At 47.7% G+C, this 70226-nt stretch overlaps 5 protein-coding genes across 22 annotated transcripts; 4 read left to right on the top strand and 1 right to left on the bottom strand.

Moving 5' to 3' along the window:
* The first annotated feature begins 6866 nt into the window (after positions 1-6866).
* On the top strand, positions 6867-11209 carry LOC112891077. 5 transcript variants are annotated; one of them, XR_003228407.1, is made up of 4 exons: positions 6867-10078; positions 10193-10352; positions 10497-10553; positions 11109-11209. XR_003228407.1 is itself a non-coding variant. In XM_025957980.1 (3 exons), the coding sequence occupies exons 1-2, from the start codon at positions 9544-9546 to the stop codon at positions 10312-10314; spliced, it is 657 nt and encodes a 218-aa protein (XP_025813765.1). In that variant the 5' UTR covers positions 6867-9543; the 3' UTR covers positions 10315-10352; positions 11109-11181. The 5 variants fall into 5 exon arrangements, 3 of the variants coding, with proteins under 3 accessions (XP_025813765.1, XP_025813764.1, XP_025813763.1); XR_003228406.1 differs by having other exon boundaries at positions 10193-10553; XM_025957980.1 differs by lacking the exon at positions 10497-10553 and having other exon boundaries at positions 11109-11181.
* A 36343-nt stretch (positions 11210-47552) lies between these two features.
* LOC112888599 lies at positions 47553-49390 on the top strand. Of its 14 annotated transcripts, none has more exons than XR_003227859.1 (5): positions 47553-48098; positions 48197-48275; positions 48422-48501; positions 48640-48741; positions 49086-49390. XR_003227859.1 is itself a non-coding variant. In XM_025954853.1 (4 exons), the coding sequence occupies exons 1-4, from the start codon at positions 47990-47992 to the stop codon at positions 49177-49179; spliced, it is 384 nt and encodes a 127-aa protein (XP_025810638.1). In that variant the 5' UTR covers positions 47553-47989; the 3' UTR covers positions 49180-49390. The 14 variants fall into 14 exon arrangements, 1 of the variants encoding a protein (XP_025810638.1); XR_003227857.1 differs by having other exon boundaries at positions 48422-48509; XR_003227861.1 differs by having other exon boundaries at positions 48197-48310.
* A 1787-nt stretch (positions 49391-51177) lies between these two features.
* LOC112888597 (LRR receptor-like serine/threonine-protein kinase GSO1) lies at positions 51178-52849 on the top strand. Its single transcript, XM_025954848.1, has 2 exons — positions 51178-52655; positions 52754-52849. The coding sequence occupies exons 1-2, from the start codon at positions 51244-51246 to the stop codon at positions 52758-52760; spliced, it is 1419 nt and encodes a 472-aa protein (XP_025810633.1). The 5' UTR covers positions 51178-51243; the 3' UTR covers positions 52761-52849.
* Positions 52761-54901, top strand: LOC112888595 (probable LRR receptor-like serine/threonine-protein kinase At3g47570). Its single transcript, XM_025954843.1, has 3 exons — positions 52761-52874; positions 52969-54283; positions 54440-54901. The coding sequence occupies exons 2-3, from the start codon at positions 53026-53028 to the stop codon at positions 54823-54825; spliced, it is 1644 nt and encodes a 547-aa protein (XP_025810628.1). The 5' UTR covers positions 52761-52874; positions 52969-53025; the 3' UTR covers positions 54826-54901.
* Positions 54902-62397: 7496 nt separating this feature from the next.
* On the bottom strand, positions 62398-69432 carry LOC112888594 (protein NRT1/ PTR FAMILY 4.6-like). The gene is made up of 4 exons (XM_025954842.1): positions 69276-69432; positions 69038-69152; positions 67526-67743; positions 62398-64091 (listed from the first exon to the last, which is right to left on the bottom strand). The coding sequence occupies exons 1-4, from the start codon at positions 69276-69278 to the stop codon at positions 62631-62633; spliced, it is 1797 nt and encodes a 598-aa protein (XP_025810627.1). The 5' UTR covers positions 69279-69432; the 3' UTR covers positions 62398-62630.
* Between the last annotated feature and the right edge of the window lie 794 nt (positions 69433-70226).

Genomic DNA, 70226 nt, shown 5'->3' with positions numbered 1-70226 from the left:
CCTCGAGATTCGGGTGGGTCCTGAAAAAGGTGGGGAAACTCGGCTCTCAGCGCTTCCTCTCTCTCCCATGTCGCTTCCGCTTCTGAGTGCCTGCTCCACTGGACTCGGCAAAGCTTGGCGGTGGATGTCCTGGTCTTACGAGTCACAGTGTCCAAAATCTTAACAGGCACCTCTTGATACCTCAAGTCATCTTGCAGATCAATGGTGTCCTGTACCACTTGTTCTTCTGGCACTCTTAAACATTTTCTCAGCTGGGACACATGAAAGACATTGTGCACATCTGACATCTCCTTCGGCAATTGGATCTTATAAGCTACGGCTCCCACTTTCTTTAAGATCGGGAAAGAACCGATAAATCTTGGGGCCAGCTTCCCACGCACTTGGAATCTGCGCGTGCCACGGATTGGAGAGACTTTAAGGTACACATGATCTCCAACCTCAAAGCTGAGCTCACGCCTTCTCTTATCCGCATAGCTTTTCTGGCACGACTGAGCTACCTTCAAATTTGCTCTTATCTCGGCCACTTTGTCTTCTGCTGCTTCAATAAAATCCGGTCGCTCCACGATGCGATCCCCAACTTCAGACCACATCAGCGGAGTCCGACACTTCCTTCCATAGAGGGCTTCGAACGGCGACATTTTGAGGCTGGTCTGATAGCTATTATTATAGGAAAACTCGGCATATGGCAGACTATCTTCCCAGTCCTTACCATAAGTGAGGACACAAGCTCTCAGCATATCTTCTAGGATCTGGTTGATCCTCTCAGTTTGGCCATCTGTTTGAGGATGATAAGCCGAACTAAAATCCAACTTAGTGCCGAGTGCTTCATGCAGACTCCTCCAAAACCTTGAGGTGAACTGGGTCCCTCGATCTGAGACTATACGCTTGGGCACTCCATGTAACTTCACTATACGGTCGATGTACAGCTTAGCTAGTTTGTCACCTCCGTAAGTGGTGCGCACAGGTATGAAGTGGGCAACTTTTGTGAGGCGGTCAACCACTACCCAGACGGAATTACCACTCTTGGTTCTGGGCAGGCCAATAATGAAGTCCATACCAACTTCATCCCATTTCCAAACTGGAATTGGCAACGGTTGGAGTAATCCACTAGGCTTCTGATGCTCAGCCTTTATCCGTCGACACACATCACAGCATGCCGCAAACTTAGCTATATCGCCTTTCATTCCATTCCACCAGTACTTTTCCTTAAGGTCCAAGTACATTTTGGTGGCACCAGGGTGAATAGAGTAAGCTGAGTTGTGTGCCTCATCCAAAATGGTTTGACGGTAATGACCTTGCTTTGGCACACACAGCCGCTTCTTAAACCATAGAACTCCATCCTTATCCACCCTGAAATCCGGGGCCTTGTTTTCTCCGGTTTGGGCCTTGATCTCCATTAGCTTCTCATCATCCTTTTGAGCCTCTTTGATTTGGTCATCCAGGACTGGTCGAACACTAAGGTTGTAATTATAGGAATGGGGCACAACACTTAGGTTCAACTTCTCCATTTCCTCACATAACCGTGGCTCCTGGGTAACCAAGTGGTGGCAATAAGCTTTTCTGCTTAAGGCATCTGCCACTACATTTGCTTTACCCGGATGATAATGGATCTCCAGATCATAATCCTTAATTAACTCCAACCATCTCCTTTGCCTGAGATTAAGGTCCGGTTGGGTGAAGATATACTTAAGGCTCTTATGATCCGTATAGATCTTACACTTATTCCCAATCAGATAGTGCCTCCAAATCTTCAGAGCATGCACTACTGCTGCTAACTCCAAATCATGAGTTGGATAGTTCTGCTCATGGGACCTTAATTGACGAGAGGCATAGGCTACAACTCTCCCTTCTTGCATAAGCACACAGCCTAAGCCTTGTCTGGAAGCATCACAGAAAATAACAAAGTCCTTGCGAATGTCAGGTAAGACCAACACGGGTGCGGTAGTTAGTCTTTCCTTTAGTTCATGGAAACTCCGCTCACAAGCTTCTGTCCAGACAAACTTCTTGTCCTTCTTGAGCAGCTCCGTCATTGGTCTGGCTATCCTAGAAAATCCTTCAATGAATCTCCGATAATAGCCAGCTAATCCAAGGAAACTTCGGATTTCTGAGACGGAGGTTGGCTGTTTCCACTCTGACACCGCAGTTACTTTCTCCGGGTCCACTGCTACTCCTTCAGCAGTCAGGACATGCCCAAGGAAGCTTACCTTCTGTAGCCAGAATTCACACTTACTGAACTTGGCATACAGTTGGTGGCTCCTAAGCTTGCCCAAAACTACTCTAAGGTGCTGCTCGTGCTCTTCGGCACTCCGAGAGTAGACTAGTATGTCGTCGATAAAAACAACGACAAACTGGTCCAACTCCTCCATGAACACTTTATTCATGAGGTTCATGAAGTAAGCAGGAGCATTGGTTAAACCGAACGGCATTACCGTGAACTCGTATTGACCATAACGAGTCACAAAAGCCGTCTTAGGCACATCTTCTGGCCTAATCCTCAACTGGTAATAGCCTGACCTTAGGTCTATCTTGGAAAAGAACTTGGCTCCTTTCAGCTGATCAAACAGATCATCTATCCGAGGCAATGGGTACTTGTTCTTGATGGTGACCTCATTCAGGGCTCTATAATCCACACATAGCCTCATGCTTCCATCCTTCTTCTTGACAAAAAGGACAGGTGCTCCCCACGGCGATGAGCTAGGTCTTATATAACCTTTTTGCAAAAGCTCATCTAATTGCTTTTTCAACTCGGCTAGCTCTGGGGCTGCCATCCTATAGGGTCTCTTAGCAATAGGGGCTGTACCGGGGACTAGGCCAATGGCGAATTCCACTTCACGCTCTGGAGGCATACCCGATAATTCTTTAGGGAACACATCCATATACTCCGCTACTACCGGCACCTCCTTCGGTGTTTCAGCCTTTAGGTTGTGCAGCATGGGGCCTGGTCTACTGACCTTAACATGGCAAGTGACCGTTTCTCCATGATGATTGGTCACGGTCACAGTCCTTTCTGCACACGCTATGCTTCCTCGGTGCTTGGTTAACCAATCCATCCCGAGGATAACATCTATCCCTTGGGAGTTGAGTACCACTAGGTTGGCTAAGAACACTACCCCACTTAGGTTAATAGGGATGCCGATAACTCCTAAGTGGCAAGGTATGTGGCCTCCCGGGGACTGAGTTATTAATGGCCTCTTAAGGGCTACCGTATCAACATTATTAGCTTCCACAAAGCTTGACGAGATAAAGGAATGCGATGCACCGGAGTCAAAAAGCACAGTTGCAAGAACTGATTGGACCAGGAACTCACCGAGTATCACTCCTGGGGCATCCTCAGCTTCTTCGGCGTAGACGTGGTTCACCTTCGCCTTTCCAAATGACTGCTGACTCTTTGCTGGTGCTCCACGGTTGGCTCCAGTTGCTTGCTTTGGTCCATTTACTGAGTTGGAGAAGACAGACGGTGCTGGCTTGTTCTTGTAGGGGTAGTTGGCAATAAAGTGCCCTGTCTCACGGCAGTTAAAGCAAGCCTTCGGGTTGGTCAGCTGGCTCCCTCCGGCTGACTGGGTGTGGTTAATGCCTTGAGTCTTAGCAGGTGCAGACTGAGATGGCTGCTTGAATGATGCAGTAGGCACCTTGTAAGACACCACACTATGACTCTTCGGTCCAGAATAAGCTGGGTGCTGAGTCTTCTGGGCCATCTCCTGGTGAAACACCTTCTTGCTTTCAAACTTCCTCTTTTTGTCCTTCATTTCTTCCTTCTTGTGCTTCGCAGTAGTGATGGCCTTGTTAACTAGGGTGTTGAAATCCGGGTAAATAGAAACTCCAAGCAGGGTCCTTATCTCCGGATCCAAACCACGAAGGAAGGCATCTTGCTTCTGTTCATCTGTCTTCAGCACTTTTGAGGCATAACGGGACAGCTCCGTGAATTTGTGCAGATACTCTGTCACTGACAGATTCCCTTGCTGGAGACTCATGAACTCCTCCAACTTAAGCTTCATCACACTCCTAGGAATGTGATGCTCCTTAAACACTTTGACAAATCTGTCCCAAAGCATGGTGTTAGCATCCTCATTCATCTCTCTGTAGCTTTGCCACCATGCTAATGCTGGTCCTCTCAGTTGCTGGACGGCCAATAACACCTTATCACGGTCATCAGCATGAACAACCTCTAGCTTCATCTCGATTTCTCTAATCCAGTCATCAGCCTCAATCGGGTTGTCAGATCCTCCAAACTTAGGTGGCTGCAAGCGGTTGAAGTCTGCAATCCTGCTGCCATTGCCTTGATGCATTGCAGGTCTATTGTTGCCAAGATTGCCTTGGGCTTGAGCCGTGAGGGTGGTCACAAGAACTTGAAGGAGTTGGTTCTGTTGCTGTAGTATGGCTGCTAGGTCAATGGGTGCGGGGGCACGGGGAGGTAGCTGCGGTAGGTGTCCATTTTCTTCTGGAGCTACATTCGGAGGGGCCTGGTTCCTCGGATTGACCTCGTCACTGTCCTCCTGAGCATGGAGTCCCTGGACTCGGCACGAACGACGGGACATCTGCGGTCAAGGAGGGATAGGATAAAATTAGGTGGCTCTCCCTATTTATTACTAGGGTAGATTTGCATGTATATAAATATATAATAGCACACAATATCAACAAGTCATTCAAGCACCACACAAGCATTCATTCAAACAAGCAGGGATACATGCCACGACGGATTACAATAATGCGGCTCGACTTTTAAGGGTCAGCCGGGATGACTCGACTACTGATCCCTACAACCCGGTCTTCGGGATCACTGTTTTCGGGATCTCGGGGAGACGCGGGAGGTGTGGGCGGCACTGGTTCGCAAATCCTCCTGCGCGGTTGGGACAAAGGGTATAGTGGGATCCCCTCTAGGATGGTTGACTCAGCGGCAGTCCCAGGATGGTGTCCCTTACGCTTGGCGCGATCTACTAGGTAGACACCTCTAAGAAGCTGGCTATGGCGGTCTGCCTGCTCCCTAAGGTTTTCTTCGGCCATGGCGAGGCGGCTCTCTGCTTCAGCTGCTCGGGCTTCCGCCTGCGCTAAGGCCAGCTTAGCCTTATGCCAACGAGACTCCGCTCTCTCAGCACGCTGGATCAAATTTCTCACGCGTTGATGCAGTTGGTCGCACAAATCATCGAGGCTAAGCAAATAGCCCGACATAGCGACAACTGTGGGGTTCTTCTCTGTCCCAGCAGGACTTTCTAGGTTGCGGATCCTTGCCGCCCAAGCAGGACGGTTACGATCCAACGGTGGAAAGTACTTCATGGGAGTGGAACCCAAGTGCCATTCGAACATCTGGCACAGGTGCCGCAGTGCCTTGCGAGCTGCAAGTTGAATGGTGTCAGGCATACGGGCTCCAGTGGCGGTGATACTCCAGGGTTGCATCTCCAAGTATTTATCGCTGGCGCCAATATGGATGGTGACCTCACAGCTTTCGGTGCCATGCTCCATAAACTCGCGACCCACGTACTCCGGTCGTTCCGGAATACCTAGTCGCACCGTGGCAGCATAAATCACCCTGGGGAATTCATCTTCGTTGATGCAGTAGGTGGTGGTCCAGTCATCCGCCATCTAACTTACAAAGGTAGGGTTAGCATAATAAGGATAAAGTTTAAGGAGTAATAGGGTTTCAAGAATTGACCATCCTAGGGCTCCTATGGTCCTCGTTACTACCGATTCGTGTCCTACAGCCAAGCATGGCTCTGATACCACCTGAAGCGCCCCGACCCGAAGATCAAGGCTAAACCATGTATTAATTACCGAACAAAGTCTCCGGCATAATACATGTTACATCAAGTGGAGTCCAGAGTCATACAGAGCTTTATTCTACAGGTACACGAGGAGTAATGCGACAACACAGAGCTACACAACTCAAACATAGGATAGTGACTATCATGACGGCGTGGAGGACTAGCTCTTCATCCATCACGACTCCACTCGACCAGCTTGGGTGTGGACACGATCTACTCACAGTCTTCTGGAATAAAGTCGGGATCCTCTGGAGAAAAATCAATAAGGGTTGAGTACAAGAGTACCCAGCAAGTTCCACCTCACCCTACGGGAGGGGAATGACATGCATGACACACATTAACTACGATGCATATGCAATGCAACTCATGGTACGCCCTTCTTCCCAACACAACCCACAGTAGGTAGCTCACTAGTTGTTAGGACCACACCGTAGCCTGTCCATTCCGTGGACACGGACCATTCGAATGGATTCTACACTCTGCAGAGGTCGTACATTGTACCCATAAGCTCGACTGCCCGCACGGACAATCGACATAGCCGACACCCAGCCGTGGTCACGCCCCAGCCCGGCCGCACAAACCCTCGGGCCCTGACCACAATGGTCTATACCCATGAAACATCCCCGCGACCGTCAGGCTAACCAGTGGGATTAGGCTAAGTCGGCCCCATAACGGAACCTGTGGTCGTACTAAGGTAAGCTAGGTGAGATGTCAAAACAACTCGGTCCTTATGGTTCGCCAGGGCAGCAGCCATCCCTCAACACATCAACTCGAGCCTACCTCCACGGTAGCACTCACCTGCCAGTCTACCACCACGGTAGCGCCGGCTTCCAGCATACCCAGCTGCCCTAGCCTCAACCAAAACCCTTCATATCCTAGTCTCAACTCTGGATATGTATAACTACTCACATGCATGTATGAGCACACTTAATCACTCAAGCACCGGTATATGTAATCGATCCTAAACCAGAGCTACAACTAGACGTCCTCACATGGATGCAACCGCTCACGTAAGGGTCGATGAAACTTGCCTTCGCTTACGTACGCGTCGTCGGCGGCGGCTTCCTGCTCGCGGTATGGGTCTTCTGGCTCCCTGGCAGGCTCCTCCTCGGTCACTCCGTGATCTACGGGCGGAAACGGCACAACCGGCAAACAAACACAAGCAAGCTATAAAACAAGCTCAAATGGAAATGACAATAGGAATTGATATGAAGGAGATATTGGGTTTATAGTTTTGGTTGGTAAATAGAATGATTTGGGTTAGGTGCTCACGGCCTGGTGGATGTTTTAGGTCTTTATTAGTATTGCGGAGTTAATGGTCGGGGCTGCCTGCCATCTTACCTTGGCGTGCAACAGCTCGAGAAATAGGGTCAACTGTTGGGGCTTCGTCTCGTGAGTGAGCTGGGCTCGTGGGGAGTGGTTAGCAGAGTGAAGCGGCTCGGTGTGCTTGGGCTGGTGATGGAGTTCGTCACGGCTTCGCTCCTTTTATAGGCGAGGGGAGTAGCAGCGGCGTCGCACGGGGACGGGCGACGGCGTGGGCTGCGGCAGCTCGCCGTCAACTCAAATAGTGACGGTGCTGAGGGCGCGAGCGTCGAGGTAGCAAAGCCGGCGAGGACGCTGCGGTGGCGTGGGCGAGGTGGGGACACGGAGGTGGGCGGCACGGCGCGGTGCCGGCGGCAGTGCGCGGCCCCGTCGTGGGGCCGGCGTGTCGCGCGTGCGCGGGCGAGAGCGAGCGTGCGCGGCGGAAAAATATCTCGGCCGGCACTGTGCATGACGGTTTATTCCAAGGTCAATGGTGTGAGTACTTTGTGGTTTCCAGGGGATGATGAAGTTATTGCGAAGGAAGTAGGCGCTGTTATGATTATCTGAGAATTAGGGCGTGGTGCGGTGACTTGAGAGGCTTCTGGTTACTTAGTGTACCGGGTCCTTTTGAATCACAACTTCTATACTAAGTACTTAAGTTTAACTAGAAGACTAACGCTTATAAAAACACTTACCTTATTGGAGCGGCAAAGTCCCGAAGGAACACGCGCCTTTGAGTGGCTAGTCCAGCACTAACCCTCCTAGCCCTACCACAACCTATCTACCTTACTCATGGGTGTTTGTCATGGCAAGGAGGGGGGCTCTATTTATAGGTCAAGAGAAGCCATGGTATTAGGACAAGTGTCCTCCTTCTAGAGAATTCTAAAATATCTTAATATTTTCAAAATTTTATTTATTACTATTTCTAGAGTCCTCCATGGAAAATATCTCCCCCTTGCTTAGTGGAGAAGGATCCTTGAGAATATTTTATTCTTGCTTAGGGGTTAAGGATCTAGAGAATTGCCTTGGAAATATCTCACTATTGCTTAGGGGCTAAGGATCTTAGAGAGTTGCCTTGCATCTTCTTCAAAGTGATGAAAATTGGGATGTTACACTAGGTGTGGTGGTGGAGGCTGGAGGCAGGAGCTGGTAGAGCGAGCCAGTGCTATTGCACCTGCTGATCAAACGCCTGGTCCGGAGGTCCTTCACAGAAAAACCAAAGGGATCAAACTCGACAGAGCAATTATTATCGGTTGTAAATTGGCGAACAGAAACAAGGTTTTTGATGATGTGAGGGGCGACAAGAACATTGTTAAGGTGGAGAGAACCGACATGTGCAGTGCCGGTGGACATGACTGGAAGAGCAGAACCATCCCCCACAATGATTGTGGAAGGTGTGGAAGTGGATGGGGGATGGGAAAAAGAAAGTATACCGGAGCTGGAGGCCATGTGTGTTGTTGCGCCAGAATCCATGTACCATTCACCCATTGATGGGGAGGGGGGGTGAGAGTTATGGTGTTGAAGGCCCCAGCAAGGGCCTATTGGTCCCAGCCCACCAAGGGCGGCCCACTGGGTGCACCAGCCCAGGGACCGGCCTGAGGAGGAGTGCCGGCCTAGGGCACGGCGGACTGAGCAGCCCACGGGGCAGGCAGTCCTGTCCCCCCCCCCCCGAAGGGGAAGGCCACGAGAGTGGCTAGGCCGCCGGGGAGACTGGCCCGGTATTGCTGGGGTAGGACAGCATGGTGGGTCCTCCGGTGGGGGCGCCGGTGACGGGGGCGACAGGGCCGCCAAGGAGAGCCTGCGACTGTGGAGCTGTGGCTGACGGCGGGCGCGGTCCGGGCCACATCTGGATCGTGCCAATCCACGGATTGTAGAAGCTGGGCCAAGCAGCGCCACTGGCAGCTAGAGATGCGCCGGAGGTGGGAGCGGCACCGCCGCGGCTGCCACCACCCCCGGGGACAGGGCCTCCGTTGGCCCCCTTGTTCTTGCGGCGGCGACGGCCCCCACCCGAGGTTGGTGCAGGGGATGGGGGGCCGGCGGTAAGGGCCATGGGGGCAGACGGCGGAGGAGCAATGGGCGGCGTGACGGTGGACGGAGCACCCAGGGAGAGTTCCTCGACCTGGAGTTCGGAGCGGATCTCGGCGAAGGAGGGAAGCGGCCGCTGTCGCTTAAGGTAGGGGCAGAGGTGAGCGAAGCGGTCGTTCAGGCCACAGAGGACATTGATGACGAGGAGGCGGTTGGAGATGGGCTCGCCGAGCTCGGTGAGGGAGTCAGCGAGGGTTTTCATCTGGCGACAGTAATCCGTGACGGAGAGGGCACCCTGCATCAAGGTGCGGAACTCGGTGTCGACGAGGACGATCCGGGTTTCGTGATTGCCGACGAACTGTTCTTCAAGGGCGAGCCAGGCGGTGCGGGCGGACGGCGAGGCGGTGGTGACGATCTCGAACAGCTCGGAGGTGATGGAGCCGTAGATCCACGAGAGGACATGGAGATCCATCCGGACCCAGTGAGGGACGGCAGGATAGGCGGCATCGCACAAGACGTGGTCGGCGAGCGCGTACTTGCCAAGGGCGAGGAGGAGAAGGTGCCGCCACTTGGAGAAGGACGGCGTGGCGAGGTCAAGCACCGTCGAGATGAGAGCATGGACGTTGAGGATGCCGAGAGCCTGGGCGTGCAGGGCAGAGACGCTGGTGGCGTCCGGGTCAGCGGCGTCATCGCCGGCAGGGGCGTTGCCTCCGCCGGCTGCGGCGGCATCGGCGTCATCGGCTTCCTGGAGGAGGCGCTGCGCGGCAGCCAGGGCGCGCTCGTGACGAGCGACGTCTTCCTGGAGGCGCCGGCGCGCGGCGGCCACGACGGCCGCGGCGTCCTGCTGTGCCTGGAGGGTGGCGGCTGCCTCGGTCTCGCGGCGACGCGCGGCATCGGCCTGCTCCCGCACGAGGCGACGGGCCTCGGCATCGCGGAGCTCGGCAGCAACGGCAGCGTCGTCAGCCATCGACGGCGGGAGAGATTAGGAGCGGAAGGTGAGGAAGGATCCTCTTGATACCATGAAAGCGTGGAGTATTTGGGTAATCACACCTTGGATTAATCGATAGATGATTACAATCCTAAATAGCTAAGCCTCTGCCCGTTTATAGAAACAAGACGGGAGGGCGGCCATGATTACAGGAGCCAAGAAATCCTCTGTCTAACATTCAACTTCACCGGTTCATGGAAGAATGATGATGAGGCTATGAAAGCCCTTGCGATCTATGGCTAGAGGATGAGGCTCATGCTAAGAATGGCGAGGGTAGTGGAGTAAGTTCCTACTTCTCTTCTTTCCCTTCCCCTCCCCGCTGGACATTGTCTTGTGTTCCTTTTATTAAAACAAGTTACATTTGCCTCTGAACAACACAAAATGTATGTTTTTCACTTGTCTGGGTGTTTGCTTGATTTGGTCAGAACAATATCACTGCTGCAGAGAAAAGCCAAGGCAGATGACAAGGAGGGGACAAGGAGGTCTCATTCCTAATGCTAATTCCTTCTATTTTTCTTATCACGACTTTGACATAGTAGACTATACCACCCCTGCATAGTGTGGATTTAAGACAAGTGACACTTGCTTTTCATTGTAGCCAACATTCTACTCTATAATGATAGGATCGAATTTTGCAATCTGATTTGTTTAGTAAAATTTGTGTAAAAATTTCAATACGGTATATGTAATTCCACTTGTTCAAGGATGACTAACACTGGGATGCTCAACATATTCAGTTTCTACGTGTATGCTTCTTTCCCAAATATCAAATCAGTATAAGCATTTCAACAATATCAAATAGACATTTAAGTTATATCTCAGTAAGCATTTTAAATATCCTTCTCATGCACTACTAGTACCACTGAGATGCTCAATAATATTACTATTGGATAGGAAACCATATAATGGAAACAATACTCTGCGGATATCATAATGGAATCAATACTCTATAGACTCATCTTAGGATGCTCAATAATATTTTTTCTGTATTTTGGGATTAACGCTATAATGAAATATTCACTTGGCCTTGATTGTAGGGAGCTTGGATCTTGTACGGGAGCAACATATACATGTCTCAATAGGGGCGAATCTAGAGCAGCTCGGAGGGGGGTGCACCACTTTATCCCAAGAGCAAGGATGCCATAGTGTTTAAACAATACATCAAAATAATTTTTCATCTACCATGCTTTAAACATCAATAGTTCAACATACGCGATCACGAGCAATACAAAGTTAACAAATTCAAAGTATCGACAATTATGTTTACCACTCACAAAGATAAAGATAATATTGGTCACTTCATTGTAGTCAATGACAGAATGCCAAAATCATAAACAAATATTGTTGTCATAGCAAAATCCAAAATACGTCCAACATAAAAATCCGACTGACCTAGAAAAGAAAAAGGAGTTAGTTGTTTTAACTAAGAAATTGTAGAATTATTCTATTAAAGACAGGAGCATTGCATTACCTTCACATATCATATTTACGCCCTTTCCCTTCCATGTTCATGAAACGATCAACCACTGCCTCGTTGGTAACTTTTCTTAGTATTTCTTTCTCCACATAGCAAATAAGTCTATGACTCAGGTGCTCATCACCAATTTTGTTAGACAAATCTGTCTTCACAAGATTCAAGGCTGAAAAGCATCTCTCCACTGTTGTAGTAGCAACAGGTAATACTAGTACAAGCTTCAAAAGTCGATAAACTAGTGGATAACAAATATCTTTAGTTGTGGCCACCATTTTTTGAGAAAGCTTACCAATAGTATTTATGTTGGAGAATCTATCATCTGCTCGTACATCGGCAATGTAAAGGCAAAGTTGGTGTCTAAGGTCTCTCAAATTATCAGAATTGAAATCATCAGGAAACAATTTTGCTAGGCTCATCAAACTCTCCACATTGAAATCATGAAATGAGTCTCTTGGATTGAAAGCAGCCGAGCAAAGAAGCAATTGAGAGCTTGTCTCATTAAAGCGGTTGTCAAGCTCTTGAACTAGCCAATCAATAACTTCATTAAAGCAATCCACTTCATAATGATGCTTGTTTGTAATTTCAGTTTTTTTTCTAGGTTGTTGGGGATTAACATAGGTATCTTCCATTTCCAATTTGTCAATCTCATGCTTGTCACAAAATTCAGTCACTTCATCTAATAATTTGTCCCACCCATCTTGTCAGTACATACAGACAGGGGTACCTCCTGCTAGGGTGTCCAGGGCCTTGGCGCTTCACCATACGTAATCTCCCCCTCGCCTTCTGGGTGACGTGGCATACGGCTCGGGCCTGACAGCTGGGTCCATGGTCTCCGGACCTTCCCCGTGCTCCTAGAGGTCCGAGGCCCCCACGTGCTCAGGGAGGCAGGAGAGCTCCCTGGTAGCCCCCGCGGACCCGGACTCCCCAGGGAGGTTCGGGGCCGCCACGTGTGATGGCCGGACCATCACAGACCTGGCCGCTCCAACCGGCCTCGGGGGCCCGGATCTCCCTTCCCCCGGGAAGGGGTCCGGTGCCACCACGTGCCGCCCCCACGGTGGGAGCGGGGCTGGCCCTGCCACGTGCCTGTGGCAAGAGGCCCTTCGCGGGTCTCCAACCCACCTACCAGCATTTAATGCGGTAGCTGGGCCGGGCGCACCCAAGTCAAAAAGTATGGCCTGCCCCTGACACATGGGGCAGGTAGGCTGACACCACGGTAAGCCCGTCTGTTTCCAAGGCGGCGCGTCGTATCACCGTGCATAGTGCGCAAACTGTGCACGGTCCCATCACGGTGCTACGCGTGTGATGATGGCCTGTAATAGGCGAGCCAAGGCGTGCGCTGCAACAGTGCGCACGCAGCGGGTCAGCGCTGTTTCACCGCCTGACAGGAGGTTCCATCCCAACAGTGACAGCACGGCTTCGCTGTTGGGCGACGCTGACAGCGGTCACTGTGCCTGCAAGGCAGCATACGACCGTATCCAGGCTGTGGATACGCACATTATCTCCCAACCACGAAGGCTGCAGTGAGGGGCTGGAGATGCAGATCTCCATATCACATAGTGTAGGCTCCTGTTAGCCGGGCCCACCTGTCGGGGTCCCGTATAGTGTAAGCACTCCCCTTGGGCTATAAAAGGGAGAGTGCACTCGTTACAAGACAGGCTCACCTTTTCCGGGTTCAATATTTTCAGACACCCACAAGGCTCACCTTTTCCGGGTTCAATCTTTTCAGACACCCACAAGGCTCACCTTTTCCGGGTTCAATCTTTTCAGACACCCACAAGGCTCAGGCAATACAACACCAAAGTGGACGTAGGGTATTACGCTCCGGCGACCCGAACCACTCTAAATCCTTGCATCTTTCCTGCGTTCATCTATCCACCGATCTAGCGCTCCTAAGTCTCCTCCAAACCCATCCTTAACTAGGATTAGGCGGGTACTTTCCGCCACCCGGCTGGAGATTTCCTCTGACACATCTCTTCTAAGACTATCCAAATGGAGTCTAGTTGATCCCACACATCCAATGGCATTCACAATGTCCTGATCCTTACGCTGCAATGCTAATGACAAAGTGTTTGTGGCTGCTAATGTAGTCAATATGAGATGCAAATAAAAGACAAAGTCAAAAGATTTGAAGTACACTAGAAGATTTGATGCTTGATCTCTATTCTTCCAATCTTTGTCATCCTTTTCCACAAATTTTAGCACTTGAACTATTGTAGGAAACATGTTGATCAAACTTTTGTGAGTTCTGTAATGTGAACTCCACCGAGTGTCTCCAGGTCTTTGAAGGCATTGCTCTTGATTTAACCCTATCCCGGTCTCAAGTTGCCCACAACCTAATGCCTTTCTTAGTTCTTCAGCATTGATATCTCTAATCATGTCCCTTCTCTTAGCTGATCCACCCACCACATTTAGTAAGATAGAAATCCTAGTTAAGAAATTGCTTCTACCCTTATGTTTTCTCACAACTGCCACAACGACTAGCTGAAGTTGGTGAGCAAAGCAATGCACATAATAAGCTGTTCTACTTTCTCTCATGATCAATGATTGCAAGCCATTGAACTCACCTCGCATATTGCTAGCACCATCATATCCTTGGCCTCTGACTTGCTTTAAGCTTAGTTTCAACTTTGCGAAAAGAGAATCAACAGATGACTTGAGATGAGAAGAACTTGTTTCAGTCACGTGCACAAGGCCAACAAACCTCTCTTTCACCATCCCATATGTATCAACATACCTCAAAACCACAGCCATTTGTTCTTTGCAAGAAACATCTCTCAACTCATCAACTAGCAAACGAAACATGTCATTCCCAAGTTCCTCTAGGATAGAATGTAGAACTTCAGTTGCAAAACATTCAACAATGTCTCTCTGAATTTCAGCAGACAGCAAGCAACTATTACTGCACCATTTTCACCCATTGCCTTGCCTAACTCTGGATCATGCTCTGCCAAGCACTCATGAAACTCTCTGAAGTTCCCTTTGTTGAGGGAGTTCTTTCACTCATCATGGCCCCGGAAAGGCAATCCTTGGTTCAATAATAGCCTAGCAGTATCAATGGAACCATTCAGCCGAGTAAAGTAAGCCCTCTTAGCAATATGACTAATCTGATTGTAAGCAACATCTATATGTTGGTCTCTTTGTAACAAATCATCACACTTCTTCATGGCAATAAAGTGTGAGCCACCAACATCACCAACATGTGACTTTAGCCTTTCTTTCCTATGATAACCACTCCAACCGTTTACAACAAATACATCATATCCTGCATCCTTCTTTTCTCTAAATAAGAAAAAAAGCAGTATGCTCTGTCCGTGGACTCACTATATTCAAGCTAACTTCCAAACTCATCAAACCATTCTGGATTAAACCTTCTTGGCTTCTCTCCAGTAATTGTAACTGGAAAACTGCAGTTCGAGGCTGGCAAGGCCTATTTTCCAAGTATTTCCTTCGCACCTTCTCTCTATGATTAGGATGATAAGCATCAATTTGTTTCCTAATTCCTGGATCATATTTGATTTCCTCTTCCCAATTGATATCATTTGGATATGGATTTCTTGAACTGTTACCACCATCAATCTCTGGTGCTTTCCGTTTAAAATACTTCTCCATGATTTTTGATTTACCTGTCATTTGCAAGAAGAAATCAAGTTTTCCTTTGCTGTCATATAATAAGAAAACCCTAGTTAAAACCCTAACTATGGACGCCTACAATCTGAATAAATAGCCTAGAATCCAACAAATAGGATAAAGTTACGAGACTGGACATTTGAACTTGATGGAAATCAAAATTATTGAAATAATCCGAGAGGTTCAATTTGGTCGAGAATGATCGCCATGAATGAATCGCTGTTGCCTAATCTCGTGCCTCCACGGCAATCGGCGAACGAGGGAGGAGGCAGGTTGGGCAAGGCATGCTTGTCTACTCTGCTGCTAGAGCCGCCGGAGAATTTGGGAGAGGCAGGCAAGGGGCGCGGCCATGGAAATGGCGGAGTTGGCGGGCAGTACATAAAGCGACGCAAGAGAAAAAAAAGAAAGGGGCGAGCAGAGCGTTTCCAATTCCCTCGTGCCGTAAATGCGTGATGAAAGGGATCGATCTCCTCTCAAGGATGGTTGCTGGGCTGTGGGCTCGTGCGGCCTGGTGGGGGGTGCACTAATCTGGGCATGGGGGGTGCCTAAAGGGTGAAAATCTGATAGCAATAACTGATTTTCATTTTTTGCCTGGGTGCCTAGGCACCCACGGTCCATAACATAGCTTCACCCCTGTGTCTCAACCAACATAGATTGGTAGGTAGTACCATATACCCTCTCGGATTCATTTTGTTGGCAACTTTCGCTGAATCATCAAGCAATTTATTCATTTTACTTTAGCATTTTACATTCTGATTCTAGCATTTTCATGTGTTCCTACTGATAATTTTTTGGATTTCATGTATGCAACTTATGCTAAACCAACATGCAAATTAATCACATTAGGCAACAATAAGGTTTTCATTAAGCAATAACATGGTTTTCACAAGGCAATAATATGGCTTTCATGAGGCAATAACATTGTTTTGTGTTAGTTAATGTTGTTACTTTTAGTTAGGCAAAAGTATTGTTCTCGTGATATTCTCTATTAGGTATAACACTGTTTTTATTTGCTTGCACATTTATTCTAAGTTTTTTATTTTGCTTTCACATTTATTCTAAGGTGCTTGTGAGTGCATAATAGCAATGCCTACAACTTTTACCAAAATGCTTACTACCGTATGAGAAAAGCTAGTTCTTCAGCTCATCCGACCTTTTTTTCCCTTACTCTCCACTACATGCTACTGAATACATTTTTCTCTTTTTATGGCAGGTCACTAAGCAGTTCAACATGATTGCAAATATGAAGTATATACAATAATGTTCTGAGAAGCAAATATGATGTGCAGTATGTTCAAGTATTAAGTAAGGAAGTAAATGTTGTATCTTGCAACACTGTAAAATAAGTGGTATTGCAGGAATGCATGGTCAGTCTTTGTTGTGCAGCTACAATAATACAGCCAACAATTGCTAGAGTTTCTAACCTGTAGATGTGAACTATGCGAGCTTTTCTGAAATATTGCTAAAGTTTTTTTTTGAGGGCAAACGAGAGCTTCTATTCATTCAAAGACAGCAGGTTACAATCCTGGGCTGCTGCCTCCATCAACCAAGGAGGTAAGCAGCCCCGCCAGACACGTGCTGGTGACTACGGAAGGGAACTTTGAGCAAAGATCAGCTAAAGAGTTTGCCTCCCGTCTAACCCAACACACTTGAAACGAAGTAAAAAGCCTGCTAAGCTCTCTAATCTCATGCCAAAGACCAGCAATCTTGGATCTATCAGCCTCCGCCGCCTTCAAAGAAGACACCAAGGTTGAGTTATCCGACTCCAGGATGACATGTGACTAACCCATCTCTTGAGCGAGCATTAACCCATCTCGAGCCGCCAGAGCTTCTGCCACCAAAGCATCCTCCACCTCCCCCAACTAACGTGCTTTTGCTGCTTGGACCTATCCACGATGATCTCGCAATACTACCGCGCCTGAGCTGTGCCCTATCTGCACAGCAAAAGCGCCGTCTGAATTGAGATCTTCACCTGACCCTCATCGGGAGGATGCCACTTCTCCTTCGATCGTGGGGTGCTGGTCTCACCCCAGGCAGCCAGGCATATCAGATCCTCCACCATCTTGGCCAGATGTTTAGCTGATGCCATCGGATTCCAGCATTTCCGCCCATGTGCCCGGTTATTTCGACTGGTCCACAGTGGCCGGCCACCACTAACAAACACCGTCGCCGCCTCCATGGAACACACTGAGCTGGCGATGAGGTCCTTCGCCCACGAAACCGGGTGCACATCTGGAAACCTCCACCCCGTCACATGTTTTACTTCCGTCCAAAAACGACAAGCCCACCGGCAGTCCATGATATGGAACAGATCCTCCCCGGGGTTGCCGCACACCTCGCAGTGGCTCTCCCCAATTATGTGTCGCCTTCTTAGCTCCCCTTTAGATGGCAGGAAACCATTGATCACCCGCCACCAGAAGATACGAACTTTCGGCGGGACCTTGAGCTTTCCCAGCACCTTCCACCATCGCCCATTACCAGACATCCCACCATCCCCTCCAGCCTCATGTGCCTTCCTGTACTCTGTTAGCGCGTTGCCCAGGAACTCACTCACTCACACACAAATGCAAGACAAGGAGACAATAGTATTTCCGGCGACGAACGCCGCGGCCGATGCAACGGCCTGTATCTTGGTTGTTTACTCTCTGGACTTAGCAAAGGAAATGGAGCAGTACAGGGGCTACAAATAGGTCAGGGAACGACGGAGCCGCTGCCTCCACGCCTGACCTCAACGCCACGATCCGCACGACTTGCTCAGCAACGTCCGCGCGAGACCCATTCGCTCACTCGATCCGGACGTCACGGCTTCCTCTGCATGGACGGGCACCACGCACACCACGAACTGCTAACCACCTACGACTCGATCAGCCCCAGCAGCTCTCCTGCATGGTGACTGGATCACGAACCTACAGCTCATGCAAACACAGCTGCACACACACGCACCTAATTAACCTGAACGTACAGACTCACACGCGACGCACGCGACCTACGTCTGCCGGAATGCACACGCGCCCAAGACGTGTTTATTTCCAACAGACTCCTCCTTCAAGAGACGATAAGCCGACCGAACTGAGTATTGTCCACTTCTCTCATGCGCCCAGGTAAGCACATCATCTTCCATCATCCAGCTTGGCTGAATTTTTAGAATCTCCCAGCATCGATACTAATGAACGAACTCCGGACCAGCTCCACATTCCATTGTCTGCCTCCTGGATGAAACAATTTGTTTACTTTCTTCACCACTACTCCAAGTAGCCGCACAAGAGGTTTCATTGAGGGCTAGTTTGGGAGCCCAAATCCCCGCCGGGATCCCGGCCTTTTCCCCAGGCAGGTGGCCCGTGTGGAAACTTGACCCAGGTTGAACTTCCCCGCTGTTTGGAAGCCCACGCCGGGGGGTGGGCGATCCGACCCTCGCGTTTTCCCTGGGGAGGCTATTCCCCACCTCTTGGGTCCGGGTACGTCATCCCCGTGCGCTCGCGAGCGACGCGAGGCAAGGCGAGCGCTCCGCCGCCGCGCCGCCTGCTCCGCTTCCCTGCTCGCGCTGCCACTCCAGCTCCGCTCCTCGTCTCGGCTCGGCGCTGCCGCTCCGCCCCCGCCCCTCGCCCCCATCCAGACGCCACCCCTGCACCCCCCCTGTTGGTGACACCCCCTCCGCCTCCGCACCCCTCGGCGTCTCGATCTGCAACGACGCCACCACTAGGACGCCGCGTCCACAGCCACCACGGCAGTACTTTTTTGCAATTTAGTCCTTTTTTTTGAAAAAATTCACATTTGGACAGAACGTATTTTCGAATTTGAACCCTGGGGCTCGGCGCCGTGAGTCACGGCACCGAGGTAAGACATCTCGGCGCCGTGAGTCATGATGCCGAGGTATCTAGGTCAGCTGCCATATGCCCACTCACCTGGCGCCAAGCTTGGTGCCAGAGGTCATGGCGCCGAGCTCGGCGCCGCGGATCGTGGCTCCGAGCTTGGCGCCGTAGATCGTGGCGCCGAGCTCGCAACCCTAACTCATCAGCCTGTCCGAGCCTTCATCCCATATTTATTACCCCATCTTGGTTTTTCTATCTCTCCCCCACCCGTCCAACCTTATGAATCGACGTATTTGACCTCAAAAACTTTGATTTGATCCATAGATCTTCAAGAGCAAGGTATCCTCTCTCCCCTCCTCAATTTTTACGTATTGATTTGATCTATATTATGTGTATTATTCAGTGTAATTGCTTAAGGTTTAGGGTTTAGTTATTAATATGTGTAATATGCAACCTTAGATGCGGAGGCGCGGCGGCCGGCGGAGGAGGCCGGAGGGAGAGCAAGAGAAGAATAGGGCGCGGGGAGAGAGAGGAAGAGGGCGCGGCGTATAGAAAAGGCTCGGCGCCGTAATCTGTTGCGCCGAGCTCTGCCAAGTCACCGCCATATCAGCGGCTACGTTAGGGGTCTCGGCGCCATGGCTCACGGCGCCGACACGTGTTACCTCAGCGCCGTGACTCTCGGCGCCGAGCCCTAGGGTCCAAATTCGGAAATAGGTTCTCCAGGGGTCCAAACGTGAATTTTTTGAAAAAGAGCTATAATGCAAAACGTGCCACCACGGTGCCTCCAGTCCATCTTCCTCCTCGTCATATGTGAGTTCTTCCTCTGCTCTCTTATATTGCCTAGGGTTTGATCTTCTCTCCTGATTCCTAAATCTTGTATAGATCTTGGTGATTTCTCGTCTGATTGGCTGTCATCTCCAAGATTCACAACCTGCTGATCACTTCACTCGACATTGTTGGCCCAGGTAAGCTCCAATTCTTCTGGTTGCTGAGGAAAATTACTTTACATTGGTTCCTTGTATGGGTAGTACACGTTGATGACAGATTCTTCAGTTTCTGTTGTATCATGTTGTCCTGCTGCTGCATGCTTTGTCTATTTTGATTAGTACTCTGTATTATAATAGCACTTGGGAGCAATGGATCAAGTACCTATGCATATCAAATCTGTTATTCCCTGTAATTAGCACTTGTAAGATTTAGGAGTAAGAATGGTCAGGGCTCTAATTTGTTACATTGTTCCTAATGGTGAGGGCTCTAATTTGTTACATTGTTCCTAGCTTCTGTCACTATAGTGAATAGCATGAATGGTATTAGTCTATTGGAGTTTTGCTCATCTTGTTAATAGGTCAGTTTGCAGATTAGACGGTGTGTTCAGTGTGCTAATTTAAACATACGTTTTCCTAATGTTAGGTTGTGATTTAGACATATTTTCTGCATTGATACCAGCAAGATAGTATTACATATTTTTCCATGACCTGAATATGTTGCTGTTCTTTTATTTTCTCTACTAAGAAGTAGCTCATCTAATTTATTTCCAGACTGCCAATGCATGGTAAATTACTTTGCCAACCTGCAATCTATTTGGAGAGGTGAAACTGAATATGTTTAGTAATTATTTGCTTGTTTTGCCAACTGAGTAGTTCAAGCTCTTGGATTTACATGACAGCACCTTCAGAAGCTATACTAGTTCAAGCTTGGTTGTCTATTTTCTTTCCTCTAGCTCTGATTAGTTTCCAGTTAAGTGCTCCGTTATTCTTGGCCTAGGTAAGCCTCCCATCTTTGCACTGCATGATTGTCTGAATGTCTGAATGGAATTGTTCACTGGTTTGATATATGCTGTCCCAAATGTTGGAAGGTAGTGATCAGGGTTGTGCTTGCAGTGTGTGCAGTTTATCATGAGAGGTAGAGGAATTCCTGCTGATTTCTTAGCCTTAGATAGATTAGGAATGTCAAATCATGGGACTTTGGAATTGAACTCATGACAATATTTTTACCAAACTAGAGATGATTGCTCTCCCTGACAATGTACTAACTATATTGTACAGGGTCTCTTTTTATCTTAATACATATAGATCATAGATGGTTTGAAATGTGCAAAGTGATGGATTTGTTAAAAAATGATTGTTTCTCTGGTTTCTTCGGTTTGCTATAGAAAAGAAGAAAAAGACAAAATCTGGAATTCTCTAAGATTCTCATTGTCCGTGCAAGGCAAAAACCAGTACCTGTTATTGCGTGGGCTCTGAAACTCAAAGATAGAAGTACTGTGCATGCAGATTTTGGGAATAAGGGCACACTTGCTTGAGTGGTTTGTTAACAAAATTACTTACCCATATTTACTTGAGTTGCTGACCTTTGCAGCTTTTAGATGTAAAACTATATATGCTTTCTTTGACTTACCTGTTCTTTAACATGGTCAGATATAACATGCAAGCTTTACCTGATCATTTTTCTAGAACATTTTCAGCAGTGACTCCATTATTATTGATCTAATTGCAGCTGTCTACCAACAAGAGGCTGGATTACACCAACCAGAGGCTTCTTTTGAGGGACTCGACTAGCTTTGTATCTATGCCTACCATCGTCAGAGTGTATAATATTATTTTAGCTGGCTTCTAAATTTGTAACGCACAGAAAACTGTCCTTTTATGTCTCTTGCATCAGCTGAATGAATGTTGTTCTACCATTTGTATCGGCTGAAATTGGTACTTTCTCATAGATTGATTTGTCTAAATTTCTAGAAAATATCATGTACTTACTATGTGATGGCCTGATGACTTGGTGATATAGATTTTTCTTGTTTATCAGCATGTCATCCGAAATGTGCTGCTCATGAATATAGTGATGGCCTACTCATGTACAAAAAGTGATGCTATTAACTTAGGATTACTACTATATGTCATGCATTCTTGGTTGGTTTTTTTTTTTAAAAAAAAGAGCATGCATGGTGGTGGCACAGTTGCCCCCACAGGGCTGCCCCGCGTCAGGACCCTCCTCCAAACAGCGACATGGGAGGGGGGCAGCGCTGCCCAGCCGGTGGAGGGGGATTTCTAAGTCCAAAATAATCCCCGTGGGTTATTTTTTCCCGGGGCTAATCAGCCACGAGCTGCCAAACTAACCCTGAGGCTTAGTTTGGGAGCAAAGGGCTATTAACCCAGGAACATAACCCCCGAAGGGGATTTTTGTGGTTAGTTAATTCCCTGTGCTTCCCTTGGTGCCGCTTTCCACCTCCCCCGTCGCTGTTTGGCAGCGTTCAGACGCACCCCACCTCCCCAGTTGTTGTTTTGCAGCATCCAGACACCATTTGCTATATAACATAACATACATTTGATTGCAGCACACTTTTCGCAATATAATTCCAGAACAGACACCATTTGCTTGCAGCTCACTTTTTTCTAAACAATTCCATGCGTAGGAACATTAGAAAGATTCAGAAAATTAAGAAAAAATCAAGGGATAAACAGAGCAACAATATGATCATGTGGCCTTCAGAATAGCAGGATATACTGCCCAACCGCGATGAATGGCTTACATATGGTCATGTCCATGCACATACCCGGATAGAAAATACAAAATAAAATGATGCATGAGCCATTTATTTGACCATTTTCGAACTGGAACAAAATTCAGACACTAGGAAGAACTCAAGCACCACTATCTGTGATCCCAAAGTCACCAGCAACACAATATTCAACTTTCACCAATCTGCATTTGTGCCACTCCTATCACAAAATAACTTCTACCTTCTATGCACTGTTTGCAGCAAGTGCTCTGGAAAGTAACACAAATAAAGTTTACTTTAATTAAATAATTACCAAAGCACCGGTGAAGAAGTAATGACACAAAGCTTCAATCCATCACCTTGCATGCCAATATTACCTTTTTAAACACAAAATCTAATCGTTATGCATTCAACTAATCAAAGCACTAAAAATTAAAAGCATGAACAGCTAGTGCTATATCATCCATGCTACCAAAGAACAGGTACAAGCTGCTCCAAAGTACGACCGAACTGAATATGTATAAAGAAGCTTTACCACTGCAACTAAACTGAATCTGTATAAAGAACAGACAGTATTGTTTCTGCCCAAATTGACAAATGGCTCAGTTTAATTAAGTACATGGAGCATATTCAAAGAGACATACCTGATTTTTCTCTTTAGCCAAATTAGTCAAACATCAGGATTTTTGGTCTTCATGAATACTCTGTAATTTTCCTATGTATAGTCTCACCACTACGTTGGAATTTCTTTTTTAGCCTCTCAGTGCTAGCATTATGAGAGAGCATGAACATAAACATTCCCAACTGCTTCTCAATCTTAACACCGCGAGTATCACGTAATAGATTCTCCACTCTAAGAAAGTGTGCTATGGATCTAAAAATCTCAGACTCCATCCTAAAGTCCACTTTGCACCACCTCTCATGACCTTCTAAGACTTCCTTGACATATTTTGGACCGGTCAGAATTGAAGTGCTCTGGCTCTGGCTCTTTCTCATCATATATGCATAATTGAAGTGCGGAGACCAGAACTAGAAATAATTCATCATCCTCTTCCTCCTCCTCTAAGATGAACCACCTAACTTCCTCCTCCCAAGAGTCCATGATCTAGTATATAAATAATATTATTTAGTAAAATATTTACTAACATGTTACAAGCAGCAGCTAAGGTAATACCTCAAAAAACTATAACAGTACTTGGATGAAGAAGCTTTACCATGGAGATAAATGCATTGCAGGAACTAAATAGATGCTAACAGATTGCATATATCATACAATTAATGGTAACTTGCTGTACCAATCTATGATCAATGGATCAAATAAAATAGATATCTAAAAAAATGGCAGACATTGATTGAACAGGCATGCAAATACCATGGTTGCCCTTTTGACCTTGTTAGCCCAAATAAGGCAAAACGGATGTGTCCAATAACTCGTCGACAGCTTGCAGCTTCTGATGTTACTGATACTGCTGTGAGGATAGGAGAACAGACAATATTGTTTCTGCCTACTTCACATGGTGGATCAAACTTATTTCATGTCTCTACTTCCATTTCTTTTGATGTAATTAAATGATAGTGTCTGTTAACAGAAGTCATAATGGGGAGGTCTTTTGTTGTTATTCCAAGTTCAAATGATGTTGAAGTCACTCTAACTGATGAGAGTTCAGAACAGAATATCCAGAGTTAGTATGGCAATTTATGCATGATCTGTCTAGCTTCTCAAATGATTCTGATATGTCAATCATGAACAAGATTGATCCAAGTTGCTACACATGGGTCACATCACATCCTAGCATGCACCAGATCAATATGCACAGGCTCTGGAACTATTTTATTTCCAATCAATATCTATATAGACTAGTATTTGATTAAAAGATTGCATTGGCTAGCTAACTGCACCAGTAGCAGTATCCCTATTCTTTCGTGAAATGAGATGAAAAAAGAAGCAAGATTGCGAAATGCAGCTACCAAAAGCACTAGTGTTTTAAGCCAAACCACCACCGAGTAGGACCTGATTCGATGGATTGAGACAATGCAAATAAACAAAGGTGAACAAGCAACAGCCTACTACATGATACGGTCCTTGCATGTTTACTCTTATGAACAAGCACGACCAGCAACATCTTGACAAACAAACAAACAAAGAGAATCACACAGCAGAGAGCCCACCTTGTGGATCTTAATGACCCGCTGCTGAAGTGATAGAGCCGGATAAGATCCTCGAGCAGAGAGCCCACCTGCGTCAGATCATCCTCCGTCTGTAGCTGCAGCTCTTCTTCCCCATTATCTGGAAGAAAAGGTGTAAGATGAGGAGAGGATGTAAGGAACGTGGCCCATTAGGCTGTATACTTGGAATTTTGGTGATTGCATGATAATATAGTCAATGGAACTAATGAGTTTGTAAGCTCAAGTTTTGCAAGTAAGATTTCTAGATTCTATGGATGGAGTTCAATCCATATACAAGATGGTCCAAATTACTGTCAAGGTGTTCAAGTTGTACAAAGATTCAGCATGATTACATGCGTCGGTTAAACCGACAGCATGATCTTATAACGGATCGGTGCTTTGATGAGTTGATATGGTGATCAAGTGAAGAAATCACAGTAGCACCGGTTGAACCGACGCTATAAGAATGGAGGCGTCGGTGCAATAAGAACATGACATGGCAATCAAGTGAAGAAATGACAGAGGCATCGTTAAACCGACAGTACAAATGAAGGCGTCAGTGCAAGCGTGCTGTGGTTACTCAGTATGCATGTTTTGGTTCCAGAAGGGTTTCCAAGCAAAGTTTTCAGCACCGGTTGACGCAAACAAGCAAGCTCAAGCATGGCGGAAAGACGTTCAACGGCTAGTATGCAGAATCAGAGTGACTAGTTAAACCGATGGCTATGACCAGTTTAACCGACGCATTAAGCTTTTGGGTAGAAAAGCAAGTAACAGTTAGGAGTGGATCTCTAGCCTATATAAGATCTCACCCCGGGTTATTTGAGATGGCTGGAGTTCGTGAGAAGCTTCTCACACTCTGAAAAAGTTCTCCAAGCTACCCAAGAGCTCATTGATCACATCCTTAGGTTTAGCACAAGTTTTAAGAGTGTTAGCGCTAGAATTAGCTCTAGAGACAGTGAGAGAGCAAGGCGTTGCTGTCTTGTGTGCTGGTTCTTGAGTGAACCAGTGAACCACAAATTGTATCTCGGTATGCCGCCCCTTGGAGTCTTGGTGGCTCGCTGGCAAGTCATCGACCCTTCGGCTTGGTGTGGAGCAGCGACGACGGCTTTGTGTGGGGGATGTGGAGACCCCCTTCCTTCATGGAGAAGCTCCTTAGTGGAGATACCCATTGAGGTGACGGGGGACTTGGCGAGAGTCTTGGTGGTGAATCAAGACGAGTCCCAGAAAAGACTCGGTGACTGGAAAGCAATACTCTTACTGAGTGCTTCAACAACGTGGATTAGGGATAGTCTTATGCCTATCGATACCACGTGATAAATCTTCATGTCGAGAGTTTGCTTCCTCTTATTATTGCAATCTTGTATACCTTTACATTCTTAGTGTAGTATCTTGTTACGATGGGTTATAAGTTGCATAACTCTTTGGGATGAGATTTTCACACTAGTTGAACCCTAGTTATATGTTCTAGCTTATATTTTGTGCTAACTAGTTTGAGCCATAGGTTAAGATTTTAGAGTTGCCTAATTCACCCCTCCCCCTCTTAGGCTACGAGCATCGATTTCTTTCAAGTGGTATCAGAGCCGGGACTCATTTCTTTCATAAAAAAAGCCAATTCTATTGGCAAATTGTGAAAATCGACTCATTGGAACGGTTAGACTTCACCGTCTAGTGAGTTAGCTCGTTGGGGAAGGGATGGATCCATTAGGAATGGCTCCACGCTTTTGATGGCATGGGCTTCCAACATTGGAAGGTGTTAATGCAAGCGTTTCTCCAAGCATAAGGTCTAAATATTTGGAGAGTAGTGAGCGATGGAATGAAAAATGATGGTCACCGAGAGAAATAATATGGTGTTATTGCAAAAAGTATAATCTTATCTTCTCTTTGTAACAATATGTTCAATCGTGTGTTTGCTTGCAAAAATTTCTTTGAGCTATGGAAGACTATCAATGAGAACCATGGTGGCACAAAGAATATGGCCAATGAAAGATATCATGCTCTTATTGATAAGCTTAATAGTTTTAAGCAATTTGATCGTAAAGATACTTCATCAATGTACTCACGATTGAATATTCTTGTGAATGAGATTAGTTCTCTAGATGTCAAGAAGATTGAAGAGATGGAACTCATTCGCAAGATCGTTCACTTTCTCCGAAGGTCGGACTATGATTTGGTGATAATAATTCTCTATGAGAAAGAGCTCAAGACCATGGCATCAAATTAAGTTCTCAACAAGGTGATCGCCGAAGAGCTCCGCAATGGCATCAAGCCAAGATGTTCACCGACACATAGTGCTCTTGCAAGTAAGCAAAGTCAAGATGTTGAAGAAGATTGTGATCCAAGAGAGCTTAGGTGAAGAGAAAGAAAAGGATGCAGCTAAGAGCCTCAAGTGATGAAAAAGGAGAAATGGATACCAAGCTTCTCAATCAAGTCATCCCTAGCAGCGCAGCGAGATGCGGCGCAGAGGTTGACTCACTTGATGCGGCGCACGGCAGTGGAGGAGGACGAGGAGAGGGTGGCGGCGGCGGCGGAGAGCGCAGCGACGAGCGGGGGCAATTGGGAGTCGAGACAGGGAACGCTGCCCGATGTCTGGAGGTCTTCGACATGGAAAATCGACTTAGACCGGGCCGGAGATCCCGCGAAGCAGGCTTCCAAAGGCGTCCCTCGAGTGGTCCGTGGAAATTTTCCGCGTGGCCTGCCTCCATGGGGAAAAGGTCGGGAACCTGGCGGGGAAACGAGTTTCCAAACGAGCCCTGAAAGTGACCTAGGGATCCAGTTATCATCCCACACATTCACTGACGACCCTGGTCCAATACGCTTGATAATACCTCTGTACAGAACATCCCTCCCATATAAGATCGCCCTCCAAGTTTCAGAGCTTCTCCTCCTGTTCTTTGCTCCAAGGAAATCTGAGTTCGGGAAATATTTCCCTTTTAAGACCCTTGAGCACAGCGCATCAAGACGAGTTAATAGCCTCCACACTTATTTCCCCAACATCGCCTTGTTAAAAAGCGACATGTCTCTGAATCCCATACCTCCATCTTCTTTAGAATCAGTAAGTTTATTCCACCTCAGCCAATGCACTTTATGATTGTCCACTGAGCTGCCCCACCAATAATTGGATATATATGTTGTTATCTTCCGGCATACCGGCGCCGGCAACCTGAAACAACTCATCGAGTACGTCGGCACCGATTGTGCATTCGCCTTGATCAGCACCTCACGGCCCTCACAACTTAGCATCTTCTCACTCCAGCCACAAATAAGTTTCTGATTCTATCTGGAACATGGTTAAACACTCCATCCGACACTTTTCCAGCAGCTGTCGGCAAACCCAGATACTTTTCACCCAAAGCTTCAACTTGAATTTGCAGACTATTATGAACCACTTCCTTGTCTCCTTGCTCACAATTTTCACTGAAGAAAATAGCAGATTTTTGTTTATTAACCATTTGTCCAGAGCCTCTACAATATTCTTCAAGGATATGAGCAATACGATCAGCACTCCTCTTCGTTGTTTGGGTGAATATCAGCCAGTCATCCGCAAACAAAAGATGAGAAATCCATGGGGCGTGTCTGCTCACTCTAACACCTCTGGCAATATAGTTTGGGCCATATTTTTTCAGCATACATGATAAACCTTCTGCACACAGCAAGAAGAGATATGGTGATATAGGATCTCCTTGCCGAAAACCACGTGAGGGCTTAAAGATAGCTGAATGTTGTCCATTCACCCTCACCGAGAAAGACACAGACGTCGCACACTTCATGACCAAATCCCTCCATCTTTCAGAGAAGCCCAACGCCACCATTATAGCATGCAGATAATTCCATTCAATTCTGTCATAAGCCTTGGCCATATCCAGTTTAATTCCACATGCACCCACCTTCCCCTTCTTATTTCTCAAATAATGAATGCATGCATTCATAAGCTATTAAAACATTATATGTAATCAATCTCCCAGGCACAAAGGCACTCTGCTCCTTGGAGACAATTTTGTTGGTTGAGACCTTTCACACTAGATGACCCTTTCACATTAGGTGATCCTTTCATATTGGATAGGCCACCGAGTATATATATATATATATATATATATATATATATATATATATATATATATATATATATATATATATCAATGTATTCAAGCAATGTTAGCTAAACACTCTTTCATGGTATCAAGAGAGGTTCTTCCTGTGGCCTCTCCACCACTTCCGCTTCCGCAACTAAACCCTAGCGCTGCCGTCCACGTGATTCTGTGGCTGAAGGTGATTAGGGCTTAGGGTCTCGCCACTTCCTCCCGCGCCGCTGATCTGCATCACCGTTCCTCTCGACGGCCTTGCTCATCGCCGCCATACCCCCAACGCCGCCGACCCGCGTTGCCACCGTCCACGGACGCCAGCACCGCTCGCCGCTCCTCTCCGCGTCGCCGACTCGCGTTGTCAATCATTGACATTCGCGCCGCTCGCCACTATGACGCCCGAAGACATCACCGATCTGGAACGTCTCCGCGCCGCCGAACTCGAACGCCTCCGGAGAGCCGAGGCTGACCGTCGTCAGGCAGAGGCTGATGCTTTTCGCCTCCGCCAGGCAATCGAGAAGCAGGCACGTCTTGACACCGAGCGTCGCCGGGAGGAGGAGGAGGAGGCCGAGGAGGCCACCTCGGGACCTTCAAGCGCTATCATCAGACCAGTGGTAAGAGGTCTGGTGGACTTCATGAAATAGGTAACGGCCGTATGGGGTGATTGGTAACTGCTTTTAGTAACTAGCGTTGCTTAAAGCTCGTTAACAATGCAAGAAATAAGTAAAATGATAAGTCATTAGTAACCCAATAATGATAATGTTGGCTGGGCGCGTTACCAATGTTAGTCTTCGCTCATTTCCAATAACCCTATTCTCACGCACGCAGTGTCAGATACATGTGACGTGGTGTTTGGTTAGGGTTTTTGTAACGTGATCTGGTTCCAGCGTATGTTTATGCTAGATTCTGTTCGGTTCCGTCTGCATGCAATCCGATACCACGTAATCAAATACGGGCAACTGTAAATTCGTTACCGCTCCAGCAGCTCCACAATCGGATATCGAGCTCCAGCAAGTATGCGGCTGTGCACTTGCTGCGTCGTGCACTGCTTTCGTGCCAACGGCAAGTCGGCAAGCGCTCGTCGCACCAGATACGCGTTCAGAACAGGGATTCAATTTTGTTACCGACGCTAACCAAACAAACAATGTTTTCACTTACATTGTACTCCCTCCGTTCTAAAAATATAGATCGTTTTGATAAATCTAGATGTATAACTTTTGCTGTGTGTCTAGATACAATATTTATCTAGGTGTATAGCAAAATCTATATATTTAGATTTGCCAAAACAACCTACATTTTAGAACGGAAAAAATATCAAATCACAGCATTACCTGATACCGTTAGCGATTGCGGCGTTGTTCCGCAACCAAACAGCACCTTCTTATACATATATGGACTTATATATCTTTGTGGACAGAACTCCTATATGCGACATAAAGTATGAAATTTGACCAAAACTCTGTGATATACCAATTCCTATTGCAAGGGAATATAGCCTACTTAAGTTATTCAAGTGTACAAACATGTAAATGCATTATCGTTCAAGTGTGCCAGCATTGGGAGATCAAAGGAAACCAGAGAATCTGCTCAAATTTTGTGTGAATTGTGAAGAATCGGAATGAGCTTCCCTTCTCACGTGCTAATGACAGACACTCGAGTGCGGACTGCATGATGGTGGACATGGATTGTTCGGATCCCCTGCAACGAGGGTCACAAATCACACGGCAGATAAAAAGAAAAAATGTCAGAGAGAAATCAAGATATTTGATTATTTCTCTAAATAAATCTTTTATTTGCCGCAGCAATTTTACGAAATCTCAGATAGTTTTACTGGCGATGTGGATAAGGGGCTAAGAAAATTTATAATGCCATTTTTCAAAATAAATAAATCTTTTCGCTTTTTCCTCAAGTTACACAGAAGCAGGAGAGTATGCAGCACTTTACCTTTTGGGCAATTTGGTGGGCGTCCAGAACCTGTAAGGCGGCTGCTGCTACTGCTGACAATAACCAATAAACTGAGGACGACAGTAAGGAGTAGAATCCGGCAACGGTAGGCGTTTGATGCCATTTTTGCTTGCTGTTCTGCAGTGTGCTCCGCGAGTTTAAGAGGGCACAAGTTAGCAACCAAAGCGAACTCTTGGCATGCGAGGCTGGGCGTGCTCAAATGACAGCGCTCCAGCTTGCTCATCTATAGAGGAGCTTGGTTTTGAACTCGGCTTTTACTGGTGGGAACGGGATGCGGAGGAAGGTGCCTGCAGGGCGGAGAAGTCGCCGTGTCTAGCTGTTTTGCACCGGTGACTTAGAAATCATTTGCAGGGCCCATCACAGGCTCACGGGAAAGAACAGTTCAAACTTCAAAGTAACGCCAGGTCCGCGTGTTTGAATAATAAACAATTTCCGACGTCCGTCATCAAGATAATAATACTCTCTCCATTCTCTTTTGATAGACCTATTTTCAGAATTGAAATATTCTGTTTTGATGTTCTATTTAAGTTGTTGTCTTGGAAATAGCACGAACAACTCTTTTGATTCCCATATACTGTTGGTGCATGAATACCAGTTATCACACAAAATGTTCCCACTATATGATGACATGATGAAGGACTAGATAGGCGACCAGAGGGGGTTGAATGGGAGCCTTTAAAAAATTCTCAAAGAGAACAAGGCCTATGTCCCGAATTCAACCCGACGCACCTTTCTTCTAACCGTCATGGTGACACAAGCCAACTCGTGACGAGTTCACCATAGGAACGGTTTGAAAAAGCTCGACGCAAAGCGGAAGCACGCGAAGACCTATTTACTCGAGCTAGGTGCAATAGAAAACAGAAGTACCGAATATCAGAGCGCTAAAAAGGCTTTTCAATTAGTCTCGCAAAAGAGGCTTTCTCCAAAAATATTCGATGATTCAAGAACAAACAGTAAGGCTCAAAGCAAACACAAGCAAAGCTTGTTCAAATACCGACCAAACTCCTCACAAGAGAAACTAGAACTAAACACAATGAAAAGGACTAAGGCTCTCTCTAGAAAGGCATGTAAAGATCTAGAACCAATTAGCAAGATCAAAAAGTAATTAACTCAAGCTAAGCAGGCAGCAAGTAAATTATTTGAATTACCACTGTCACAAAGATCTAGATTAGCAATAGCAATGATTAGGCAATGATTAATGACTATAGCATGAAAATGATGTTTGCAAGTGACTAAACAAAACTGCAGCCGTGCTCACCTTTGCCTGCTCCATTCAGGCTTGCTGATGCTCCACGCACCATTCAGGCTTGCTGATGCTCCACGCACGCACGCGCTGCCGTCGGCCTGCAATACAACCACGAACACACGCAAGTGCAAATAAAAGAGCTAGTTGGAAATTTTCTCGAACACCTTGTGTGCGTTGCTTGTCTCCAGCTGGTGGCCAAGGATGTGCCTGCCCTGTCTTGCCCGCGTGCGTGCATCTGGTCACATGCGCGATGGGGATGGCACCCTGGGGCCGCGCTGCCGCTGCCTGCTGGCCACACGCATGCTCCTTCGACTGCCTGGGCCAAGAAACAGAAAGGAAACGAAAAAAACAGCAGCAAGACAACTCGAATCTCCTCAAATAAAAAATCCCAAGAGGGCATAGGAGAGTAGGGCCTCCATTCCCAGCGAATCCATGGTACAAGGTCTTAAATTTCCATCACAAAATCCTAACCCTAGGGGAGAAGAGGGAGGAAAAGAAAGAACAGAGCCTGTCTGTTCTTGCGTCAGGGGAAAGAGAAAACTCGCTGCCCAAGAGGAAGGGGTGAGGGGATTTTTTAACCCCAACAACTCTCACCAAAAAGACTACATTACCCCTAGACTCAAATAAACACTAGAAAGCCCGTAGGGGCAAAACCGGAAAAAGATACATGATCTCATCCGACGGCCGAGGTTTTTTCTTCAAGTCGAAGTCTTCTCCGCGATGCCGCCATGTGGACGAAGATCCGGTCCGCGGTTTTGGGGGGTCCGCGAAACCCGGGTAGGTGGCCGGTTTTGAGAAAACCGCCAAAACTCCACGCGCGGGAAGATTCCCGCCTCCACACCGTGGCCCTAGACGCCGTTCCCGCCTCGGCCTTCTGACGACCCTAGACGCCGCCCGACGCCCGTCACCTCCTCGCCCGCAGCGAGGCCCTAGACGCCGTCGACGCCCGTCGCCTCCGTCAGTCCCGAGACCGACGCCCGTGCCTCCACGACTTGGCGTCTTCAACCGCCGTCAGCTTCCTTGGTTTTGTGGCGCAAACCAAGAAACCCGCCTTCCGTCGCCGCTTGCGTCCTCGATCCAGGAGTGGATGCCACAGCTGCCGCCCGGCCCGAGCTCCTCCACGGCAACTCTCCGTCGACACTCGACGCCCGTGTACCTGCAATCCAAAGACCAAGCGCACGATCACACCGCACGGTTGACAATTCACTCATCACAGGCAGGATAGAGTACTCAACATTCCTCAATCTCCCCCTTGATGAGTGCATTGTCAACACACCACCTGAAACCAAAGAAGTGATAAAATAGAAGCAAGAAAGTGAAGAACTCAAGCAAGTGACAAAAAGCTCAGAAAGTCAAGAATAGTCACTTACTCAAGCATAGATCGATTCCCTAAGATAAGGGCAACGGCTCGACGCAATCGATCAAAAGCCAAAACATGACTCCTCAAAGAAAGAGGTTACGCTCAACGCAGTCATGCTGGAAGTGGAGGGAAAAATGAGGAAAACCAGGAGCCAGAAACAAAGCAAACACTCCCCAAGCAAAGCTTTTCCCTCTCACAAGTGCAACTATCCCAAAATGATGCACTCTCAAAGCCCTATGCACACCAAGTTTTTCAAAAATCAAACAAGTCTCCCCCTTGTTCGATCACTTCTCCAAAACATTCTCCCCCTTGTTGGCACATGCACACATCAAGCCTCAATAGACCTAAAGCTCCCCCTGAAGCTGAGACTCCCCCTGAACAGATGCCATGCCATGAATGCAATGCAGGAGGTGTAAGTGAAAGCATTCAAGGATACAGTGATATGAGCAACATCTAGTCACAAGCATGTGTGCATCCATAAACAAGACCTGCATCTAGCTCAACAGGGTATATCAAATCAGTCTAGAGCTAGACAAGTTCAGTTTAGGAGAAATAAAAGCATCACCCATGATCTAGCACTAACAAGTAGGGAATGAAAAGCAGTGCTAATCATACTCATACAGGTGATCCAAACTCAGCCAAAAACAAGTTGTTAACATTCATTTTTCAATCAATTTTATATCAAGCAATTCTTAATGCTAGGGGTTGAAAGCTTGTCATGCTTCACTTAGCAACGAGGCCAAGCCTATGCCTAAAGACAATCAGAAGCTTAAAGCACTCGTTTCAGTCATGCACAGCCTTGCCCGGGTTCTCACAAGTGCAAAGTGAGCCGTCCCGAAAGCTCGATCAGTGCGACAAGCAATCCCACCTGGATCTTTTCAATCCATTTCAAGAACAGTTCAAGCAATTTTATCAAATTTAGATCATTTCAAGTATGAATTGCTGAACGAAAGGCTACACTAGCATGAATAAGATAGCAAAGCACATCAACACGCCCTAACATGCTAGTAGCCAAAACAGGGTGATCATGTTTTCGGATTTTCAAAACAAAATAACTTAACTCAGAAGATGTCATATACACAGTGGAGCAAGCTATACATGATCAAATTTATCAACTCACACTAGCAGGCACTAGAAGATCATAGCAATGTATACAAGAATGCTAGTGCAAGTGAGGCAATGCGAAATGCAAACATGTACAATGCATATGCACAATGCAACTACCAAACCTAGAAATCAAAGGGAAGCAAATAAAACCTACAAAGCTAACCAAAGAAAAGTCAGCGATCAAAAGGGGTAACAAACCCCAAGCTCCCCTCGCAAGCGAGCAAAGGTGTCCTGCTCAAGCGGTTTGGTGAGAATATCTGCGGTTTGCCTCTCTGAAGGGACATGGATCATGTCTATGTGTCCTCTCTCATGGTTATCTCGTAGGAAATGGAATCGGATATCTATGTGTTTGGTTCTGGAGTGTAGGACAGGGTTCTTTGCAATGCTAATGGCTGACATGTTGTCTACAAAGATGGGAACCCTACCAAAACTCAATCCATAATCCTGCAAGGTTTGTTTCATCCAAAGTATCTGGGAGCAGCAGCTAGCAGCGGCAACATACTCAGCTTCTGTGGAAGAAAGCGCTACGCTAGCCTGCTTACGAGAGGACCAAGACACCAAAGATGTACCAAGAAATTGACAAGTGCCGGATGTTGACTTGCGATCCAACCGACACCCACCGAAATCGGCATCAGAAAAGCCCACCAAAACCAGAGAAGAATCCGCAGAATACCAAAGACCAAATTCAGGGGTGAATTTCAAATACCTGAAGATGCGTTTCACCACCTGCCTATGGGAGGTGCGCGGCGAAGCCTGATACCGCGCACAGAGGCAGACGCCGAACTGGATGTCCGGTCGCGTCGCCGTTAGGTACAGGAGAGAGCCGATCATGCTCCTGTACTCCTTCTGGTCCACCGCCTCGCCGTCCAAGTCCTCATCAAGCGCCGTCGAAGTGCTGATCGGAGTCGGCTGAGGAGACAAGTCGCTCATGTCGAACTTCCGCAGCAAGTCTCTAGTGTACTTGGCTTGATGGACAAAGGTGCCCTGAGGAGTTTGCTTGATCTGCAGCCCAAGGAAGAACTGCAACTCACCCATCATGCTCATCTCGAACTCCCTGGACATCTGCTCAGAAAACTTGGAGACAAGAGTGTGAGAAGAGCCACCAAAGATAATATCATCCACGTATATCTGAACTAATAGAAAATCAGTGCCAGACCGCATGAGGAACAAAGTTTTATCCACACATCCCATTTTAAAGCCCTGAGCCAGCAAAAAGGTTTTCAATCTATCATACCAAGCTCTAGGTGGCTGTTTCAAACCATAAAGAGCTTTCTGAAGTTTATAAACACAGTTTGGAAACTTGGGATTTTCGAAACCAGGGGGTTGCTTCACATAAACCTCTTCTTCAATAAAGCCATTTAAGAAGGCAGATTTAACATCCATTTGGAAAACTTTAAAACCCTTGGAAGCAGCAAATGCAAGAAAGATTCGAATAGCTTCCAAACGAGCAACAGGGGCAAAAGTTTCCTCAAAATCAATACCCTCTTTTTGGCAAAACCCCTGGGCAACAAGACGAGCCTTGTTTCGAACTACCAACCCATCCTCACCCTGCTTGTTTTTGAAAACCCACTTCGTTCCGATGGGATTACAACCAGGTGGAGGCTCGACTAAAACCCAAACTTGGTTTCTTTCAAAATTTTCAAGTTCCTCATGCATGGCATTGACCCAATTAGAATCAGAAAGAGCGTGTCCAATATCTTTGGGCTCAAAAGAGGCAACAAATGCTGAATGAGCAAAGCCAACGATACTTGTTACCTTGGACCTGGTGACTCGCTCGTTGAGATCACCTAGCATCTGTTGAGGTGGATGACGACGCTGAATGTGTCGAGGTGCTTCCCGCGTTGAACTTGCCTCCTCCTCAACCAAATCTGGTGTCTCCTCAGGTGCAACTGGTGAAGCCTGAGTCACCTGCTCGATCGGCCCCCGAGAAGTAGACGTAGTCGGGTCGGGGCCGTCGTCATCATCCGAGCTCGTGGCAGAGACGGCTGGGTCCACAGCACACGTGGTAGCCTCAGCGTCGCCCTCCATAGCTTCTTCCTCCTCATCTTCAAAGATGGAGGTGCCGAGCTCATCATCTCCTGCAATTTCAAAGACAGAAGAATTGCACGGTGCAGTCTCGTCGAAGGTGACTTCACAAGTCTCTCTGACGATGTTAGTATCTATAATCAACACACGGTAAGCTCTGGAGTGAGAAGCATAACCGAGAAAAATGCCGTCAGACAAGCGAGACTCAAACTTATCAAGATTTCCATCTTTCAGCACAAAACACCGGCAACCGAAAACTCTGAGATGGTCAACACGGGGCTGGCATCCAAATCGCAACTCATAAGAGGTCCTGTGCATGAAAGCACGCAGGAAAATACGGTTGGACACGTAACAAGCGGTGTTAACCGCCTCAGCCCAGTATTTGCGAGGAGTCCTATGCTCATCGAGCATCGTCCTCGCCATCTCAACCAGCGTCCGATTCTTCCGTTCTACAACCCCATTCTGCTATTGTAGGGAGAAGAATACTGGTGTTCAAGCCCTTGATCACTGCAAAAGGCGTCAAAATGAACATTTTTGAATTCTGTGCCATTATCACTGCGAATCGCTCTTATGGCCTGGGGTAGCTCGTTTTTCAACCTCAAGATCAAGTCTCGAACAAACTCAAAAGCCTCATCCTTGGTTCTCATGAAAAAGACCCAAGAATAGCGAGAAAAGTCATCCACGATCACAAGAACGTACCACTTCCCACCAACAGACATCACCCTAGAAGGACCAACTGTGTCCATGCGTAACAACTCTCCAGGGTGAGCGGTCATCACCTGATTAACAGGCGGATGAGAAGCGGCAATCATCTTCCCGTGGCGACACGGATGGCAAACAAGGTCCTTTTCAAACTTTAATTTGGGCAATCCTCGGATTAGGCCAAGTGAGCTAAGTCTCGACAACAGATCGAAGCTCAAATGTCCAAGTCTCCTATGCCACTTCCACAAATCAGAAGAAGGACCAGCCAACAAGCATCGAGAAGGGCCAAGAGGAGTTCCAGAGAAGTCAACCAAGAAAACCCGATCGCGAGGTGTAATCCGGCAAACCAAATCTCCTCTGGAGTCCAAAACACGCGAACAACCCTCCTTGAAGCGAACCTCAAACCCCTCATCAAGAAGTTGCGAAACAGAGAGCAAATTGAACCCAAGGTTCGAAACCAAAGCAACCTCTCTCAGGGTAAAGCGATCAGAAACTCGAACAGCGCCAAGTCCACGTACCTTTCCTCTTCCATTATCCCCGAACACAATGTACTCCTTTGAGCGCATCGGGGTGAGGCTGGAGAACCATTTGTCATTCCCGGTCATATGGCGCGAACAACCGGAGTCCATGATCCACCTGTTCTCCAAGCCTCCAACCTGCACATCAGTAGTTAGACAAAGTGTGAGCAAATGTCTCAACACTGGGGTTAGCAAAGTGAGAAGCAAACCAGTGTCGAGCCATTTGCTCTACAGAAGGGTTAGCAAGATCAAAAACGTGTCCCCTGTCCCGTCTACCACGAGGCTGACGACCACCACCGCGAGGAAAGCGTGGTGCATCGTAATCTCCTCCAAAGCCTCGATCTCGTGGTCCATAGCCGTACTGAAAATGACCAGGAGCACGACCGGCAAAGCGACCACCCGCTGGAGCACGGTAAGCACCACCGTCTCCCTGACCTCCACCTACACGGCACGCCCTAGCATCTTGCCTACCACCACGCCGAGGAGGACCATGCACCCGAGCAGAGTACATGTCCGTGTTCCGTCTCTCCTGTTCACGCCTCACAGCCCGCTTCCTTCTGAAGCAAAACTCCTCCAGGTGACCTTCCCTGTCACAGTACTCACAGTGGTACCTCACCTCACGCTTGGGAGGTGGAGGCCTAGCCTGCGGACAGGGAGGAGCAACCCCCTTCTTCTGAGCAACCTGGGCTACGGCAGCAGGAAGCGTGTCGAGGGGATTCCTCAGCTCATTGGGCTTTGGAACCCAAACCTGCTTCTGTGGAGGTGCTTTTTGTGGTTCTTTCAGCACACCATCCACGGGGTCAACAAGCGAAGGCTGGGTGCTCGTACTAGCAGTGTTTCCAGCAGCCTTGCCTATCTTACCATACAACTTGTCAAAGTCTAACTTCGTGTATGTGTAACCGACCCCAAACCCATCACCACGCTTGAACTGCTTGATCATCATGCCCAACTGCGGCTCACTCGCAGAAACCCAACTAAGAATCACCCTAAGGTAAGTATTCTCATTCTCCAAGTTGGTTTTCTCTACCGCAAGATTATCCAAATCAGAGATCAAACCAGGGCAAACAGAGCAGTCAATAGGTGGGCTAGACTCCACGACCTTAGTCTTCCCCAAAGACTTAATCAAGGCGTTCTTCTCATCTAGCTCCGACCTAAGCGTGGGACAAAGCTTACAAGCACCAAGCAAAACTGGCCTAGACTTCATCTCCTCTAGCTCGCACACAACAGTAGCAAACTTGGACTGCAACGAAGCTAGATCCGATTTAAAGATAGGACACTCATCACATTCAAGCACATTGCTAATAATAAGAGTGTCCTTAACCAGTTCTAGATCATGCTTGGCCTTAGCGAGCTCATGAGACACGTCAGCAAGCGAAGTCTTAGCAACATCTAAGTTCGTGATGTTTTCATCATGCTTGGCACGGAGAGCAACAAGATCATTCATGTGAGATATGCAGCCAGCGCACTCATCCTCACTAGATTTCTCCCTAGCACAAGCCAGCTCAGCCCTAAGCTTTCTACGCTCTTTAGCTGCTTCCTTAAGCAGCCTCTTCTGGTTGTCGAGAGCGGCGTACAACTCCCTAACCTCCGTATCAAGCAGGTCGATTGTGGAGTTTACCTCTGAATCGCTCTCGGATCCAGGAGAAGAATCGACGTGCGTCGGTGTAGCATGTCCACCCGAAGACGCACGAGCACCATCGGCTTCGCCCGCCATGGTGCAGAAACCCTTGCGCCGACCGGCCGCCAAGCACAGGCCGATGAAACCGGTGGCTTCCTTGTCCTGCTTCTTCTTCTTCTTGTCGCCGTCGTCGGAGGTCGGTGAAGAAGAGCGGTCGGTGTTGGAACTCTTGTCGAGGTCGCTGAGCTGCGCCAGAAAGGCCTTCTCCCGCTTCTTGGCCTTGTACTGGAAGCGCTTCTTTAGCGACTCCTTGTCGAAGCGTCCTCCTCGGTCACGACTGCGGTGCTTGTGGCACCGACGCTCCTTGTTGGAGCCTCCCACGTCGCGGTCACGGTGGCGGTAGTAGTCGAAGTGGTTGTTCTGGCCACCGCCGGACTTCTTGGGGCAATCGGCGATGAAGTGGTTCAAATCGCCGCAGTTGTAGCACCCGGGGTTCTTCTTCCTCTGCCTGTTGTGGTAGATGCGCTAGAACTTGCTGATGAGGAGGCACAAGTCATCGTCGCCCAGCGTTTCCAGCTGCTCATCTGTAACAGAAGGCAAAGAGGCAAGAGAAAAGCCAAGAGCAGAGTTAGCGTTAGAGCTCGATCCACCTGGGCCAGTCACAAGAGCGATGCTCTTGGAAGGAGGGGCACCATTGAGCTTGGCTCGTGTCTGGTTATCCACCTCGGTGGCCTTGAGCTTGCTGAAAAGCTCGTTCACCGTCAAAGTCTCATAGCCAGCAGACTCAATGATGGTGTTCACCTTGAGATCCCACACAGAGCGGTCAAGTGCGTAGAGCAGCTTGAGGGCCTTCTCGTGCTCTGTGTACTCAAGGGCATCAGCAGATCTGTTCGCATTGACTTTGTTCACAATCGACTGAAAACGACTGAACATCAAGTCAATGCTCTCACCCGGCTCCTGTGTGAAGTTCTCGTATTCACGCCGGTGAGTCTCGAACAGTCTGGCCTTCACCTGAGGTGTGCCCTCGTGGTAATTCTCAAGGCACATCCAAATCCTGTGGGCTTCCTGAAAACCCTGGACGCGTGAGAACTCAGCACGAGAGACGCCAGCGAACAAGGCATTGACAGCCTTGGCATTAGCCTCGTGCTCAGTCACTTGAAGAGGAGTGACCCGAGCGGCAAGCACAACGTAAGCCTGGTTCTTGGTAATATCCCAGACCTCGGCTCCCATGCTCTGCAAGAAGGCCCGCATACGCACCTTCCAATAAGCATAGTCCTCGCTGGCAAACACGGGGATCTTACCAAGACTTGCCATGGTCGCCAAGTGGTTTTCGAACCGGTTAAGGTACTGAAAACCTCAACCAAGCTCTGATACCAATTGAAGGACCAGATAGGCGACCAGAGGGGGGTGAATGGGAGCCTTTAAAAAATTCTCAAAGAGAACAAGGCCTATGTCCCGAATTCAACCCGACGCACCTCTCTTCTAACCGTCATGGTGACACAAGCTAACTCGTGACGAGTTCACCATAGGAACGGTTTGAAAAAGCTCGACGCAAAGCGGAAGCACGCGAAGACCCATTTACTCGAGCTAGGTGCAATAGAAAACAGAAGTACCGAATATCAGAGCGCTAAAAAGGCTTTTCAATTAGTCTCGCAAAAGAGGCTTTCTCCAAAAATATTCGATGATTCAAGAACAAACAGTAAGGCTCAAAGCAAACACAAGCAAAGCTTGTTCAAATACCGACCAAACTCCTCACAAGAGAAACTAGAACTAAACACAATGAAAAGGACTAAGGCTCTCTCTAGAAAGGCATGTAAAGATCTAGAACCAATTAGCAAGATCAAAAAGTAATTAACTCAAGCTAAGCAGGCAGCAAGTAAATTATTTGAATTACCACTGTCACAAAGATCTAGATTAGCAATAGCAATGATTAGGCAATGATTAATGACTATAGCATGAAAATGATGTTTGCAAGTGACTAAACAAAACTGCAGCCGTGCTCACCTTTGCCTGCTCCATTCAGGCTTGCTGATGCTCCACGCACCATTCAGGCTTGCTGATGCTCCACGCACGCACGCGCTGCCGTCGGCCTGCAATACAACCACGAACACACGCAAGTGCAAATAAAAGAGCTAGTTGGAAATTTTCTCGAACACCTTGTGTGCGTTGCTTGTCTCCAGCTGGTGGCCAAGGATGTGCCTGCCCTGTCTTGCCCGCGTGCGTGCATCTGGTCACATGCGCGATGGGGATGGCACCCTGGGGCCGCGCTGCCGCTGCCTGCTGGCCACACGCATGCTCCTTCGACTGCCTGGGCCAAGAAACAGAAAGGAAACGAAAAAAACAGCAGCAAGACAACTCGAATCTCCTCAAATAAAAAATCCCAAGAGGGCATAGGAGAGTAGGGCCTCCATTCCCAGCGAATCCATGGTACAAGGTCTTAAATTTCCATCACAAAATCCTAACCCTAGGGGAGAAGAGGGAGGAAAAGAAAGAACAGAGCCTGTCTGTTCTTGCGTCAGGGGAAAGAGAAAACTCGCTGCCCAAGAGGAAGGGGTGAGGGGATTTTTTAACCCCAACAACTCTCACCAAAAAGACTACATTACCCCTAGACTCAAATAAACACTAGAAAGCCCGTAGGGGCAAAACCGGAAAAAGATACATGATCTCATCCGACGGCCGAGGTTTTTTCTTCGAGTCGAAGTCTTCTCCGCGATGCCGCCATGTGGACGAAGATCCGGTCCGCGGTTTTGGGGGGTCCGCGAAACCCGGGTAGGTGGCCGGTTTTGAGAAAACCGCCAAAACTCCACGCGCGGGAAGATTCCCGCCTCCACACCGTGGCCCTAGACGCCGTTCCCGCCTCGGCCTTCTGACGACCCTAGACGCCGCCCGACGCCCGTCACCTCCTCGCCCGCAGCGAGGCCCTAGACGCCGTCGACGCCCGTCGCCTCCGTCAGTCCCGAGACCGACGCCCGTGCCTCCACGACTTGGCGTCTTCAACCGCCATCAGCTTCCTTGGTTTTGTGGCGCAAACCAAGAAACCCGCCTTCCGTCGCCGCTTGCGTCCTCGATCCAGGAGTGGATGCCACAGCTGCCGCCCGGCCCGAGCTCCTCCACGGCAACTCTCCGTCGACACTCGACGCCCGTGTACCTGCAATCCAAAGACCAAGCGCACGATCACACCGCACGGTTGACAATTCACTCATCACAGGCAGGATAGAATACTCAACATTCCTCACATGATTAATTGAACGACAAGAAGTTTCTTCTTGGTCCTTATATCAAGTGAAATAGATCTATCTCGATCATCATCAGTGCTGGTTGCATGACTCGGTACTAAACGATACCAAAGTGTAAAACGTCAAAAAAATATTTCAAATTTGGAAGAAGACTTGCACATGCATTTCTTCACGCAAAATATGTGTGCGGTTCTCAGCACTCAAGCTCATGACCTCTTGCTTCGCGAGTTCTACTCGAGCTCATGACCTATGACCTCTTTCTTCACGAGTTCTAAACTTACCATCTGACCTGCATAACAATTGTGATCGTAACCATTTAGTACCGTTAGATGTTACCACTCATTATTTAAAATTTTTCTTCTATCACTAGTACAAAATCGTCCATTAGTCCCGGTTTCCCAACCGGAACTATCTATCCAGACTAACGTGTCTGACCCTTTTATCCCGGCAGCTATGCAACCGAAACTAATGAAATTTTTCAGAAAAAAAATCGGCTCGCCAGCTCGCGTTCGTAGGCCAGCTTCTCCGAATCCAAATATTTCTTCAAATTGCAATCACAAAATCAATCACAATCATCAAGGAATCATTCACGGATGAATCCCGGACATATATACATATTTGGAAAAAAAAAGTAAAAAACAAGCTCGCCCTTGCGCGCCGCCGCCCACCGGCGCTAGGATCCGCAGCCCCCACCGGGCCTGGCCGCGCCGCTGCACGCTGGGGCCTAGCCATGCCGCCCCGCCGGTGCCTGCCGAGGCCCAGCCGCCACCGCGCAGCGCCGCTCGCCGGGGCTAGGCCGCGCCGCCGCATGCTGGGCCTGGCTGTGCGCGCCCCGCCGGTGCCCGCTGGGGCCCAGCCGCCGTTGTGCGGCGCCGCTCGCCGGGGCTAGGCCGTGCGACCGCGCGCTGGGGCCTGGCCGCGCCACCCCCGCCGGCGCCCGCCAGGGCCCAGCCGCCGCCATTCCGCGACGCTCGCCACGGGCCCGAGCCACTGCCGCGCACCGCCGCTCACCGCGGCCCCAACCGCCGCTGCGGGCTCAAGCCGCCGCTGCGCTGCTCAGCTCGCCGCGGGCCCGCACCGCAGCGTCGCCACTCGCCTAGTTGGCCGTTGGGTGCCCGATCTGGCGTGGAAGAAAAGGGAGAGAGATCGAGAGGGAAGAGGATAAGGCAGCGCAAGAAACAAAGGAAAGATGTGGCCTGGGAGAGAGATCGTGAGACGAGAGAGAGTTAAGTAGATGCACATGCGTGAAAAAAAAATTCCAGTTTTTTTTGTCCCGGTAGTTGGCACCACCCGGAATTAACGCTCCCCTCTTATTCCGGTGGGTGGTTACAACCCAAATTAAAAGAAGTGCATTGTATCCTGGATAGAAATATCAATGGGGATAAAAGTGCCACCTTTAGCCCTAGCTATTGTCCACATTAATCCTGGATCCAAAACTAGCCGAGACAAATGTGTTGGACGATTAGTAGTTCGGTATGAACGACTTAGTACTAATCTTAGGTCCAGTTCCTACAGTTATATTAGCATTAGTAGCGAATCTAATTCCTATCGGTGTATTTTTGGTGTGGATCCATAATTTATTTTATTTTCTAGTAGTGTATATAGCGGGTCACCTGTCAAAGTCGTAGCTCTTAGTTATCACCCGGTTCTTCAGTTGCATAATCATTTCGTCTGATTATTTTCTAGGAGGAAGTTTGTTTGCTAGCTGTTCACACTCAAGTCATGCATGCTTTACTGGTGAAAAACATTCCACTCATGTCATTCTGGCAATCTCGACACGGATGACGGACCGCGGCCATTGGTTATGGCGGCAGTATATTCTTTTACACTAGCTATGCCTTAATGTTACTAATTGAATATTCTTTTTAGCAAAATGCACCGCCGGTTCTCGAATTTGGCTCGGGTATCATCCTGGTCTCCAAACTTTCAAAATGTACATTCAGATCCTCAAACTTGCTAATTGTATCATGTGAAGTCCAAATCAATATTTTTAAGTTATAAAGTGGAAGTGTTCAACTTATGTGGAGTTTACGTGTGGCTACAAATTTTATTTTTAAAATTTTCTGCTCAACTCTTGTATTTTCTATTTTTCCAAAATTTTGTTTTAAAACTTTATGCTAAATATTTTTTTTTCCAATATTTTCTCAAAAATTTTTATTTTCTATTTTTTACAAATTTGATCATAAGAGTTTCATGTTTTACAATTTTTTATATAGATCTTTTGTATTTGAATATGTTTGTACAAGTAAATTGGTATAAATTATTTTTATGTGTATATAATATTTATTTGAAAAAAATTATATAACTTTCAGTTTAGCTTAAACAACTGTGATTTAGACTTCACGTGATATGATTAGCAAGTTTGAAAATTTGAGTGTGCATTTTAAAAGTTCGGGGGACGGGGTGACACCCTGAGCCAAATTCGAGGACGGGAGAAACATTTTACTCTTCTTCTTGAATCTTCACATTAATCCTCGTGAGATCTACTAAAAAAATAATTTCTCACTCTCACAAAAAATAGAATTGACGATGCATCTAGCCTCTGCTCTTTTCATCCCAAATTATTAGTCATTTTAACTTTTATTGGTGTATAATTTTTGCCATGCATCTTAATATATCTTATATCTTGGTGCATAGGAAAATCTATATATCTATCTATCTTGGTGCATAAGAAATTTAGGACGGATTAGGTTATTATTAATATTATTATTATTACTATTATTATTAATTGAATCTATTATATATTTAGAAAAACTATCCATCTCTATTAATATAAAAATAATCTAAAATTTATCTACCTCTGCTATTAAAAAATAGTTTAAAGTAAGAGACGGTAGATATGCTGCACAGCCTAGCTGAGATTCTATTTCTCAACCAAGCCTTTGCTCGCACGTGGAGGAGAGGAAAGGTAGATCCTGGATAGGACAAAAGGTAACGAAAAAGGACGCAACTACACATAGAAGGCTCTCTGTTTAAGGGATGTTTGGATGCATGACTAATTTAAGTTCTATCCTATCAAATATTTAAATATCAATTAAAAATATTAAATATAGATTAGTTACAAAATTAATTGTATAAATGAAGACTAATTCACAAGATGAATCTATTAAGCCTAATGAATCTATCATTAGCATATGTTTATTGTAGTATAATATTATCAAATCATGAACTGATTATGCTTAATGGATTCGTCTCGCGAATTAGTCTCCAGTTATACAATTAGTTTTATAGTTAGCTCATATTTAATCTTCTTAATTAGCATCCAAACGTCCAATGTCACTGGAACTAAAAATTAAGTCTCTAGATCCAGGCTCTAAGCAAACGGGAGAGCCTGTCTAGATTCCATGTACATATTAGGTGAAGCAACAATGCTAATGAATAAAAGTACCAGCTCAGGAATATGCAGGTGAAAGAAGAAAATTAAAAGACAAGATTGATGACGTTGGTACATTCAAATCAATTTTAAATAAAAAATCTATAATTTACAACCGTTGACCCAAAGAAAAATATGGTTATTTCATTATATTATTTATAATAAGGAAGCAAGATCGATCTCATTTGAGTATTTTTGAATCAAAATAGTGAAGGTACCTTTTTAAAATAAAATCTTACTCTCTATCATATAAATTAGTCATAAGATTATTGATAAGTTACTTCTATTACGAATCCAATGTTAATTTTTTCTATTCATAAGTTACATTCATGAGATCAGATTTTACCTTGCTGGCCCAACACCGCGGTCCGTGTCAAGCTAACCGGACTGATGTGAATAGAATGCTTTGCTATAGCATGCACTGACTTGCGTGAGTCTAGACATCTAATAAGAGAACAAAGAAAATAATCGGAGAAATGATTGAGCAATTGAAGAATAGTGTGATAACTGATAAGAACTACTCATTCCATTTCAAATTATTGTATTCCATTTAATTTTTAGATATATAATTTTTGCTATGCACTAAAATATACTCTAGATATTGTATTTAGAAAAGTTACGGTAACCTGCAATTTGAAGGGAGCAGGAGACTTCGACTGGTGACCGCTATTGCCTCGTTGTCGGCCGTTCAAAATTTCGAGGGAAATTCCTAATAGTGTCAATCCATATTAGCATATTATGCCCTGTTAGCTTAGTTCCATGTCGCCGAGCGCTGGCGAGGAAAGAGAGAGAAGGGCAATATTCTCTCTTCACTGATTGCACCATGTTGTCGATGAGTTTGACTAGGACTTGGTAAAATTGGATGGACGACACAGTTAGAAGGTGTCTTTTGCTATAGACCAGTAAAAATTGTGGTTTTGCTGAAAGGCACTACAATTCTATACCAATTTCCTGGCTCATGTTATTTTATTTCCTACTCAAATTGGTTATCACACTCATGGAAGACAATTATACCCTTTTCAACATAGCTTGGAATGGCCGCTAGGAATGGGGCCTAGGAGCGCGCACTGTGGCTGCCTCAGATGAGCCCTGCGCGCGGCCAGTGGAGTCGGAGAGACGGCGACGAGTCGGCTAAGGATGTCTCCACTGCTAGACTGTAAAACGTTCTGTACTCTATATATATATATATAGAGAAAGATTCCGTTCTTTATTGCTCCAGCAGCGTTCTCTAAATGATCCTCTAAAATAGAGAACGCTACAAGTTTCCTATATATAGAGATTCTCTCCTCTTCTCTATTTTTTCTTTACGTTTCAAACACTGAATTAAATAAAAATAAAATATGTCCATAGCGTTTGAGATATAATAAATACGTACGTACAAAAATTTGGAACAAAATACGTTTCTAATATAGGGTTTAATGTATAGAGAACGAGATTTAGAGAACGTTGTTGGAGAGAAATGAGATATAGAGGAGAGAATCTTGTAGAGAATTCTGTAAATGAAGGATGTAGAGGATAGGATTTGGAGAATATCGTTGGAGAGAGCCTAAGGCGTGGACAGTTCACAACTGGCGGCACTCCCTGCAGAGTCCCCGCGCTCCAACCGGTCCCACACAGCAGAGTCCCAGCGCACGAAAAGGAAGGGCGCGGCCACGCGAAGAAGGAAGCGCGGAGAAAAATTAATCTACCGCCCGTGACTTTATCCTCTTCCAGTCTTCCACTCTTCCCCCGAATCCGCCGCACTCGCATCTCGTCTTCCCCACGAGCGAACCAATCCCAGCCCGCCGCCGCCGCCGCCAGCACCTCTGCCATCTCAAAACATGCAGTCCGCCGGCGTCAGCAACCCCGAGTTAATCTCGCACAGCCACCCCAGATGCTTGCGCCGCTGCCACCGGTTATCCCTAAGCACTTGTCCCTTCTGCCGCCGCCCCTACCGGCGCCTTCTCCGGCCTTGCCGCCGCCGAAGCGCTCCCCTATGGATTCGCTGGTTACGGCACGGGGCGGCCAGGACGGGGCAGTCTCCCATGGATTGAGCCGACGACCTGCTGTTTCTTGGGCCTGCGCATGAGCAGCAGGAGGTGCCGGATCTGCTTGGAAGCGGTGCTGCTAGGGCCATGGAGTTTCCCCTTGCACCCTCCAGCTCGGCGGACGGCGGCCTCATGAATGAAGACCATGGCTTCGGGGGCCCTTGCCGGGACGGCGTTCATCAGCAAGCCACACGAGGTGGAGTAGCTCCTTTTTTTTGTCTTTTTACTGTAACATCTGTTATCTGTATCAGACCATTTTATCAGTTAAGAATGAACCTTTTTCTAGCTTTTCAGATTTACAATATCAGTACGGCATAGTGTTGATATCTTGCTCATCGTTCAAAGAAGAAGAAGAAATCAGCAAAAAGGAATGGTGATCTCCCATTCTTATTACTATCTTATATTGAAGTAATTTCCCATTCTTATTGGCATCTTAGTGCTTCAGTAGGACTGCTTTCCTTTCACTGATTATGGTGGAATGAAACACTTAGTTTGTTCCTTTTATCATGAAACCTACAGGAAGGGATTATCGAGAGAATTGTGTTGGTAACTATACAAGACTAGTGCTGGATCTGTGAAATCTTCATATTTGATCAACGGTGTACTTGTACTGGCTTATTTGCCTTGTTCATGCAACTCTCTTCATATGCTCATCATTCTGTGTCCCAAATTAATCTGGGTTCTAAAATTGACTATTATGATTTGAAGGAATAAAATTTGTTCTTATCTATTTGAAGCATGTACACAGGAAGAGGCTTATGTCCTTCCAGCTTTGTCCCAGTGCTGCTGCCTACGTCCTTCCAGTCCACCCTGAAATCGCAGGCATCTTGTACTAGCTGGTAAGCTTGCCTTCCATCACCAATAACTGTGATTTTTTTCTTGAACTGACTGATAAATCTGATTGTTTATTCTTGAACTGACTGAAATAAATGATCAGAATTTTGCTTTAGTTACTGTGTTCCGATCCTTGTTTGATAGACATGGTTGGTTAGTTATCCCTCTTAATTTTCTAGTCATCCTGTGTGCCATCACTCAAAATTGGCTAGGGCATTTGCTTGATGCTGCACTGTATGAGACAATACAGCCTACAAGACTGCAGTGTTACTTATTTACTTTGGTCCAAACATTTATTCTTTAAAACCTAATATGGTTTCTTAAACTGATAGACTAGCTCATGCTTCAGGCAACTTGGGCAACAACTGCGATGGCCATTTAGTGGTGATGGCTGGAAGCATCTTGTGGAGTGGAAACCTTTTGGCCATGGTACTATGCATTAAGGCCACAGCCAGCAAATTCGATGGATCTGTGTTTTGTGGCCTCTCTGTTGGTTTTTCTATCTAGAATGTACCCTCATTGTTGGTTGTTGGCTATTTGTAAAGGATCTAGAATGTAGCTTGAGTGAGGGAACTATCTGATGTATGAACATCTTTATGATGAGTATATTATGAAGACTTTAATGGTGATTAAGCTGATGAGTCCAGACTTTAATTTTGACTTTCTGTTGCATCAAGACTTTATTGCTGATTATTTGTTGCATCAAGATTTCTATTGATGATTATCTGTTGATTAAGACTTCAATGGTTATTATAATTTGAATGATGAAATTAACTTTCCCTGATGGTGCAAAATCGAAAGGGAAGATTTCTGCTGACGGTATGGAAACTGACGGGAAATTCTCCCTGACGGAAAGAGGGAAGCCGACGTGGAAAGGCTTTCCTGACGGTGGGAACTGTCAGGAATTAGTCCGTGACGGTTTTCCCTCAGAAAGGGTGACTTTCCTGACAGTTGGTCCCTGACAGTTGCCGTCACGGAACGTCATCCCTGATGGTAGTCGGTAGTTTCCCTGACGGTTTTGTCCGTCACAGAAAACCCCCGTGCACTGTAAGTATAAAATTTAACCAAAAGTCCTTGATATACTAGTTCTTGTTACATGAAACATATAGCCTACTTGATTTATTCAAGTCTACGGACATGGAAAATGAAGCCTCTTTCAAATGTGTAGAATCAGGACGAGCTCAAAGGAAACCAGATAGTTTTCTCAAATTTTATGCATTGTGTAGAATCAGGATGAGCTCCCGGGGTCCCAAGTGCTAATGACAAGAAGGTGAGAACGGACTGCAGAATGGTGCACAGGCGTTGTTCGGACCTGGATCTGCAATGAAGGTCAAAAATCACGTCGCAGATTTTTTAAAAGGAAAAAATGTCATAGAGAAATCAACATATATTCCTATGATATAGTTAACTTATGAAAATTACTGATGCAAGTGAAGTAATAGAAACATGTTTCATCTTAAATAAATCTTTTATTTTTCCTGCAGCAATTTTGTGAAATCTTAGATTGTGTTACAGCCTTACAGGCGAAGTGGACAGCAGATAGGGAATTTACAGGCTCAATTTTTCCTAAACAAAATGTGAATCAAGATAGCTCAGTTGGTTAGATCTTTTCTTGGGAAACCTACCCACTCGAACTTTGGTGCTCACATTTTTTCTGTTCCATGAATCGTGTTTGGCAAAAAATAAGAAAAAAGAAAAAAATAAACCATTCACTTTTTTCTCTCAAGGTATCAGAGGACGAGGAGAGTATTCGATCAGTATGTTCTTACCATGACTATGGCAAGATGAGCTCCGTGCTGCAGCAGCAGTAACGCTGCTGCTGCTTACAAGGACCAATAAACTGAGGACGACAATCAGGTGGCGAATCAAGCAAAAGAATGTGTTTGATGACATTCTTACGTTGTTCTATACACTGTGCTCCGCGAGTTGAGAGGGCAGAAGTTAGTAACCAAAGCGAGCACTTGGCAAGGCAGGCTAGGCTTGCCCAAATGACAGCGCTCCACAGCATCTAATGACAGGTTCACCTATAGAGGAGAGCTTTCGATCAAAGCGTGGGCTGGGCTATTAATGGGATACGCGCAGGAAGCTGCATCCGAGCGGTCAGCTCGGCGTGTCTTGCACGGGTCAAGTCTGAGTCATCTCCAATGACTATAATGCCTGTTTATAGCAAAGGACAGTCAAAGTAAAATGCGAGGTCCTGAATGACCTTAAATTTTCAACTGTCGGCATCAAGGCAATGGCGGTCACCAGTCAAAGTCCACATTGTCACCCGGTTCTTCCACCGCACAGTTCATACGATTCGTTCACGCTTTGAAAAAGGATTCCATTCACGTCATTCTCGCAAGCACGACATGGCCGGTGGTCAGTCAATCACGGATACAACTGGCCATACCCTTCTATATATGCAACATATGCGCAACCATGAGAAATCACAACTCAAAGTCTCGTCCACACATCTACCACTCCCAGAAAATGAAGAGGTCCTGACGGCCGGCTTGCTCTAGGATATGGCTCCTCTAGGAACTCTGAGCTCGTCAGTGCTCCTGGCCACTGTCCTACTCCTGTCCTTCCTCCTGAGCTTCCTGGTCCTTGCCTCATCACTTGATACTAGAGCACCACCCAATAATGATCTCCAGACCCTCCTTTGCCTCAAGGCCCATCTCTCTGACACTGCCGGGCAGCTAGCCTCGTGGAAGAATGATTCTCTTCAGTTTTGCAGTTGGGCTGGTGTTAGATGCAGCAAGAGGCGCACATCTCGCGTTGTTGCTCTGGACCTCGGGTCGTTTGAGCTCAATGGCCAAATACCTGCTTGTATTGCCAATCTCACTTTCCTCGCAAGAATCCACTTCCCAAATAACCAGCTTAGTGGCCCAATCCCTCGTGAGCTTGGCCAACTAAATAGGCTGCAGTACCTTAACCTCAGTTCGAACCATCTCAGTGGTGTGATTCCGGACACACTGTCCTCCTGTTCTCGCCTCCAGATCATCGACCTTGGGGGAAATTCCCTACAAGGTGTGATTCCTCCAAACCTGAGCCAATGCTTAAATCTTGAGGAGCTCGTCTTGCAAGATAACAGCCTCAATGGAGGTATCCCTGAAGGCCTGGGGATGCTCCAGAACCTTTCAGTTTTGCATCTTGCTGGAAATAGTCTGATGGGGAAAGTTCCTCTTTCACTTGGATGCAAATCTTCACTTACAGCTGTTGTTCTTACGAATAATAGCCTCACCGGACCAATCCCAACTTGCCTAGCTAATAGTTCATCGCTCCAAGTGCTGGACTTAACAAACAACCATCTTGATGGAGAGATTCCACATGCTCTGTTAAATAGCAGATCACTCAAAAAAATATCCCTTGGGCTGAACAAATTTGTGGGGTCGATACCAGCTCTCTCGCACGTTGACTCTCCCTTGGAGCATCTCATTTTGTCATCAAATAATCTTTCAGGTGCCATACCTTCTTCATTGGGGAATCTTTCTTCCCTTCTCAGGCTCTTGCTTGCATACAACAATCTTGAAGGTAGCATCCCCATGAGTATAGGTAAAATTCCAAACCTGCAAGCACTGGACCTGACTCACAACTATTTGTCAGGAACTGTCCCAACCTCCCTTTACAATATGTCAACCCTCACATACCTTGGCATAGGCGCAAATAACCTTGAGGGGGAAATTCCGCATAACATTGGCTTCACCCTTCCAAGCATCAAAAAAATCTTTTTTCTAGAGAACCAATTCCATGGTCAGATCCCTGCTTCACTAGCGAATGCAACCAACCTTATGGTCATTGATCTACGGTACAATTCATTCCATGGAATTGTTCCTTCTTTGGGTTCGCTTCCCAACTTGCAGGAACTAAATCTAGGCATGAATCAGCTTGAAGCTGGGGATTGGTCTTTCCTTTCCTCACTTGCCAACTGCACGAGGTTGGTCAAATTATCATTATTGGAAAACAAAATCCAAGGAACGTTGCCAAGTTCCATTGGTGGTCTCGCAAGCAGCTTAAATGTTTTGCTGTTGGCAGGAAATAATATATCCGGGACAATACCACCCGAGATAGGACACCTCACAAACGTTACGGTTCTTTACCTGGGGATCAATCAATTCATCGGAAGCCTCCCAGATACACTCGGAAATCTTTCAAGGTTAGTTGCACTAAGCTTGCCACAGAACAAACTTTCCGGGAAAATTCCAGTCTCAATTAGTAATCTAAGTCAATTGAATGAGCTCTATTTACAGGAAAATGATTTCAGTGGCCCAATCCCTGAAGCTTTAGGATACTGCAAAAATTTAGCAATGTTGAACCTCTCATGGAACAGCCTTGATGGTCGCATACCAAAGAAGCTTTTTACTCTTTCCTCCCTTTCTATAGGCATGGACTTGTCCCACAACCGACTCTCTGGACAAATACCACTTGAGATTGGTGGCTTGATCAATCTTGGTCTCCTCAGTATCTCCAATAACCAGTTGTCTGGACAAATTCCCTCCACTCTAGGCCAGTGTGTCCACTTGGAGTCCCTCCACATGGAAGGGAACCTTCTTGAAGGGAAAATCCCAAAATCTTTTTCTGACATGAGAGGCATTATCGAGCTAGATCTGTCTCGAAATAATCTATCAGGGGAAATACCTGAAAGGTTCGAGTCCTTCAGCTCCTTGAACCTTCTCAATCTGTCCTTCAACAACCTCGAAGGTCCAGTACCCACTGGTGGGATATTTCAGAATAAAAGCATGGTGTACATTCAGGGGAACAAGAAGCTATGTGGGAGCAGTCCGTTGCTAAAACTGCCACTTTGTGATGCTAAGACCTCCAGAAAGAACCATACTGCCAAAATTCTGAAGGTACTAGGATTGAGTGCTCTTTCTTTGCTCCTGTTATCATGCTTAGCTATCATCCTATTGAAGAAGAAGAAAGTCGAACGAGCAGCTCAACCATCCTTCAAGGAACTGAAAAAGTTGTCATATGCTGATATAGTCAAAGCAACAAATGGTTTCTCCTCATCCAACTTGGTTGGTTCAGGAAAATCTGGATCAGTTTACAGAGCTAGATTTGAGTTTGAAGAACGTACAGTTGCCGTCAAGGTTTTCAAACTCGATCAACTAGGCGCGCCAAAGAGCTTCCTTGCAGAGTGTGAGGCATTGAGGAACACTCGTCACCGTAATCTTGTAAGGGTTATTACTGCATGCTCAACAATTGATTCATCAGGACATCAGTTCAAAGCTCTTATTCTTGAATATATGCCTAATGGTAGCCTAGAGAGCTGGCTCTATCCTACGAAACTAAACAAGCACGGACTGAAAAGCCCATTGAGTTTGGGCTCCAGGATAACGATAGCAATGGATATAGCTTCTGCTTTGGATTATCTACACAACAGTTGTGTGCCTTCTGTGGCCCACTGTGATTTGAAGCCCAGCAATGTCCTTCTTGATGATGTCATGGGTGCACGTCTTGCTGACTTCGGGTTAGCTAAGTTTCTTCACAGTTTCAGTCATTCATGCCATCAAAGTTCTACAAGCTTACTGGGACCAAGAGGATCAATAGGATATATTGCGCCAGGTGAGAATTTTTTATTAAAAAACTAGAATTTTTGGATATTATGACAGTTCTTGTCTATATTCATGTTTTATTTTTCCACTATTTAACAAGATTCTCATATGGTTTCCACAATATTAAGAGATTAAATTATTTGATCAATTACACACAATTTTACAGAGTACGGCTTCGGGAGCAAACTCTCAACTGAAGGCGATGTCTACAGCTATGGAATTATCATCTTAGAAATGCTCACAGGGAAGCGTCCAACAGATGAGATGTTTACTGATGGTTTGAACCTTCACAAATTTGTGGAAAAAGCATTTCCTCAAAAGATTACTGAAGTTCTAGATCCTTGCATCGTTCCAAGTTCTGAAGATGGTGATGTGCACGACAATTTGAAACATGGAAATAATGCAACAAATGGCGTGAAGAGCTGCATTGTGCATCTTGTTAAACTCGGTCTCTCGTGCTCTACGGAGACACCAAAAGATCGACCAACAATGCAGGATGTTTATGCTGAAGTCATCACAATCAAAGAAGCATTTGCAGCGCTACACGGCTGAGTAAAAGGACTGTTGTTTCTGCTGTTCACATAATAGTAGAGCATGATGGCCTTTGCCTAATTTGCTTGGTTTGTCTTATTTCGGTGCCGCCGTGCCAGCAGCGATGATGCCCTGGGCATCGGTTAACCTGATTGATGACGTTGCTGAGGTGTTACGATTCTATCACACTTAGCTAGTTTGAGCTCCAGGTTGTTAGGTCCCGTGGACCAAGTAGTAGTAGATCAGAGGGTGTTTTGCATTAACAGAGAGTAAAATATGGTGTTCTTGAGTTACATTGAGAGAGACAGAGGGAGAGAGGGAGAGAGACCATCAGCCATGGTCAGGAGTGGTGGAGCTGGATCTGGCGATGGCGAAGATGATGGTGTTGTGGACAACGGTGAGGCAGCGCAGGGGCGACGGCTGGGTCGAGGTCGCAGAGGGTGGTGTCGTTGAGGCCGACGAAGTGCACCAAGGCGGAGTCGAGGTCGGTGAAGTGGACGCAGAGGCGGCGGCGGTGCAGTCCAGGGGTGGTGGCGCTTCCCGCCGCTTCAGCGCTCCCTAGATCGGTAGGGTTTGTAGGTGGGCGAGTGGGGCACAGCGAACTTTGGCGTGCGTGCCCCTGTGCCCCCACCTACTCTATAAAGTGCTGCGCAACAGGAGCCCACCAACCACATCTCGGTTGGGCGCCCCTGATTAGGGCGCAATCAAGGACTCCGACTCGGTCGTTGGATCGAGTCAGATGAGATCAATCCTAACATTCTCCCCCCTTATCTCATCTTTCTTACTTACTTCTTACGTTCTTAACTCAACCCATTTCATTAGAAATAAGTGTATAGAGCATGACTCGTCATAACAGTTAATACTATTAGATTAACAGCCACAATACACCTTTTTATTTTGAAACAGTTTCTCAACTAGGCCCTTATTGTCCAATGATCATAGGCTTTCCCGTAAACCTATGCCGGCTAAGTGTTTACCGAACATATTGGGTGGTAAGCTTTTTGTAAGCGGATCCACGAGCATTTTCTTTATCCTTACATGCTCAAGACTAATAGTATGATCCTGTATTTTCTATTTCACAACATAAAATTTTATATCAATGTGTTTGGCAGCACCACTTAACTTGTTGCTCTAAGCATAAAACACTGCTGACTCATTGTCGCAGTACATCTTAAGTGGTCTTTGAATGCTGTCTACCACTTTCAACCCGGATACAAATTTCTTTAATCATTTTACCTGCCCCGTGGCATCATAACAAGCTACAAACTCAGCATACATCGTCGATAATGCAATGATAGTTTGCTTGGAGCTTTTCCAAAATATTGCTCCTTTTGCAAGAGTAAATACATAACCTGACGTGGATTTTTTGTCATCTACGTCTCCCGCAAAATCTGAATCTGAGTACCCTTCTATCTCTAGAGAATCAGATCTTCTGGACGTTAGCATGAGGCCTTTTATGCCTTGCACATAGCGTAGAGCTTTCTTTACTATTCTCCAATGTTCTATTCATGGATTATCCTGATATCTGCCAAGTATACCGGGTACTCAGGGCGTGTACATGCTGTAAGCTTCCGACAGCTGAAGCATATGGAACCGCTTTTATTTGATCAATCCTGGGATATTGGAATTTCCCAAAACTATTGCATTTGACTATAGGAGCAGGTGATGGCTTACTCGCATGCATACTATATTTCTTTAGATCTTTTCTAAGTATGCCTTCTGCGATAATTCTAATACCCCCTTTTTTCTATCTCGGAGAATTTCTATTCCAAATACAAATGAAGCTTCACCGAGATCTTTCATATCAGAATTTGAGGACAAGAACTTCTTCATCTCCAATAGCATATCAACATTACTACTAGCGAGTAAGATGTCATCCACGTATAGGATTATAAAAATGCATTTCCCATTCTTAAACTTTGCATAAACGCAATTGTCCTTCTTATTCTCTTTAAACCCAATCTTCCTTATTGTTTCATCAAACTTCAAATACCACTATCTAGAGACTTGTTTCAGTCCATAAATATATTTCTTCAGGTGGCATCCCATACGCTCTTTTCCTTCCACAACAAAACCTTTAGATTATGCCATGTAAATATTTTCATACAAATCTCTATTAAGAAATACCGTCTTTACATCCATATGATGTAACTCTAAATCATAGTGTGCCACTAATACCATTATTATTCTAAAAGAAATCTTGCATGAGACTGGAGAAAATATCTCATTATAATCTATTTCTTCTCTTTGCTCAAAGCATTTCGCCACGAGTCGCGTTTATATCTTTCTACATTCCCTCTGGAGTCATATTTTGTTTTGTAGACCTATTTACAGCTTACTGTTTTGGGTTGTTTAGGAATTTCTCCTAAGTCCCAAATTTATTGGTACTCATTGATTTCATCTCATCTTGCATGGCTTCAAGCCGCTTCGGCGAGTGAGCGCTTCTCATGGGTTCTTCAAATGTGATGGGATCACCTTCCATTTGAATTTCTTCGCTAACATAGATTTCTTCGTAGTCTTTAGAGATGGCTGGTTTTCTAGTTCCTTGAGACCTCCTGGGGCCTCATTAATTGGCACTTCTTTTATCTGGGGTTGTTGTACTCTTCCTCATGTGCGGCAACGGGTTCTATAGGATCCTGAACGAGATCCTGAACGACAGGTTCCTCATTTTCATTTATTGTTACTATAGGAGAACTAATAATAGGTGCTGTAACCGCAGTGTCATGTACTGTCGGTGTAGCAATAACAGGTATCAAGAAGAATGGTTCCTATATCATCGGAGTAGGTGCATGCACCCGCTTCTCCTCAAGACTAATTTCTCATGCTACCATGCTCCCCCTGACCATCTCGTCCTCCAAGAAGATAACGTGTCTTATTTCTATGAACTTCGTATATCTGTCAGGAAAATAGAAGCGATAACATTTTCACTTATCTGGATAGCCAATAAAATGGCAACTGACTGTCTTGGAATCTAGCTTTCCAATGTTTGGGTTAAATACTTTTGCCTCAGCCCAACAGCCCCACACATGTAAATAATTTAATGTGGGTTTTCTTCCTGTCTATAACTCATATGGTGTTTTTGGCACCGACTTGCTTGGTACTCGATTAAGAATGTGAGCGGCGTTTTTTAGTGCCTCCATCCATAAATTTATCGGTAAAGTGGAGTAGCTTATCATACCTCTCACCATATCCATTAAGCTACGGTTGCGTCTTTCAGCTACTCCGTTCTGCTAAGGCTCGCCAGGCGTAGAGTACTGAGCGACTATACCATTTTCCTGTAAGAACCTTACAAAGGGTCCAAGAACTTGACCATATGGGGTATGTCAACCGTAGTACTCCCCCACGGTCGGATCTTACTACCTTAATTTTCAAATTTGTGCTGATTTTCTATTGCAGCCTTGAATATCTTAAATTTATCTAACGCTTCCGATCATTCTTTAATTGGATAAATATAGCCATAATGCGAATAATTATCTGTAAATATTATGAATGAATCATAACCGTCCACGGTCCTTATGGGGAATGGACCATAAATATTTGTGTGTATTATTTCCAAAACCCTGCACTTTGTTTGGCTTCTTTCTTAATTTGTTTAACATACTTTTCCTTAATGCAATTGATGCAATATTTTGTATCTAAAAAATCTAGAGAGTGCAAAATTTCCTCTTTGATTAATCGTTCAATCCTCCCCCTCGAAATATGGCCTAAACGAAAATGCTATAATTTCGCTGATATTTTGTTATCGCATCGTTTGCGCTTGGTTTGTACATTCGCAGTAGAGGAAAACTCATTCTTTTCTTCATTGCATACAACATTCACATTCTCATGCATAGATAACTTATAAATCTTGTCTTGTCGGAAGGCAAAACCAACACACTTATGATTAAACTTAATCAAACATTGCTTTTTGCCATAATAGCAATCATATCCATCAGCTAAGCATGAGACTGAAATCAAATTCTTACTCAAAGAGGGTACATAGAGCACATCGTGCAAATGAAGAATGAAGCTATTATTCAATTCTAATGGGAGTTCTCCTATTGCTTCAACTTCAGCCTTGACGCCGTTGGCGACTCTAAGCCTTCTTTCTCCTCTTTGCAAGGTCCTCCTCGTACGGAATCCCTGTAAGAAATTGGCAACATGAATAGTTGCACCTGAATCAATCCACCAAGTAGATATTGCATAACTTAAATACAAGGACTCATCTACGAACATAATAATATCGTCACCCTTTCTATTCAGATGCTCCAGGAACTTCGGACAGTCCTTCTGATAGTGTCCAATCCTCCTACACCATCTGCATGGGTCCGTGACCACTACCTCTTCATTGCCCTATCTTGGATGGCGAACATTTTGTGGGATCTTTCCATGTGACTTAGAAGAAGAGCCTATTTCTCATTAAGATTTCCCTGGTGATTTAGCATTCTTGTCATGGTAGCTCCTCTTCTTGTCTTGCTTCACATAGTTGACGGAATCACCATGTGAGCCCTTAAGTCGTTCTTCTTCTTGCACACACATGGCAATGAGCTTCTCAATGTCCCACTTTTCTGGGTGTAAGTTGTAATTAACTTGAAAAGAATCATACTCTTCGGACGAAGATGCAAAAACCAAGTGAACTAGGAACTCAGTTTTGAGCTCCATGTCCATAGGTTTGAGCTTGGATGCCATGTTGCTCATCCTCAGTATGTGCTCTCTTATCCCTCCACCATTATATTTCTTATTGACTAAGCTCTTAATAAGAGTACTTGCATAAGCTTTTGAAGAGCTAGTGAACTGATTCTCCACCTTCCTGAGATACTCAATGGCAGTGGTACTTTCTGGGATTGCTCCCCTTATTGCCTCCACAATGGAGCTCTTAATCACCATGAAGCACTTGCGGTTCGACTAATCCTATTTTGCCTTATCAAGGTCATACTTCATGATGATCGGTGCATGCTCACGTGTCCAAGCGGTCCACACTGCATCATTCTCCTTTTCTCCCCTCACCAAGTCCACAGGTTTAGTGGGACATGGTGAGGTTAATGCTAGATCAATCTCGGACAGCACAAGTGCCAGCTTCTCTCTCCATGAGCCATAAGTCGTAGTTCCCTCCATTGAGAGGCTCGATGGATGAGATAAATGACATTAGGTTGTAGCCATCAAAACAACAAATTCAAAAGGGATCAAGGACATTTAATAATAACACTTGCATGCTTTAATTTAACGTTGGTCAAAATTAAAATATACAATATTTACTGCTACATTAATTCTACGTCACCGTTGGGCAGAAATAAAACTAATGCATGCAAAAGCTCATGAATAAAATTACAATATTTCTATCATCAACTTTGGTCAGAAAAATAACAATATCATAATTAACTTAAGATATAACTACTCTTCCAATTGAATTTTCCCGTTGGTTCGAATTCAATTAGAAGATAAACATAAATATTATAGCAACGGAAACGTATTTCTAAAAAATTATCACGTTGGTGCAAATTAATTAGAGATAGAAACTAATTAAAAACATCAAGAAAATGCCTCTAAAAATAATTAAAACCAATACTTTTTCTTCTGTACTTGCAACCCGGCCGAGAGAAACGGCCCACTGCCCATGCGCTGTGCGCGCGCTCCCGCGCCCCCAGGCCGCAACCTAGGCCTAGGCCGGGATTTCCCTTCCCTGCATGGGCCGAAACTGGCCTGGCATCTCTTGGCCACCGATCTCAATCGGACGGCTGTCCGTCTTCCTCGCCGGATCAAAACCCGGCGGTAAACGGCTCCCTCTCAAACCCTAGGTTCTCTTCTCCGCTCCTCCCCTTTCTTCCTCAACGCCGCACCGAGGTAGGCGAGAGTGGCGGCGGCGGACGCCCAGGTGGCCGGAGCTCGGAGGAGAAGACGGCGCCGCTGCAGGCCCCCTCGCCGGCGCGCACGCTCGCCTGTGCGTGAGCGCGCCGCCGTCGAGCGGCCTTGCGGCCATGCCCTTGCTCGAAGCCCGCGCCCGACACAGCGGGACTGCCCACGCGGCATCTGCCGGTGGTGGTGGCAGCAGCGAGAACCAGGTAGGTCCTGCGGCCTCTTTTCTTGCTAGGGTTAGGGTTTCGCATTTTCTTTTGTTCTTCTTTCGATTTGGATCGAAATCATCTCCTTCTACTATCTTTTCTACCCCAAATCCGATCTACTCTCTAGATCGGGCGTCTCATACCATTGTTAGGTCCCATGGACCAACTAGGAGTAGATCAGAGGGTGTTTTGCATTAACAGAGAGTAAAACATGGTGTTCTTGAGTTACATTGAGAGAGACAGAGGGAGAGGGGGAGAGAGAGACCGACAGGCGTCGTGGAGCTAGATCCGGCCATGGCGAAGATGATGGTGTTGCGGACAACGATGAGGCAGCGCATGGGCGACGGCCGGGGTCGAGGTCGCAGAGGGTGGAGTCGTTGAGGCCGACGAAGTGCACTAAGGCGGAGTCGAGGTCGGTGAAGTGGATGCAGAGGCGGCGGCGGCGCAGTCCAGGGGTGGTGGCACTTCCCGCCGCTTCAGCGCTTCCTATATCAGTAGGGTTTGTAGGTGGGCGAGTGAGGCACGGCAAACTTTGGCGTGCGTGCCCCTGTGGCCCCCACCTTCTCTATATAGCGCTGCGCGCCGGGGCCCACCAAGCACATCTCGGTTGGATGCCCCCGATCAGGGCGCGATCAAGGACTCCAACTCGGTCATTGGACCGAGTCGCATGAGATCAATCCTAACACATGTGAAATCCTTGATCCGGTGTGTTGGATCTGGCCAGATGGCATTGGTAATGTCTTCCGATATTGGTCTAGTTGATGATTTCCTTAGGAGGGGTGCTCATTTTGTTGGGCCCTTTGTTACGAAAAGAAGATCCTCAACTATTGCTATGAAAAGACCACTAACTAGGTTGCTTGCATCGTCTGTCGGCATTTGTGGTTGCCTGAGAGACCTTCAAGCGCTATCATCTGACCGGTGGTAAGAGGTCTGATGAACTTCAGAGACATGTGAGATGCTTTAGATACCTTGTTCATGGCCTTTTTTGTGGGAAGACGACGTAGTTTGTGGAGTTTATGATCTTCTCACTTCAAAAGAGAATAGATGTGACTGCATTAAAGTAGCTCTTTTCTCGTTCGAATGTACTACTTGAGATTTGGTGACACCCTGTTTGTTAGAGCAACTACATAGCCTGAATTTGGTCACTGCTCTTAGGTATTTTTCAAAAACGTGGCTTTCAGCCTTTCATATGTATCGCTGTATACAAGAAAGATGATGACTGAAGTGTGACGGTGACGGCTTAAATTTTCTTACACATTAAATTATTACTGTGTCGGTGACGGCTTTATCAGTTAAACCTGTTGTCTAGTTGTGAGTCTCTATAAATCTCGTATGTTTGTGCACTGCTACTTATACGACCTCCATGAAAACTTTGCAGAGACATGCTCTGGTTCTGTAACTTCTGAGAACTTGAAAAATACAAGAACTCATGTTCCATGTTTCTTTGATTGGTTCGATTGTGCCACTAAAACTTTTCAGGTTTGCTTTGGCATTTGTATTCAATTTTTCTTTGACAATTCGTAAATGGCAAATAAAACAAGTATTATGCCTGATCGATTCAAACGAATGGACATCGGATTAAACTGATCCACCTCTTGATTCACTTGTTGAACCAATCAACCAAATTCATGACAGCCTGATAAACCACCACCAATATAATCCCCACATCCTGCAGAAGTTAACCTAGTACCCTTTTTTTTACTCTCTGCTTGCCACCAATATAAACAGTTACACCCAGCGGTTCTCACTACCGTGGCGATCAACGGGCAATGCCGATTGGCGATGGCATCACCCTTTGATGACCCCTGCGTTTCTGTACTTGTACCTGATCGCCCAGAACAGGAAGAAGAGGTAGTTGAGGGTGCTGAGCACGCACATGACCCAGTAGAACCGCTCGAGGTGGTAGTGGTTCAGGCTGGCACCCTGCAGCCACGGCCGGTGGCCGCCACGCCCCGTTGCGCTGTTCACGATGGACACGAGCACGGAGCTGAGGTAGTAGCCCAGCGCCAGCGACGCCCACGACAGCGACGTCGCCAGCGAGCGCATCCGCGACGGCGCCTCGCTGAAGAAGAACTCGAGCAGCCCCGCCAGCGTGAACAGGTCCGCGGACCCCAGGAACAGGTACTGGAACGCGATCCAGAAGAAGCTGATGGGCAGCGGCTTCGGCGAGTCCAGCATCCCGCTGTCGGCCGCCACGTTCTTGCGCTTCACCTCGACGACGGCGGCCACCGCCATGGCGACGATGGAGAGGACAAGCCCGGTCCCGATGCGCTGGAGGTGGCTGATGCCCATCTCGGTGCCCGTGACGCGGCGCGCGAACGGGACGATGACGTGGTCGTAGACGGGCGCGAGGAGGATGATGAACGTGACCGGGAACACGGGGAGCGACGCGGGCGGCACGGTGAGCCTGCCCACGCGCGTGTCCATGGTGGCCGCCTGCTCGACGGAGAAGGTGGACAGCTGCGCCAGGCAGCAGTTGAGCATGATAGTGGAGAAGAAGATGGGCAGCACCATGAGCACGATCTTGACGTCCTCCACCTCCTGCACCGTGCACGCGAGGCGCCCGTTCTGCTGCGGCTGCTCCTCCTGGCACCGCACGGCGCGGTTAAGGAACGCGAGCTCCCGCGACGGCTCGGCCTGGTCGGCGGCCGCCGCCGCGGCGTCGGCGATTTCCATCATCTCGCCGGGCTTGCAGTAGTCCTTCATGTCGGTGCTCCCCGTGGGGCTGGGCGCGCGGTCGATGACGGCGCCGTTGCTGGCGCTCTGCGCGCCGCCGCGGCGCGCGAGGGCGACGGCGAGGAGTACCTTGGCGATGGTGGTGAGCGGGCTTCCCGTGGGCACCTTGTTCCGGTAGAGCCCGGATCCCGCGGCGAAGACCGGGACGGATAGCAGGATGGCGATGGTGGAGATGCCGAAGCCCCACTGCCAACCCCTGTTGTCCTCGACCCAGACCGCGAAGGTGACGGCGACGAGCGCGCCGCAGGAGAGGCAGAAGACGAAGTAGTTGAAGAAGGTGGAGCGGGCCTTGCGGCCCCGCGGCGCGTGCTCGTCGAACTGCTCGGCGCCGTGGGAGGGCAGGGAGCCCTTGATCCCGCCGACGCCCAGCGCCGTGAGGTACAGCCCCGCGAAGAGCATCGCCTTCTTGGCCCCCGACACGGGCGCGCACGGCGGCGCCCCGCCGGCAGACTTGGAGCACGGCGGCGGCATCAGGTGCGGCGTCCGCGCCTGGACCGTCAGGATCACCAGCCCCTGCGCGCCATCAAACATTTGCAGACACATCATTAGCGCACATTGTTTTTATGGAAAAGAAACAATTTCGCCACTGCACAGCCCATGTGATGTGTGGCCCATTGTCTTTGGGCCGCGGCCCAAATCCTACATGCATAATACTAATGTGACATGAGATTTTTTTTTTTGGCGATGATTTTGGTGCGAGTTCTTTGCAGTTGATTTCCTTTCACTTTACAGAAGATCAATCATGGCGAGTGACGAGACGCCAGTCCATCACGTCGAATGATTGGGCAAATATCAGGCGACGGCGACCGAAAAGGCAAGCGCACACGGGCGCGGCGGGTGCTAGTGGCGGCGGCGGCGGCGGGCGAGCTTACTCCCGCCGGCCGCTCCGGCCCTCCGCCCGTGCACGGCGTCGCTTTGCGCCCGTGATCCGGGCGCCAAAGCAGGGGAGGAGGCCGGCCGTCCCATCCCATGCACATGCAGGTAACCCTTTGACCAGCAACCGTGTGTGGGTCCAGACAGAAAACCGTGGGCATGGCAGGCGATTTGACCCCCGCTTTGATGCACCAATTTTGTCAGCGCTGACTAAACCCCGGAGATGTTTTGCGTGGCTCCGGCAGGCTGGGAGAGTGCGGTCAGACGGTGATCAGTGTCAGAGATGGATGGAGGTGAGGGACGGCCGGACGAAAGCAAAAGTATGCAGGTTCAGGTACTCGTTGCCGTGGACACATGTCAGCAGATTGGTACAGCTAGTTGGCCTAATCTAATCAGCCCATCATCACAAGACTGGATCCTTTTGTTCATCACCTGGAAGTGCCACTGGTAGTGTACAGTAGTAGTACTGTATACAGCAAGCAGCGGTTCAGCCAGATCTGGATTGCTGTATCCTGCCGTGCCCAATCGGGTGTGAACACAGCATGATCCCCCGGCAGAAGACGGCGTCATGCCGTCATCATCCCTAGGAAGGGTGTGGTCTGCTTGTGGTGCTGTGGCGTACCGTACTATCGGTCTCGCTGCAGGGTTCGTCTCGAAAACCCCAAGCGCCGAGCCGGCCAGGAAAGGAGAGCCGGCGCGGGCCGCGTCCGGAAGAGGACGACGGTGTGGAAGCTCACGCGCCTCACGTAGTCCCGTCGCTGTCCGCGTCCCCCCGACCGTCCGGGGCTCCGGCCCCGCCGCGCAATCCTTCCCTCCCTTCCCGTTGCCCCGGCGGGGCCCCGAAGCTTCCCGACGAAGCTGGAGATACGCGCGGGCCCAGCGGGCGGCTCGCGTCCGGCCGGCCGAAACAAGCACAAACCCCCCGTGGCGTGGCCCCCGTCCTCACGAGCGGGCGGCCCCTGAAGCCAAAGCGGTTCCAGCACAGGGCGAAGCAACGAGAGGAGCCTTTTTGGCCTTGGCGTTCGCCCGCGTCGCGACGCGCGACGTGGCGGGCATGACTAGCTAGCCGCGCCGTACACGGACGGACGGAACCCAGGCGTCCGGATCAATCATGCCAGTCCGATGTAAAGTGCCCGGATCGCAAATATGCAGAGTTGTACGTGTCTGGCCACCAGGGTGGTGGTCTGCTGCATGGCTAGGGATAAGGGTGGTTCGGTACGGACCACGGCAGCAAAAAGGCTCCAGAACGTTCCGCCTTCAGTCGCACACGGTTTGTCCCAGCCCAGGCCCAAGCCAGGGTCACCTACCACTGCCAGGTGTCCCTGTCGCTGACCCGCCGTCGGTCGTCGTGGTCTTGGCAGAGAGATCTTGACAGGCGGCCCGGCAGGGACGCGCGCGATGACGCACGGGCAGATCAGAATCAGACCACCGCGCGCGCGCTCGTGCCGGGGGCGGTGAGATTCCCCCCGCCGGCCCCGCGCCCAGGATTGGCCTCGCCGCGGGCAAGTGGGGAACAGCAATGGCAACCGCGGGCACCGATCGAGTTGCCCAGGGAGGAATGGGTACGGTGGGTCAGGCCGGCGGCCTCCCGGACGCCGACGGAACCCGCCGAAAGCAAGCGGCGGTACCTGGCCTGGCGGCACCCCGGCCTTTCGTGTGGCTGCATACTTGTTCGCTACCCGTAACCGTAACAAAAGGCTCTCTTAGGTTGCTTTCGCTTTACCCGCGTACACGTGTACACGTGTCACCCTACCAGCTGCCCATCAACATCTATCGTACTCATCCAATGGATACCCGTACATTCAAGCAACGGTCGCAATGGATATTTTCAGCGGCAAAGTGAAAAAATCCCAAAAAAACACATTATTTGCACGCCCAAGGGTGGAGCTGCAGCCACTTGTCGAGGTTGGATGACCACCGGCAAATTCCCTTAAATCGTTGTTGTTCTATACGAAATGAATCGTAGAAAATCAAGATTACTACACGTCGATCCCGGTGCCGAAAGTTTCTAGCTTCGCCCCTGTGCGCGCCTACGTACCCCCACACGTCGGCTAAACATGCACACTAATACCTCCTTTCCTAACACGCAGGGAAACAAAATTATCCCACGGAACTTTGCAATTGCAGGCACAGGAGGGAGGGTACCCCGCCCACCCTTTGCGCCGCTGGTTGGTTCTTTTCCAAAAGCGACAGGAGCAGGCCGGGCCCCTACGGATGGCACGGTTAAGCCCATGCCCTATACTACACACATAGGCTGGTGCCTTGACAGCGCAACGTATGAACAAGGTGTGATTAACTTCCCTCTGACCCAGGGTATCGGGTCAAATCCGGCCCATACATGTCATCTTGTTGGCGAATAAAGTGATGGCTACCAAATAATCATTGGCCCTAATCCGCGCTCACCTCCCTTAACCCAGGTCGCAGGGAATTGTGCATGAGGTTTGGCCGGCTTTATTTCCGCAGGCCACACCGCGCGAGATGGAAACGGATGGACCTCGCGACTAGCTGCAGTGTGGGCGCGGGCACTCGACAGGTGATGGACGTGGAGCACGCAGGACGCTACGTTCAGCTGATCACCTTGAGATCAGTGCTGAAAGCGACTCTCACAGAGCACAACGGGTAGTATGAGCTGAGCCGGTGCCACGTGTCGCCTCGTCACCTTAGCTGTTTGCACGGCTTGGTAGATGCATGAGAGACAGCTAGCGGCGATGATGTTCTAATGGACCCAGCCATCCCGTCAGCGAAGAACACAGATCATCAGGGCAACGCGCCCAGAGAAAGAGAAGTCAAGCGCTGACGTGGCTGTACAGCTGGGCTGCATATGTATCATATAGTTTGCCTAGTATATTCCTTCCAACGCCAGCGTGGAGATACGGCGGGGACGACCAGGCAGATATGTTTTAGTATTTTGCCTATCCGGAAGCATCCGCTACCAACTACTGTATATTTTTTATAATTTTTGGTCGCGTACGTGATGATGTCAAGAATAGATAGACGACGGATGGAAGAACTTGCAGGCAGTGCCATGGTTGCAGTCGAAGATAGATAGATAGAAAGATAGATAGACGGCGTACCATGAACTCGATGAAGGCGCTGACGATGTAGATGGTGTAGGTGGTGAAGAAGGCGTCGGAGAGGAAGCCGCCGAGGAGCGCCAGCAGGAACGCCGTGCCCATGAAGTTGGTCACCGTCGTCGCCGACTGCGACGGCGAGTAGTGCATGAACCCCATCAGGTACGTCACCAGGTTGCTCGCGTTCGCCAGGAACGCCAGGTTCTCCAGCACCTCCACCACTGCAGCGACCACGATTATTCAGTTCAGCTAGTTTCAGCATGCACCACCACGGACATGACCGACGGTTGGCGTCAGATAGACTGCTAAGCAACCAGCCCATTTGGAACATGATGAAATTTCCAACCGGAAATTACAAACTACTAGCAATTTTCACTATTTTGGAAGAGAAAAAAAAGCAAATTCGATCCGTTGATTGAAGAATAAAATAAAGAATATTTAACTACGCAAGCAGCATGTGCGGTGGTAACTGACATAACGTCCCCCATGACGTGCGGCCGTGTGCCGTTCCCGATGCCTACCGGCCGGCCGGCCGGCCAAATTTACTGCTCCGCGACCCAATCGTGCCTTGCGATTCGTGCCGCCTTTCAATGCGGGTCCGGCCCGGGTCATATTCTCCTTCTTTTTTCCTCTCTGTCTGAACCTCGAACGGTTGAACCCATCCACGATCCTGAAATCCTGACGATGACGACAGGATCACGAAACAAACTGGTTTCCCCTTCGCGCATGCAACCAAACTTGTCCGCAGGCAGGCAGAGCCTTCCAGATCACAGCAGCAAAGCAACAGGAGGCGTCCCTTCCTCGGAACGAGGGCAGCCACGGGCTCATCTCGCGATCAGTTTGGTGAGCCAGTGCGCTGAAGAAGACGGACGGGTCAAGATCGACCATGGACGCGAGCAGTGCCGCTCTCTGCTGCTGCTGCTCATGGAACCAGCCCAAAAAAAAAGAAAAACCTTCAGGAATCCACCAATTGCACGCACGGGTCATGCGGATGCAAGTTGGGGCTCTGCTTTTCCTCGGGTTTGTGGCGCAATTGGGCGGCAAAGGCGCCGAATTCCCGGGCGGCAAGTTGCGGCCGGAACCGGCGGGAACTGTATGTGAAAGGGAGCGAAAGGAGGGGCAGGAATGGAGCCCAACGGGCACCAGCGGGAGAGGGCGAGGTGGTGAGGAAGAGAGAGAGAAAGAAAGGGTCTCGGCCGCCCACTTGTCCAAAAGCAGAGCAGCCGAACCCGGACGGGCGATCGGGAAAAAGGGAGGAGGAAGAAAGCGGAGGAGATGGAAGCCGTGGCTTTCAGGGTTGCAGGCGCTGCTGCTTCTGCAGAGCGAGGCCAGAGCGTGCAGAGGAGGAGAAGGGTCCGGTCCGTGCATAGAGGGCCGGCATCCTATTCGATCCGCCGCGCGGGCCTCGCCTGGCGCCGCTGCCTTTTTCTCTCTCCCCCCCAACCAGGAGGAGGTCGATCGGCGGCAGCGGAGCTCTAGGTAGAAGAATCTGGAATCGGGGGCGGGGTCGCTTACCGAGCACGAAGGACGCCGCGAGCATGCCGCCGTGCCGGCCCCTGGTCGCCGGCCGGTTCCGCCAGTCCACGTACCCCTCCCACCGCTCCGCGCCCCGCGCTGCGCCGCCGCCCTCCTGCGTGCCGCGACCGTGCACGGCCACCAGAAATCAGCGACAAGGAAGATCGAGCAAAGAAAGAAATGCCCGAGGATTGGCCGGAGGGGCGTGTCGATCGAGGAGCCCGGCCGGGGGACTCACCATGGTGCTCGCCGCTGCTGCGGGCGGAGGACGAGGAAGACGAGGGAGGCAGATCAGGGGATCGCGGTTTCAGTTCACTTGTGCCTGCGGGGAGAAGGGGGGCTCTGGCTGTATTTAAAAGTGTGGAGGAGAGGGACGGGGGGAGGGTCCCGTCCCGTCGCTGGGGCTGCGCGAGGGGTAAAAGGGCGCGGAGAGGGGCACCACATCGCACACCGGCCCGCCCGGCGCACAGGCACGGAGGGGCTGGCTGCTGAGAGGGACGCGACGCAGCGAGGGCCGGCTCTGGGTCGGGGACGTCACCCTCAGGATGCCCGATAAAACCAGGAAAAGGGACGGGACATGCATATATAAATATATATACACACACACATACATAATATATGTGTAGGTTTGTACTAAAAAATTATGCATGGTGTTTCTGATCTTTCAAAAAAAAAAATGCGCGTCTGAGGTGTGTTCCTTGGCCATAGAACTTTTTTTTGTTAGTGTGGAAAGAATTAAATAGTAGAGAGAATTTTCTCTAAGAAAATAAATAGTAGAGAGAAGGGAGATGCATTGATTTTGAAGATACAGCTTTGGCACGATGTATTAAAGTTTTGACATGAAATCTAGTACTAGTGTTCTGGCTCCACTCTTATAGAAACAACACCACATCAACTAATTGTCTTCATAGCTTTCTAGAAAACAATGTGCACACTAATTTAATCACGTTTTATATCGTGGCAGTCCTTGGACGCACCATCATGATACTGTTCATTAAGACTAGCCTAGTAGTAAGAATAATTTAATGCCACATTCTAGTTGTAGGACTAGATATACAGTAAGTACTCTGTATCATAGTGAGACTGAAAAAGGGCAAGTAGTAATTGTTAGAGGTGGAAGAGCAAGGAAACACATGGAACACAAAGGGACTTTTTTCCTACCAAACTTGCTTTCTGTTATCGCTGACAT

The sequence above is a fragment of the Panicum hallii genome, chromosome 4 (genome assembly GCF_002211085.1).
Source record: "Panicum hallii strain FIL2 chromosome 4, PHallii_v3.1, whole genome shotgun sequence".
In the NCBI taxonomy this organism is placed as follows: domain Eukaryota; kingdom Viridiplantae; phylum Streptophyta; class Magnoliopsida; order Poales; family Poaceae; genus Panicum; species Panicum hallii.
The sequence above is the reverse complement of the archived record's forward strand: the minus strand, read 5'-3'. Positions and strand labels throughout refer to the sequence as shown.

What these genes read in the sequence shown, in the direction of transcription:
- LOC112888599 (XM_025954853.1), top strand. Translation starts at nt 47,990, where the DNA reads ATGGAGTTTCCCCTTGCACCCTCCAGCTCGGCGGACGGCGGCCTCATG. An exon ending in TCATCAGCAAGCCACACGAG is followed by an intron (nt 48,099 to 48,196) that starts GTGGAGTAGCTC and finishes CTAGCTTTTCAG; the next exon opens with ATTTACAATATCAGTACGGC. An exon ending in CAGGCATCTTGTACTAGCTG is followed by an intron (nt 48,742 to 49,085) that starts GTAAGCTTGCCT and finishes CTCATGCTTCAG; the next exon opens with GCAACTTGGGCAACAACTGC.
- LOC112891077 (XM_025957980.1), top strand. Translation starts at nt 9,544, where the DNA reads ATGGAGATCCATCCGGACCCAGTGAGGGACGGCAGGATAGGCGGCATC. An exon ending in GGAGAGATTAGGAGCGGAAG is followed by an intron (nt 10,079 to 10,192) that starts GTGAGGAAGGAT and finishes GCCCGTTTATAG; the next exon opens with AAACAAGACGGGAGGGCGGC.
- LOC112888594 (XM_025954842.1), bottom strand. An exon ending in CGCGGCGTCCTTCGTGCTCG is followed by an intron (nt 67,744 to 69,037) that starts GTAAGCGACCCC and finishes TGGTCGCTGCAG; the next exon opens with TGGTGGAGGTGCTGGAGAAC. An exon ending in GCGCCTTCATCGAGTTCATG is followed by an intron (nt 64,092 to 67,525) that starts GTACGCCGTCTA and finishes GATGGCGCGCAG; the next exon opens with GGGCTGGTGATCCTGACGGT.
- LOC112888595 (XM_025954843.1), top strand. Translation starts at nt 53,026, where the DNA reads ATGTTGAACCTCTCATGGAACAGCCTTGATGGTCGCATACCAAAGAAG. An exon ending in AATAGGATATATTGCGCCAG is followed by an intron (nt 54,284 to 54,439) that starts GTGAGAATTTTT and finishes ACAATTTTACAG; the next exon opens with AGTACGGCTTCGGGAGCAAA.
- LOC112888597 (XM_025954848.1), top strand. Translation starts at nt 51,244, where the DNA reads ATGGCTCCTCTAGGAACTCTGAGCTCGTCAGTGCTCCTGGCCACTGTC.